At 57.4% G+C, this 69269-nt stretch overlaps 2 protein-coding genes across 3 annotated transcripts; one reads left to right on the top strand and one right to left on the bottom strand.

Annotated features, from left to right (window-relative positions):
- Nucleotides 1-15814: 15814 nt before the first annotated feature.
- Nucleotides 15815-24775, bottom strand: CMPK2 (cytidine/uridine monophosphate kinase 2). Its single transcript, XM_036263433.1, has 5 exons — nucleotides 24089-24775; nucleotides 23232-23346; nucleotides 22113-22314; nucleotides 17415-17648; nucleotides 15815-16229 (listed from the first exon to the last, which is right to left on the bottom strand). The coding sequence occupies exons 1-5, from the start codon at nucleotides 24773-24775 to the stop codon at nucleotides 16106-16108; spliced, it is 1362 nt and encodes a 453-aa protein (XP_036119326.1). The 3' UTR covers nucleotides 15815-16105.
- A 6041-nt stretch (nucleotides 24776-30816) lies between these two features.
- Nucleotides 30817-43824, top strand: RSAD2 (radical S-adenosyl methionine domain containing 2). Of its 2 annotated transcripts, XM_036263360.1 has the most exons (6): nucleotides 30817-32164; nucleotides 35330-35491; nucleotides 36819-37048; nucleotides 40611-40760; nucleotides 41297-41329; nucleotides 42521-43824. In XM_036263360.1, the coding sequence occupies exons 1-6, from the start codon at nucleotides 31810-31812 to the stop codon at nucleotides 42683-42685; spliced, it is 1095 nt and encodes a 364-aa protein (XP_036119253.1). In that variant the 5' UTR covers nucleotides 30817-31809; the 3' UTR covers nucleotides 42686-43824. The 2 variants fall into 2 exon arrangements, with proteins under 2 accessions (XP_036119253.1, XP_036119254.1); XM_036263361.1 differs by lacking the exon at nucleotides 35330-35491.
- The last annotated feature ends 25445 nt before the right edge of the window (nucleotides 43825-69269 follow it).

The following is a 69269-nucleotide window of genomic DNA, read 5'->3' on the forward strand; positions in this document are numbered from 1 at the left end:
AGTGACCAGCTGGTCTCCAGTCTGTGTCCAGGGAACCGTGGACAGAGAAAACAACCACCTTGCTAGTCTTCTGCACTCTGCAGTCAGATTTTTGTGAAAATGTACCTTCCGTGCGCTGACTTTGGCACACTGCGTGAGCACAGAGCCCACCTTTCCATGGGCAAGGCCAGCGGCCGATGCTCCTGCGCTCTGCACGCGGGAAGGACCCCCCGGGGGGGGGGGGCACAGTGAAGTGTCACTCGGGTGCCGGCAGCGTCTAGAACGAAAACCCCGCTGTCCGTCACTCCGATGGAGAGGACCCGCCCTGGGAGGCACAGGGGCCTTTAACAGGACTTACTTGTCCTGGCTTCCGACCAACACGGCCTCCTGCCGGCCTTGAGCCTGTCTGGACCTCGGCCTCCGCCCCGGTGAAGGGCCAGTCCTCACTCTGAAGACTCGGTGATCCTGCCAGAAGGTGCCAACCAGACACAAACTACCTGCGGGACGATGCTCACAGGCTTGACCAAAGGGAAAGTTATCTGTACGTGGTAAAATAGTTAACAAATGTAAGAAATCAGTATGTTGATGTGAGAATCGGTTTTCTGTTTTATATTGGAATGAAAGTGTAGAACACACGTCAGTATCTCTCAGATTCACAGACGCGAACTACGGAAAGTAGGGGGGGCGATGATGAGCTCCGATGGAAACCGGAGGGGAGAACCCGCTGAGCCTGCTGAGCGCCGTCCTGCGGTCTCACCGCGCACGCCGCCTCCATCCCCCTCGGTGCCCAGCAGGGCGAGCGACCTGTGTCCCCACACCACGCGGGAGGACGCTGAACATCAACCGCGTCTCCAGGGCCACCCAGGCAGAGTGGCGAACACAGAGCCCACAGCGAGACCTGGGCTCTTTCTACCCCTTCAGGACGCCCCCCAGTTCTATGGGCTCCTCCATGCCCCGAGCTCCTGCCGGGGCAGTTGCTGGGCACCCTGAAAGGGGCAGACGCTATGGAAGGAAGGGTGTCTTTGCAGAGAGCTGGGCAGGACTTTACGTGGGAGGCACCAGAAGATCCACTGGGGCCCCACTTCCCATCAGCCTCACCCCCTCCAGGGCCCCCTGAGGGGCGTTCTGGGGCATCAGCTCCCGTGGCCTCCGGGCAAACCCACCAAGCCACGGGCATCTGGAATTCCGGGCTGAGTTCCTCACGACGTTGGCCAAGCACCAGGCACCTCCCGTGGACTCGCAACCCCCGTATGTACGACTGGGCGACCTTCCTCCTGGTGTCCACGCGGTTAGCTCAGGGGAGGCTGTTTCTAAAGCCCTGGAGGGGGCTCCTCGGGGCGGAAAAGTTCAGCCCAGGAAACGAGATGCCAAGTCTGAGCAAGCAGCGGCTGTATCTGCAGGAACACTCGGACAGGGCAAGCGAGGTTGACTGGCCTCAGCCACAGCAGGCGGCCTTGGGGCCGGAGCTGCCTGCACAGGGACGCAGCGCCTGGCTCGTGGCTGGGGGGCGCGGACACCTCGCTGGCTCCCGCCGTCAGGCCTCGCTGAGTTCCTGCTCACTGACACTGGCCACAGGGTGTGCGTGGAATCACTCGTACCCAGGCCGGAGAGGAGCGTTCCCAGGGCTACTTCTGCTCACAAGGACACAGCCGACCTTCTAGACAGAGACCCGAACGCTTCCAGCGTGAGGCGCTGGACTCAAGGGGAGCGCTGCAGACACTGAGACTAGGTGAATAGAGCGAGCGAGACGGTTCTGTTCCGACCCGCTGGTCCCGGTTCACAGGCTCAGTGGCCGGAGCCTCGGGGCACCAGCAGGACCCCCCGGACAGGACGCCCTTCCCTCCAAGGGCCCCCACACCCTCCCCACTGTCACTCAGGCCAGATGGGATGAAGTAGACCCACCTTCATCCCACGTCACAGCCGTGGGACGGGACTCGGGAGGAACCTGGAGTCCGGGGACCTTGCCCACTCCACAAAGACAGTGCCCTTGGCCAGAATCTTTTTTTTTTTTTTCCCCATTGACATTATAAGCAAGTAACTTGACCTAAAGGACACTCCTTGAGGACCCGCTGTGTAACACAAACCTACAGATTTCCACCCAAGTAAGAACAATCCTCGGAGCCAGATTAAGAACATAGACATGTCCCCAGTGTTTATCATGACACGTTTTAATGGAAACCGCTGACGTTGACCAAACTATTTCAGCATCATGCTTAAGAAAAATGGATCACGGAGCCAGACAGGCAACCAAACCATTAAGTGTGAAACCCTGGCTCTGCCACAGTATCACCGAGTCCCTACTTCCCCCTGGGGCTCAGTTTCCTCACCTGTGAAACGGGCCTAGGGCGACGCCTGATGCATGGTGATGTGAGGATTGAAGGTCAGGCGCAGGAAGAACTTAGCTCAGGGGGCGTGGTGGGCACTTGATTAGTGCCGGTTGTTTTCCATTGTTCCTGAATTGTCCGTTTAGAACTCTGATAAGCTATTTGGGCCCCGATTTTCTCATCTGCACCGTGGGGCTATGCATCATGCCCGAGTCAGTGTCACCATGAGGACAGAACGGCTGTCGCTATTCCAAGCACCGCCGGCCGGAGGTGAAGGCGAGCTCCGGTCTGTTCCTGAGGCTGGAGATTCTAGCTCGTCCTGAGGACCGTGTGGGACGATGCGGTTCATCGACAGGACAGCACAGCACCCAGAGGATGCTCCGGCTGCGTCCGCGTGGTGCCACCCTCTGGCCGCGGAGGGAGCGGAGGGCCAAGGTGCCCACGCGGGCGAGCCCTGCCCTGATGACCAGGAGCCTGGCAGGAGCCAGGGGTGCGGCTGGACAGAGCAGCTGACCCACGCGGACCCCAGGAAGCAGCCTCAGCCGGCCCTGGCCGGAGCGGAGGGGAGCGGTCGCGGGCTCAGGGTGAAGTCGGTGGTGGGAGGGGCCGTTGCAAGGAGCACCCTGAGCCCCTCGGCTGTCCCTGAGGCGGCAGAGCAGGGCCGGCTGCGGTGAGGACCGTGCCCGGCGGCCGTGTCTCCCCTGCGGCTCCGTCCTTCAGCTGCGTGTGGCGATGGGGCGGCACTTCCAGTCACCACGCCTGCCCACGGCACCATTGAGCCAGAGGTCACCCACGTACCACGCCCTCTCGGCCGGATAAATCTCCAAATAAGAGCCGCATGGAGCTGCTGCCAAAGGAGCCCTCTGCCCCAGGTCAGCGCCCGCCCAGGTGGCGAGAGGAGCCGCCCGGTGGCCGTGTGTCCAGTGGGTGCCAGGGAGGAGGGGTCGTCCTGGTTTCCAAGGGTAGAAGCAAGTGCTGTTCTTTCGTTGGTCAACAGTCTGACATCCACTCTTGAGCCCGTGAGCGGAAGCGCCCAGGCAGAGGCGGAAATAAAACCTTAGGAATGACGTTACCTCGGTTTCCACCCTGCACCCCCCCTGCAAGGTCAGCTACCACGCGGGACAGCTGGCAGCAGCCCGGGCCCCCCAGGGCACGTCCCCCTGAGGCGGACCGTGACTGCCCTCGGCAAGTCCGCAGGCGCCGGCTGCCCGGGGCTCGCCCATGCGTGCTCGGAGACGCGGGGTGCAGCCCGCGCGGGGTGGCGCCCTCGGGAAGCACCTCTGTCCTGTCGGAGTCGCTCCCGCCCTCCCCCGCCCTGCTAGCGGCAGCGCCTCGAAGGGCATGAGGGGGAAGCAGAAAGACCGGCAGGGCAGCGTGGTCTACTCAGTCTCCGCCAAAATCGCCTGGTCACGGACCCTGGCGTTATAGGAACATGTCTGTTTACGACTGACCCTGCAAACATCCCGAGACCTGTCCCCACCATCTCGGGAGAGGACAAGGGGGTTGGTGGGGACCCTCGGCTGTCGGCTGTGGGCCCGATTCACCCACTTTCCATCCTGTAATTAAAGCATTGTCTTTCCAGCTGTGTCTGCTTCTAAGTGACACGGAGTGAGCAGCCTCGGACTGCTGTCCCAGGTGGCGTGTGCTGTCTGGGTGGAGCCTGAGGGGCAGGAGAGGGACCAGAGTGCTCCTGGGACCCCGCCCGGCCAGGGAGAGCCCCCGGGGGGCCGGGAGCCTGCACACGTCTCCTACACAAGCCCCGTGTGGAGAAAAGATGGAAGATCTTGAAATGAAAAAATAATAATAAGATTGAACCTTTAGTAATCGATAAATTCTAAGCAAAACATGGGGTATCTGATGAACTATTGGATTCCAAAGGAAAGAAGAATCTTCCAGGACAGGACTTGAGAGGTGCCCAGATGCGCCACCAGGCTGAGCTCCACCAGCAAGCAAGGAGCTGAGCACGGACTTCCCAAACCACCCCGAGTTGGGCCGGAAATGCAGGGAGCATCATTGTCGCTGTTCGTTTACTTAAAATGCCGCACTGTGTGAGTGGGGACGCTTCAGCCACCACGATGTCCTATATTTCTCAGCGATGCCTTCACATCCGGCAAACCTAATTAATTCCCAGCCATTTGGCCTGGTCCCTGGCGACCTCAGTTAATGAGATTTCCACGCAGGCTATCGGGTAACGGCTTCGTGTCCCTTCTTCATTTCCTCGGGTGCTCAGAGCCAGAGGGGGCCCCGGATGGCTCAGACACTGGAAAACATTCCTCGATTCCGATGAAATGTGACAGCCACTCAGCCACACGCCAAAGCTTCATGTGGAGAGGGTCCTCGGAAAGCCTGAAATTGGGGGGCATAGGCAGGGATGAAAGATAAGAATCTGAAGGTTAAAAATACTTCTCTTTGAGCCCTGGCCGGTTTGGCTCAGCGGTTAGAGCGTCGGCCTGCGGTCCAGAGAGACCCGGGTTCGGTTCCCGCTAAGGGCACGTACCTCGGTTGCAGTTTGTCCCCGGCCCTGGTTGGGTCGTGTGGGTGCCAGCCACTCGATGTGTCCCTTTCACGTCGATGTTTCTCTCTCTCTCTCCCTCCCACTCCATCTGAACAAAAAATGAAAAAGTGTCCTCAGGTGAGGATTTAAAAAAATAAATAAATACTTCCCTTTGGGACTTCAGCAGTTCTCTTAACCTTTTCTCCAGATTTAGGTTCTCTGACCTTGTCACAGGCCAGGGAAATGACACCGTGGGGCCACGTGGAAACAGGATCACAGTGTCACCGTGTCACCGCGGGTGGCTGAGCCCTCAGAGCTGTGCCAACCTGGGTGAGTCGTCACCACCACCTGCCCGGCACAGGGGAGGGGTGTTAGACTGGCAAGCACTTTGCCAGAGCTTCTCCAAGCAAACCTGGCAGGGGCAGGTGAATGCCAACCCGAGGAGTCGGAAGTTGATCTAGTGCCCTCTGGACAGCGGAGGGAATGACACCAGACGGGTGAAGTCGTTACCGATCTCCACCAGCCCCTGACGGTGGAAGGGAGCCTCCCTGCGGAGCTTCCCGAGATCTTTCTCTTCCTCTCTCTCTGTTCCAGCTGAGGTTCTCCTGCAAAGTCCAGCTCTTCCACGCTTGTGGGTGGCAGCCCGGCCCCCGGGCGGTGAGAATTCACACCGACATCAACACTTGTAACTTATGACTTTACTTACAATTTTACTACAGTCGGTGTGGAAACCTAAGACCCCTCGAGTACTGAAAATTGCAGCTCAGTAGAATATGTGAGAGAGAGAGAAGGAGAGAGACACAGAGACAGACAGACAGAGAGAAGAGAGAGACAGAGACAGACAGACAGAGAGCAGGAGAGTGGCAGAGAGAGAGTTCATTCAACTTCTTTTTTTAAACTGAAACAAAGCAGGAGAGGCCTCTGCATCCCATATGTGCTGCCGCCTCCGTCCCAGACCCGTCTTTACGTCTTCCCTCGGGCACCTGGCCCACCCTCCTGAAATCAGGTGGCCCGGCCCAGGAACGCTGCCCCCGGTTCTAATTGGCACTGCCCAGGGGCAGAAGCTGGAGTAGGCTGGCATCGCCCGTGACCCCCACCAGCCCTGGGACTCCCACGGGGCACAGTGCCCTGGGTCGCCCTGTCTGCGTCACTCCTCTCACGGGGAAGCTTTGTCCACTCGGTGCCGAGACCCAGGTGCTCTCACGGGCTTCTCCTCCCTTCGACGCCTGCCCGGCCTCAGGTTGCGGGCGAGGAGGTCCTGGGAGACCCGGCACGTGCCCTGTGCGGCCACGTTGACCTTACCCAGGCGCCGGCGCTGTCGGAGAGGGGTACAGGAGAAACAGCTGGGGTGCCGCAGCGGGAGGACCCCGGGGGCCTCCCTGCCAGTGGTTTGAATGCTGTTCCCCAGGGGCACCTGAGGTATCAGATGGGCCAAGCAGAGCCCCGTGGGTCAGGAGCGCTGAGGACTCAAGTCCTCCTTCCTTCCGAGCCCAGTGACCTCCGCAGAGCCCGGTGGAACGCGTGTTACTTACCACAAAACACGTACAAAGAAGGAAGGCCAGCTCGGGAGCCTACTGACTCTGGGCGGGGGCTGCCCCCAGGTCCCCCGAACCCAGTTAGCCATCGCCCCTCGCCCAAGGGGACCGAGAGGGAGGCTCACCCCTCCCCACAGGAGACCCCTCGCCCAAGGGGACCGAGAGGGAGGCTCGCCCCTCGCCCAAGGGGACCGAGAGGGAGGCTTGCCCCTCCCCACAGGAGACCCCTCGCCCAAGGGGACCGAGCGGAGGGGCCTCCCACAGGCCACCTCCTCCTCCCCCAGCCTGCTTGCCTCCCACCCCCTGTTCTCCAGAGCATGTGAATTTACATTTAGATGGAGAACACGGTCCATTTGCCAGGACACATCTCCGTAAGGGACACTTTCCGGCTGGCGGTGCATAGTTACAACCAGTTAGGAGGGGCGTACCCCCGGGAGCAGGACCGGGACGGGAGCCACAGTGGGCCCTTCACCAGGCTCCCTGCTGCTCAGCAGGCGGATGGCCGGACCCCAGCCAGTGACTCAGCCAATAGAGACCTGAACCCACCGGGCTGTGCCCTCGGACCCCACATCACCCACCTCCTGCCTCCACCCACCTGGCAGCACCGGGTGTTGGAAAACTGGTTTGTTTGAAGACACAGCAACTCGTGTCCAAGTCCGAGCTGTGGTACCTGAAGTCGTGTGAGCTCAAGGTGCTATTCTCTTACGTACACACTGGAGACAACGCTACATGCCTTACACGGTCGTGAGATTTATTTCATTTATTTCTTTCATCCTCACCAGAGGATGTTTTTCCATTTATCATCAGATAGAGTGGGAGAGAGAGAGAGAAAAAAAAATGTAAGAGAGACACATTGACTGGCTGCCTCCTGCACGACCCGAGCAGGGCGGGGGACTGAACCACAACATAACATGCGCCCTTGACCGGAACTGAACCTGAGACTCTTTGGTCCGCGGCCTGAAGCTCTAACCTCTGAGCGAACCAGCCAGGGCCGGTTGTTAGATTTAAAATGTTAAGACTTACACGGTCTACTCAGCACATAACAAGTGCTCAACGGATGGAAGCTGCTATTACTGTGTTGGCAGTTCCTACACATGAGTGGCCTGCTTAATACTTATGAAAGCAAACACACGCGGTTGCAGCTGAACAGTAAGTACCTGAGCCATGAGTGGGCCGAACACGCTGCCACATCTCAGGGAGACTCCAGAGACACACTAAGTGTGGCCCCTGCCCCCAAAATAACCCACGAGAGAGGTGGGGGCCAAAGTGAACATCTATTCTCACACTAAAATAATTTCAAGTGGATCAAAACACAGACGTTAAAACTAAAGTCACAAACTAGATGACAAATTAGACACAAAGAGTTTAACGATGTGTCCTGGATTTGAGAAAAGCTTTCAAAGGAGGACGAGAAATAGAGAAGCTCACCGATGTTCTCAGGAGCTTTGTTCACACTCGTCGAGACTTGGCAGCAACCCACCCGGCCTGCCGTCGGTGTCGGCGGGCCGAGAAATACACGCCGCCCGCAAGCCAGGGACAGGCGCGGAGGGACACAGAGTCACGTTCCAAAGTGAATGGAGCCGGTGAGGAGCAGTCACGTACTGTCCGTTCCGACGTATGACATTCTGGAAAAGGCAAAGCCCATGGACACAGTCAGGCCCGTGGTTGCCAGGGACTCCATGATACTGTGATGAGGATGCATGTCGTCACATCTCTGTCCAAGCCATAGGACATACAACCCCAAGACGGAACCTTGTGCAACCTAGAGGCTTTGGGTGACTGAGATGTGGGTTTAGGTTTACTGACTACAACCATGTCCTACTCTGCTGAGGGGTTGATCGTGGGGAGGGGCTGGGGGGACAGAAGGGTTATATCGCAAATCCTACCTTCCTCTAAATTTGGCTGTGAACCAAAAACTGCTCTAAAAATATAATGTCTTTACAAAGAAAGATAGAAAGAAAGTCAGAATCCATTAAGAAAAAAATCTCAGACCATTAACATATTAGAACTTCTACAAAAAAAAAAAGGCATAAAATCAAGCTGGAAATATTCACAAAGCAGGACATAGGATTAATGCCTAAATATATAAAGAAAACTTACAAATCAACACTAAAAAATCAAAACAGAAAACACCCAATAGAATACTCAGCAATGTATGTGATCAGACAGAAAAACACAGAAGACTTAGAACACAAATTGATCCTCAGACGCATTTCTACTTAAAAATAATACAAATTGAAACAATGTAACAAGATTGTTTTCCTATGTGACTTGCCGTTTAAAATGGCAAAAGGTACACTGTTGCTGCGACTACACTGATACAGCCTTTTAGGTACCAAATTGATTAATTTTGAACAAATTAAAAATGAATACGAAGAGTGGATTCTCTGACCTGGAGGTTACTTTTGTGCATTCATCCTACAGATAAACTCAGAGACGCAGGAACACATGACAGTGCCCACCTCCACGTGTACACGCGCGCACTGGGCCGCTCGCACGCAGCTCTGGTTATCACCTCTGATCACTGGAAGCAACTTCCATCACTCAGACACAGCGTCTGATTTGTATGAGAGGAAACACTCAACAGGTGTGTACATGCATGAAGCGGACCCGTGTTCTCGTGTGAACACTTTTGCAGACGTAGTTTTAAGTGAAAGCAAGGTATAAAAAATGTAAGCTGCCGTGTGTGTGTGTGTGTGCGTGTGTGCGTGTGTGTGTCCCCGTGCAGTCAGTCTGTGCTCGGGCATAGCAAAGGGTGCAGCCGGAGCGGAGCGCTTCTCGGCGGGGCCTTGCAAGCCAGCCGCCCCGTCTGACCGCCTCTCCTGACACCCACAGCGTCTTCCTCACCACCCAGGATGCGCAACCACCTGGTCCGCAGAGCAGCCCTCACACGCCCCCTGATTTACCATCTCAGCTTTCCCCCACCTGGTCCTCCGCGTGTCCCTCACGCACCTGACTTTGTCCTTGGCACTGAGCAGCGGGCGTCTAGGTGTTTGTCTGTCTGCTGTGCGTCTCCGGGGGAGGGGCGCGTCCAGGTCTATCTGAGGCTGCGTGCTCACAACAGCTACCGGAGCTGCCTGCTCCTAGGTCCGCTGTGAACGCGCGGATACCGCCCTAACCAGGGAACCAATGTTTCCCCCGACCGGCCAGGGGGACGATCCACCCGAGACGGCAGGGTCCCCAGCTCTGGCCTTCTACACCGGGACACCCAGTGAACTGGGCACTTCCTCCTGCTTCTCGGGAAAGTGTGCAGCCTGGCCCAGGCCTACAGAGAAGGAGCTGAGGTGCTCTGCAGGGGCCCACGTGGGAAACAGCAGAGGGCGCGCAAACCGACGCGAAGCGAATGCAGTGTCTGGTGCTTATTTTCGCTGTTTTCCCTGTGTGTCGGGACAGAGCTGTCAGGGGCCTGGGGCCACAGGGGGCTTCCCAGCGCGGAGGTCAGGGGTCCAGGGTTCCTGGCCCGGCGAGGGGGCGAGTCCCGGCTCCAGCGCCGACCAGCCCGCAACCCTGGGCCGGCCCCGCCTCTTCCAGACAGACCAGAATGAGTGTCGGGGTCAGCTCCCGGGTGTAGTGTGACCGGTATGTCCAGGACGCACGGGAAACTCTCAGCAGATGTCTTACTGCTAATCTTTTTGTTGACCTGAGTGGCTCCTATTGCTGAGGGAATACATTATCCATTGGAAAAGCGTTTTAACTACAAATGCGTTGAAAGTTTTTCATGTATAAAGTGTGGTCTCCTGTGTTGGGCAACGGGGCAAATGCTTGAGCGACCTACACGGTGAAAGCGTAGCCGTTGACTCTTAATTTTTTTTTTCTTTTTTCTTTTCTCTTTTGGTACGTGCCCCTAGCGGGAACCGATCCTAGGACTCTCTGGTCCGCAGGCTGACGCTCCAACCCCCGAGCCAAACCGGCCAGGGCTAACCTTTAATTTTGTCTATTTTTAACCTTAAGTAATAAACACCATTGTTCTTGACTTGGGAACATACACATTTGCCATCTTCCTGCTTCAGCTCGGAGAGACCTGATCCCCGTGGCCGCCCCTCCCACGGCAATGGTGTCGATGTGGGTGATTTTCTGGAGCTGGGCAGTCCGTGTGCCAACGCAGACACGCTCCCGGGGCTGCCAGTAGGCAGCTTCCTGTGCGCCCAGAGGCGGGAGCCCGAGCGTGCCACGAGCGAGGAGGAGGAGCACTGACGCGGGCTGGCTGCCTTCTCTGCGGGCGGAGAGCTGGTCACACAGCGTCTCATCCCACCCTCCTGGCGGCTTCCGGCCGGTGGCCACGCCCCTGAGGCGGACGGAGGAGATGAAGCCACTGTGCGTGAGTTAGTGTCCGCAGGGCACCCCCGCTGCAGACCTGACGGGCAAGGGCTTCATTCTCCATTTGACACGGAGCCGCCATCCTGTGCCAGGCAGTGCTGTGGGCACTGGGTGGGCAGTGAGCGTAGACTGCCCTCACGGGTGCATGTTCTAGTGCGGGAGTATGACGAGAACACATGGGGTGTGTGTGTGTGTAGAGACAGAGACAGAGACGGAGATAGGGATAGAGACAGATGGAGACAGAGACAGAGTTAGCGACAGAGACAGAGACAGAGACACAGGGACAGCAGATGGAGACAGGGCATGCATGAGGTGGATGTAGGTGGCCACTAGACTAGGCTGGACTGGACATAAACAGAGACGGGCAGCATGCGTCAGAGTGGAGGGGCAGAGGCTGACGGAAGGTATTTCGGACTAAAGGGAAAGACCTGTCTTAGGAGTAACACTGAACGGGGGCCTGGAGGAGGACCTCAGTGAAGCCCTAAGTGCGAGGAAAAGGTGACCCCAGGCTCACACTGGGTGCCGCACAAAGCCTGGCCTGCAGGGGGCAGCAGAGTGTAGGCAGAGAGGCGGTGCAGAGGTTACGGGGCAGTTCCTGGGGAACATGCAGGGTCCGGTGGGGAGTGAGAAGTGGGCACACACAGATTTCCCCAGGGAATCTGGAGCATTTCTTTGCTTATAAAATACGAATTTACGTAAAGGATTTAGGGGAACCAATGCATTATGTAATGCTTTCTGTACCAACACCAGGCTCTCTCCCAAGTTACTGAAACATAATAAAATGGCATTATAACAACATACCTTGTGTTACGATCCTGTTAAAAAAGTATAAGGGATTTAGGACTATAAATGAATTCCAGTCCCTATGTAATTATGAAGTCATGACCACTAGAAGGAGGAGGAGGAGGAGGAGGAGGAGGAGGAGGAGGAGGAGGGTTAGTTCTCTCCCAGCCCAACCTTTGTTAAATACAGGCCCTTAGCTGAGATCAGGGGCCCCTGGGCTGGGAGACACAGGTACATGTGCTTCATCCAGGTGTGCTCTCATCCACTGCAGTATCAGCACACAGAAGAAGACAATGTAATATTTTTTTATTAAAAGGATGGCACCCTGGCTGGTTTGGCTCGGCAATTAGAGCATCGGCCCGCGGACCTGAGATTCCTGGGTCTGGTTCCCACTAAGCGCACGAACCTCAGTTGCAGTTTGTCCCTGCCCCTGGCTGGGGTCGTGCGGGTGACGACCAGTCAATGTGTCTCTCTCACGTCAATGTTTCTCTCTCTCTCTTCCTCCCACTCCCCCTCCACTCAATCTGAAGATAAATGCAAAATGTCCTAGGGTGAGGATAAAAAATAATAAATAAAAGGATGACCACAATCTGTCCACAGTTCCCTCTGTAACTGCACCTCCACACCCCCTAACCCTGACCCTCGTTCTCAGCTCTGTGAACTGTCTCCAGGTGGAAACAGACCAGGGCTGCGACTCAGAATATTTGGACACGTGAGGAAAACTCCTTAAAGAAATTCTGACTGCAGGCAATGCTGAAAGAAATGTTACTTTATAGCCTCAAACCAGCATACAATTGTTGACTGCTTTTTTAAACAGCATCAACACAGAACGTTGGTTTTGGTTTTTCCCAGTTAAAACAAAAAATAATCTTTCCTACCTGGAAGGTGGGCAGGACAGCCCTGTGTTTGGGGGAACGCACAGCCCGGCTGGACCTCAGGTGCACTTGGATAGCCCACTCAGAAGCCTTGCTGTTCTGCAGACATGGACCACACCTTCCATTATGGCCAATAAGCACAACCATTCAGGTCCTGCGTGTTCATAAACATCTGGGAGACTTCACAGGGAAGTTTATGATGTGCTATCCAAACCACGGTATTTTGGTGATTGGTCGAGGACTGGGAGAGCAGGGACCTTGGTGGCGGCCCTTAGCCATTTCCAGTATAAGCAAAGCCTTTTGATTCTAGAGTTATGTAGGAGGGGCCTCGGGGTGGGGAGGTTTTAAGAGCAAATAAACAGGAACACAGAAAAGCCCCGGAATGTGCCTCCATGCCAGGGCTCAAATCGTAAACCTCTCAAGTCATAAATCACTCAGCGGGAAGAGAATCCGTGTGCACACACACACACACACATACAAATACCTACACGTGGGTGTGCATGGACCATGGGGGCAGTGCAGGGGGTGCCAACAAAGCCTGTTGCTTTTGGAAACAGCACCAGAACAAGAATTGGAAACTCACTTCTATCTTTCACGCGTCACTAGCGAATCTTCCAACTCTCGGTAGGGCAGGCCCTTCCGGGGCCCCGTTTTCCACAGTCACTGAGGAAAGAGACTGAGTTCTACGCTCACTAAGGTCATCCTTGGGGTATTTTCTTGACCCCAGCACTGGGTTTAGAATTCTTGAAGCAAGAGATTTAGCCACTTTTAAAGACTTGCCCCTTTGACCTAGCAGCATCCTGTCTCTGCCTTTGAGCTAGAATTGCCACAGACATCTCAGTAAAAATGAAAGGAACCTCTTGTTTCTCCAGTGTGTGCGTCTCAGGGGGACTCTTATCTCAGCAAAACCTGGAAACCCTTCCGAGGAGCGCTCTTCCCCCCCTGGTGGAAAGGTGGGTGCTCACAGACAGAACCACGGGACAGAACCACGCGCAATTTGTTACAGGTTTTCCACACACTGTGTGTGTATGTGTGTGTGTGTGAGTTCAAGATCAACAACGAAATGCTGCAAAATAGAGTTCAACTAGGGCAGAGTCTCCAAATGACATGCACAGGTCCAAGTTCAGTGTTTTCTTTTTTGTTGTTGTTGTTTTTGTGTTTTTTTAATCCTCAACCGAGGACATTTTTGCATTTATCTTCAGGTAGAGAGGGAGGGAGAGAGAGAGAGAAACATCGATGTGAGAGAGACACATCGACTGGTTGCCACTCACATGACCCCAACCGGGGCCGGGGACAAACTGCAACCGAGAGATGTGCCCTTAGCGGGAACTGAACCCGGGTTTCTCTGGTCTGCGGGCCGACGCTCTAACCGCTGAGCCAAACCGGCCAGGGCACAAGTTAAGTGTTTTGTATTTCATTTTTGCCCACAAAAATCTTAAAATCAGTCAGTTGATGAAAACCACCTAGTCGAGCATTTAACTGAGTATGAGGGGCGTCCCCGGCCCTGAGCCGCCCGGCAGGACCTTCCAGTGGGAAGTGCTCATTCGGTCCAGTTTAGCCTGCCTGTCCTTTCTGCAAAGTTCTCCTGATCCATTCCTGACACCTGCTGGCAAGTGAGCCCTACCCTAGTGCGTCCTGAGCCGGACTGCAGGCTCCTCCCAGCAGGGTCTCACTCGCTTGGGTTCCTCTCCCTCGCAGGGAGGGCAGGGAGGGTGGTGGGGACAGCTAAGGGTCCCTCGCAGGGACAGAAGCGACGCTCACCTTGTAATGAAACGGAGCCAAGCAGACAGTCCTTCCATCCGTTTCTGGGTAGGAGACGCTGTCTCATCAGACTCACAAACCACACACCTGTCTGTAGAGAGCCCGAGCGGACAAGGAACCGCGTCTTACGGGGTCGGAAGACAAGCGCACGAATACAGTGGAGAAGGGATCGCACGTGCTTGCGACGACGGGGTTGAAACACACCACAGACGACCCCCGCCCTCCCCCAGAAGGCACCTTGATGCAAGTGGCCCCCAGCCCAGAGCGCGCACCTTCCCCTTTCTTGCCCCAAATTTCTTCCTGTCCCAGAGCCACACTGGAGGGGCACCTTCAAAACAACGGACACACCCTGTGACAACAGCACAGGCGAGAAGCACGGTGCATTTATTAATCTGCGAGGGACAGGAAGGGTGTCAGTGCTCGATGTTCTGGGCAGCAGCCCAGCCTCTCGGGGGTCCCACCAGCACCAACAACACGATCAGAGACGTCGCAAAGAGCCCGAACACTATGCGTCAGCTTGGAAACAGTTTCCACGGAAACCGGCTGCGTAGTTTTATACATTGATCCATTGTGTATAAATCACCTACGGTTCTTTTGAAAAACAGTCTGATAGAGTCCATACCAGATTTTATTTCAACTTAAGATTTCCTGTGATGAACCTGATACAGCCTCAAATATAATTATTTGGGGGGAATGTCTACCTGAGACATTCACTTATCTGGCTCAGAGCCGGAAATTTTAGGTAATCCCTGCTTCAGCCCACTCCTGTAGACAAATACAGAATTATTCTCACATTTCAGATCAAGTTTCCTGGACTCCTGATGCTAAATGACTCGCCCAAGGCCACTAAGCTATTAGGTTTCCTGTTTTCTCGGGGAACAGGTCGCCAAGCTGTTCCCATGTGCGACCTAAGACAGTCGAGTGCCCGACAGTTCACTGAGAAGCCCATTCCAGGCTCCACGGTGCTCTGCGGTCAACGAATTAGGTCGTGGGGTGAGAGGCGCAGCCGGCCCCGCCGTGGCTGCCTGGCCCTGCTCATTCGAGAGGCGCGGTCCCTGCGCTGCGCACGGCGGCGGGAACACTGTGCCGACCCCGCACGCGGAGGTGGACGCCTCGGCTCAGGGCAAACGCTCATTCTACCCAAAGCCAGAGGAGGGGCGGCACCGAAACAGGCAGGATATAAGCTAAGGGAGGTTGGCGTGCCTGTGCTCGGAGCATCTTGGGGAGACTGGCTCCCTGTCTGGCAGTGTCAGGGCTGTGAGCCGTGGGCAGGCCAGACGCTCAGTGCCACCCGCGCTCGAGACGGCCCGTGGGAGTCAGGACACGCAGAGGAGCTGAGCAGGGGTGCTTGGCTCCGGGCCCTGGGGCTGACTCAGGACGAGGGAGTGCAGCCAGGCCGGGGGCCCTCACCTTGTCAGGGTGTCATTGGGGAGCCCGGCGTGGGCAGGCGGAGGCTGGGGTGAGACTTCTGCTGGGTTCGGGGACCTTCCGGGTGCTTTAGTACACCACATGCTTCCCGAGGACAAGCCTGGAAGGCCTTCGGTAGGGATGTAATTATAAATACATTCCACGCCTGGCCGGTGTGGCTCAGTGGTTGAGCGTCAACCAGGCACCAAGAGGTCGCCGGTTCAATGCCCCGTCGGGACACGTGCCCAGGTTGTGGGTCCGATCCCCAGTGGGGGGCATGCAGGAGGTGGCCGATCAATGTTCTCTCTCATTGATGTTTCCATCTCTCTCTCCCTCTCCCTTCCTCTCTCTCTAAAATTAAAGAAAGAAAATAAAATTTAAAAATATGCACTCCAAGGAAAAGTGCTGTCCGTCCGTGGAGGAAAGCAATCTCCGAATTCCCTCCGGATGGTGACCAGTCAACCCCGGTGGGTCCGCCGGTCGGAGTCAAGCACAGTAACGGAGGTAAAACGCCTGGTCCCGTTTCCCGCCACACGACACGCTTACAACAGAAGTCGGGAGACGTCATGAGCCGGCGTGGGCTGGGACACAGCAAACTTCACGTGGAGTGGACGTGTCCCGGCCGAGTGACTATGACTGCTTGCAGTGGCTTTGGATCAGGCTCAGGACGGTCTGGAGGACCGTCTCCCTGCAGGGGCTGGCGTCCACCACGCGGCAGCCAGGGCTCTCCATCCGCTGGTAGGACACTTCCACCCTGGGGGCGGGAGAACAAACAGGTCGCACACGCTTTTCAGCATCGCCCTTCGTACGAAAGGCCTTTTCCTGCCGTAGCATCAGCAGCTTAAACAAGATTCCCATCCGTGTACCCCACAGCTTCCCTGGGCCGCTACCTGCCCACAGTACCCGGGAGACAGTGTTTAACACGTGATGCTTACCCGCGGCACCTCGGAGCACCTACTGCCCGCCAAGCACGAGGGCTCCGCATGGGTCTCCCCACCTCGCACTCAGAGTGACCTCTGGAGGAGCCCCGGGCACCCCGTTATGCAGACGGCGTAGTGGGGGCTCAAAGAGATAAATAATCGGCCCGGTGACAACTGTCTCCGAAGTCTGTTCTGAAGGATATCAGACAAGCCGGATGTCACTCAGCCAGAGGGCCTCAGCATACCCACTGCTGCCACGTACGAGCCCTCCGAAAGGTGACAGGAAGTCCTCGTCCCCTTCAGTGCCAGCCACCTGGGTGCACAGGGGGTGTGGCTGAGGCGTGGCTAACGGTTCCTCTTCCCAAGGCGGGAACAGTGCCCACCTGGCAAGCGAGTCCGGGGTCCACTGAATCAATAGCAGGTCGTTATGTACGTTCTGTTAGTCACAGTGTTGCCATGGGCTCCGCAGGAGTTACTAGGTGGCGGCCCTCAAGTCTGTCCTGCAGAGGCGCCCACACTCCGCCCGGGGGCAGCACGGTGGTTCTGACCGTCCCCTGCTGCAGCCCCAGTTTTCACGGATGCGAAAGCTGCCTTATGTCAGAAAGAACTCGATTCTAACCGCACTTTCCCCGATCGGCACCTATGCGGAGTTAGACAAGGCATGTGATTCTGGGGTCCCAGTTCGGTAACCGTAGGGGACATGCCTGTCGCAGAGCAGGGCGAGTGGAGTCCCGGAGCTCACCAGACAGCTCTGTGCCCACTGCAGTGCGTGGGGCCCGAGACCAGGCGCGGTGGTCCTGCCCCGCACACCCTGCTCCGGGCACAGCAGGGGCCGGGAGGTCTGCCCCCAGCCGAACCCCCACCACTTTCAAACTACGCTGCAGCCCATGGGCAGGGTCGGAACCGGCTTCGAGAAGCTGCCTCTTGGGTTTGAAAAACGGGAACGAGATCATTTCGCCAGATTCGTACAGTCGGTGCTGAGCCTGGCTCTCGCTGTGGCCGGGGGCCCGAATACCTACTTTTGACGAAAGATGCTGTTGGCCTCCAGCTCAGTCTCCTCTCTGGTCCTCTCCAGGCCCCGGCCCTGGATCCTGTTCAGTCTCTCTTCAGGGCTCACGGTCAGCAGCAGGACCAGGTCAGGTTTGAGCAGGTCCTTCGGCCACTGGTATATAGGGTGATGGGCCGGCGGCAGGTGGTGGACAGTCCCACTCACCTCGGTGGCGATGGCATACGTGGCCGTGCTGTGCCAGTACCTGAGAAGCAAAGGAGGGGTGAGTTCTCCGTGTGCAGAAGCAATCAAAAGGGTCGCCTCTGAAGATCAGCCAGTGAGGAGGAGGATGAAACAGGGATGGCTCTGCTCAAGGTTTCCTAGCAATGCATCAGTTCGATAAATAAAATAGGACCTTATTTCTTCAAGTATGTATAGAATGTGAGAGGTAAAAGCCACAGCCACAAAGAGAACGCCACGGGCTCCGCACCGAGGGAGAGATGACCCTGGCGCACGCTTGGCCTTGCACTGTGCCTTCCTCTAAGGTGGGGTGGCGGGCACGGACCAGAGACCTGTGTGTCAGAGCCTCTGCCCGCAAGGCCGTGCCCTGCCCAAACCACCCTCAGCCCATTCAGTCCCCACGTTGTTGCGAACTCGCACTTGCCGATGCCCCTCCGGGGACCCCGGCTGCAGACTGTCCCTCTCGACCCTGCAGTCGCTGATTGTGCACCAGTACGGGGCAGCGAGAGGCAGAAACCCAAACGCAACCCACGCATCTCCGGGGACGGCGTCCCGGAGCCAAGTCGGTCACTGTTGACTGGCTGCGGCTCGGTCCCAATGCCGTCCACTCTCCGAAGCCTGGGACCCACTGTCGCTGCGAGCTCAGAATTCGACCCGGGACAGGCACTCATTCGTTCCTCTGTCACCTACGGGCTCTCACCACTACCCACTCCTCCAGCAGCACCCCCCTCAGTGCGCCCACCTTCTCCGGCAGGCAAATCTTGTCTCCCGAGCTCCCCAAAGCCACACAAAGGCCAGGACGCCCCTTTCTCGGCCACCGAACTACACTTCGCCCTGCGTTTGGGGCCTGGCCCACGCTCAGCGAATTAAACACTCGGCTACGAAAGCAGAGGCTCTCTTAACTGCCTTCTTGCCGCAGAAAGGCCCCGAGCAGGAACAGACCTCTAACGGTAACGGGCAATGACGCCAGGTCTCGGCACAGCCACCACCGGAAATCCGTCTCCCTGTACTTGCAGCTGGACGATGGCGTTACCGTCATTCACGGGACACTGTGCTGGACACAAAAGCCACCCAGACCACAGACAGCGCCTCTTTTCTTGTCGTGGGACAAGGTGACCCAGGATCTCTTTGAAGGACAAAATTGCAGGCAATTCATGGCCATGAAGAAGAAGAATGGGGACGAGCCCAGCCTTTTGCAAGGTGGCGTTCTCCCCCGGCCAGCACCGTGGCCCGTGGTAAAGACCGTGTCCTCTGGCCATAGAGTTCCCACTCTCACGGTTTAATCTTCTCCACTCCTGCCCCCGGGAACCCACTAGTTCAAAGCGGACGCAATCTGCCGACACATTACACACGGCTCAGAAGATGATGCTTCGTATCTGAGCACCATCCACTGTCTTCAAAGCATTCCCCTGCGTGTCCCCGGTGCCATTTGTCACCAGCCTCGGCGGTCAGCGGGGAAGGGGTCACACTACCCCATCGGCAGACGGGAAGCGGGACGGGGTACCTGCCCACACGTGGGAGCCTGCGCCGCTCGCTCCGGTCTCCGGGCTCCTCAGGACGTGGCCGGCCTCGGTGGGTCCCCAAAGGGGAGGGCTGCTTGGATGCTCTCGTGGTGGTGCTGTCCTGTTCTTCCCCAAAACATTTTAAAAACCAGCCAGTCAAGAGTGGCCGACGGGGCGCAGGGACCGCTTTCCCGGAGTCCCGTGGGTTGTGTGTGGCCTCGTGGGTGCCAGTGTGTCGGGGAAGCAGAGTCTTTCTCCTGGACGTGAAGGAGACCTCAGGAGCAAGGCGACCCGAGTGGCAGCGTCAGGCACCGTGACAACAGGGCGAGGACTGCACCCCAGCAGAGGAGTCTGGGAAGGAAGAGCTGCCCTGCCTCCCCAGGGCTCCTGGGCACTGCCCACTGGCTGAGGGGCTGGGTTGCGCACCGACTTCTCTCCGCGCCCCGGCCCCGCCCCCTGCGCAGCGCCCTCTGCCTGCAGCAATTCTGAGACGGAGAAAACGGGGACAAACCAGGGACAGGGCACTTGAGAAAGGGACAGAAGTCTGTTTCCAGATGCGCAAACGGGCCCTTCCCTGAGCACTTGCCCGGGAGCAGAGGCAGAGCTGGTGAGGGGCAGGCGAGTGCTGCCAGGACCCCGTCCAGGTCTGTCACAGCCCCCAGTCCCCGGCCCCCAGCCCGCAGCGCCCAGCCCCCAGCCCGCAGCCCCCAGCCCACAGCGCCTAGCCCCCAGAGCCCAGCCCCCAGCCCGCAGCCCCCAACCCCAAGCCCCCAGCCCACAGCCCCAGCCCACAGCCCGCAGTGCCCAGCCCACAGCGCCCAGCCCCCAGCCCCCAGCTCGAAGGCCCCAGCCCCCAGCCTGCAACCCCCAGCGCCCAGCCCCCAGCCCCCAGAGCCCAGCCCGCAGCCCGCAGCCCCCAGCCCCCAGCCCCAAGCCCGCAGCCCCCAGCCCCCAGCCCCCAGTCCTCAGCCCACAGTGCCCAGCCCCCAGCGCCCAGCCCACAGCCCCTAGCCCGCAGCCCACAGTGCCCAGCCCACAGTGCCCAGCCCGCAGCTCCCAGCCCAGCCCCCAGCCCGCAGCCCGCAGCTCCCAGCCCAGCCCCCAGCCCGCAGCCCGCAGCTCCCAGCCCAGCCCCCAGCCCGCAGCCCACAGTGCCCAGCCCCCAGCCCCCAGCCCACAGTGCCCAGCCCACGGTGGGCGGCTCCCTTGCTCCGGAAGCATCTTGCAATACCTGCTGAAGGGGAACGCAGGGGAGCCCGTGCCCCACAGTTCACTCCACTCAAGGGGCCCTACAGGACAGAAGCACACCCGTGTGCACCAAGGACGCTCCTGGGGACAGGAGGTGTCCCCACAGGCGGCTGAGGGAAGCCGGGTGCAAAGGTGCTTCCCGTTCACCTGCCAAAGTTCAGCCACAGGCAGGGCTCACCTTCGCTGATGGAAGTGACCACAGGTCACCACAGCGGCTGGGAGAGGAGAGGCTGGGGCGGGGCGAGGGCTGGGGCAGGGAAAGTCCCAAGTCTCCACTGGGTGCAGTTCAGGCTGGATGCGTCCACCTCCTGAAATTCCCTGAGAGTGACACGTGGGACCAACCTCCTCCCCCGAACACTTGCCCCACTTCATTGCAGGTGTTTATCTTTCCCGCAATCACGGAAACCGCAGACAGAGCAACACACACGTTCCAGTGATGCCCAGAGGCAGTGGTGCCACAGGAGGCCTTCTGCCCTCCAGGTCAGCTCCTTGCTCTGGTCCCCGGGGACAGAGGCTCCCCAATTGGTTCAACAGCCCTCACCCTCTGTCCGCTGCCCTTCGCACCGGCGTGTCCTCTACCGAACCCCTTTCCTGCCCTGGTTTTCCCACGTGAAGCTGTGCTCTTTGCAATTCATGCCGCTCCATGTAAACGCATGTTTACATACCCTTGCCTCTCGGGGGGCTTCTGGTTTCTCGAAGCCTCAGTCATGAGCTGCACTGAAGCAGACTACCGCGAGAGCTCCCCACTCCGCTACGTCCCTCAAACTCCCTCGACCTGATGAGATGGAAATCCGATCTCCGCCAACTGTCATTCCCCTGCCACCGTGTCAAGGGGAACACGCCTGCGTGGCCTGCCTTGGTCCACTGTTGACGCTGTTGCTTCCGCTTTAAATTTGAAAAATATAATTCCGTTTACGTTTGTCCTTCATTCAAAACCTTCCGACGGCTCTCCACTGCTCTCAGAAGAAACACCACACGTCTGCCCACAGCTGCCGCCCCAGGACCCCCTGCCCTGCCCTCCGTCCTCCTTCCCGCAGAAAGCACCCCTCGTGCACCGGCCTGTCTCGAGTCCTCAAGCACGGCGACTTCTTCCTGTCTCGTGCTTTGTCCCGCTGCTCTCTCTCCACGTTGCTCTCTGTTAGTCCCAAATGTCACATCTGTCTCCCTGTGGTCATTCAGGGCTCACCGTGAGTATGCCATCCTCTGTCATGGAGTCTTGACTTATCGTCTGCAGGGGACTTAGCATTCTCTGGTATGACCTTATGCATTTACGCCCTTGAGGATCGTGCTCCCGTCCACAGCATGTGTGCTCCATGACATTTGCCATCGACGGCCCTGAACTAGGAACAGTTTCTGGCGCACCGTAGGTGGCCAATCCACGTTTGTCGACTGCGCCCGTGAACCAGGAAGCCGGTGAAAGCGTTGACTGGTGCAGCGAGAATTGGTTCCTGTCCCAACGTGCAGTTGCTCAGTCACTTGGGGGGCTTGCTTAGCGTTTCTCAGACCCGTGTCCCTCATCAGTGAATTGGGGATAATGTCCAGTACCCGCCTAGCCAAGTCGTCGTTCCAGCTCTAGTACAGTGCAGGCAGGGTTCTCAGCCAAATGCCAGGCAGTGGGGTAGGTGAGTATACACCACAGACATTACTCCTGTTATAGTACAGTTTCACTTAACAAACACAAGTGTATTTGTACACGCACACACATCAAGAAAAACCGCCAAATTCATCTTCACACTCACCTGTCAACAACCACCGGGGATGTGACGGATGCTTTGGCTATTTCGGAAGCCACGATGTAGTTGCCCAAAGAGTAAAAAGCTCTTCTTATGATGGTTGGTTCGTCATCGAAGACTTTCCGCCACTGGCTGATGCTGGCAGGCGGCGACTTTAAGAGAACGGCCTTGAGCGCATCCGAAACTGCCTGGGTCACCGTGGTTTTACCTGCGGGTCACAGAGAGGACACGGCGCAGCTCAGCCCTCGCCACTGCGGGTCACAGAGAGGACACGGCGCGCCTCAGCCCTCGCCACTACGTCACACCCAGGAGTTCCTATCACATCCGAAGAAGCAAAGACAGTCTTTCGGCCTGTGAATCAAAGCAGGTGATTAAATAATGTGGTTCTTCACGGGAAGCCGCGGACCCGGGGAACGTGGGATTCCTGTTTGTGTGAGAATACTTGGAAGACAGCCAAACGGGTCCTCTTGCTGACAAACGAACCGGACTCCGGCATGGAGGCCATTCCTCCCAACACCTTCAGCTGACCTGGGCCGGAGCCCCTGCGGCCTCCAAACAGGTGACACTGATGTTCCCCAAGACTGTCCTCGGTCTCCTGCTGCCCACAGGCCACACTTCTGCTTGTGTTCGGGGCTGAGTGCGGGCACCTCACCGTCCTCCACCGTATTTTGACACCCATTTGGCACCTCCAAAGGCCCCCCGCCGCCACTTCCTACTTCTGCTGCCTTGTGCCCCCAGAAGGGCTTCTTGTCCGCCTGTGAGCCCCAGACGCACGACCCTGGTCAGGTCTCACACTGCACGTGCTGATTCCTCGTCAGGACCCGAGCTGCCTTCCTCCCCCACCAGCCCTGAACACACAGCCTGCCGCCAACCCGCCCAGCTCCCCTGCCCGGTCTCCGCGCCCTGGCCTCCAAGCCCAGGCTGCGTCCTGCCCTGGCCAGCTGAGGCTCAATGCCCCCAGCCCTCCAGGGCCTCCCGGGCCTGCCCAGCTCCCTGCCAGCACAAACCACAGGCTCCCGGAGGCTTATCTGAACTCGGTATGAAGTTTTGTTGGTCCAGACCTGTGTATTCCTGCAACTGATTGATTAACCTTGTCGCCACGGCTAAAAGGGAACATTCTCTTACCTGTGGCATCCAGTCCTTCAATGACAATGACCGGGAATTTGCCTTTCTGGACCTGTGCAGGGCACTGGCTGACCAGGTCAAGCATGGCTCGGGCTTCGGGTATGAAGGGCGTGCACTGCAAAACAGCGTCCGAGCATCAGCAGAAGCGGCGCACGGCTGCGAAGCCAGTCGGCGACAGCAGACTGCCTGCCCCTGGCAGGGCCCGCGTGATGCTCGGCACCAGGTCAAAACGCAGAGTGTTTTGGACCCGAGGTTGGATGGCTTTAGGTGTACTGCCTGGTTGCAGCTCCAAGAGGCGGGCACACCAGGATCACCCAGACTGCAGCCCTCCTGAGCCCAGGGGAAGGACCGGAGTGACACACAGTTACAGAGCAGTGACCCAGGAACATTGGAACTCGGAGCTGACTGCAACAATGTGTCCAATGTGTCGAATCAGCTACCTTGTAGGTTCTGAAGAGAGCAGTCAGCAAGCTAAGGGATCAGGGGTGGAGACGTGGGGTTCCTTCCAGCTGACATCTCCCCCATAACCAGCGACACCTGCCCCCCTGTCTTGTGTCCAGCAGCAGCCCCCTCTAGGGTGCCAGTTTACTGCAGGCTGGTGGCTGGTCCTGGCTGGTGGGAACTGGGAAAGGGTCAAGGCATCTGGACAGAGCCCTGCACAGAGGCCGCCGTCGGGACCAGACGTGCACACGGGACCAGACGTGCACACGGGACCAGACATGCACACGGGACCAGACGTGCACACGGGAGCAAAGCAGCGACCCGGCCAGAGAGCTGGACAAGCAGCCCCGCCCCAGGCTCCTTCCACTTCTGGGACCTAGGGTCCCCCCGAGTGCTGGGAAGGGACAGAAACTTACCGCCTCCAAAACGGCCCGAGCAGCTTCCCGGTGGGGGAAGACCCCGGAGCTGGGCAGGTCGGGTACCACCGGGTGCAGTGTGGGCTCCGGGGCGGACACGACGGGCTCGGGGTCCACTTGACGCCACCCCTGGCCGTCTCGCAGCTCCCACGGGCGCTGCCACAGCTGGTGGCGCGGGTCGCCCATGAACTCGCCCAGGCACGGGCGTGGGGCCTCCACATAAGAGTCCAGCAGGGCGAGGAGCGCGCGCCTGGTGTCCGGGCTGTCGCAGGGGTCGTGGAGCAGGACGCCTTGCTGCAGGCCCCCCACCCCGCCGCTCGGGCAGTAGCACAGCAGCCGGCGCAGCTGGCATCGCTTAAGGGGTCCGCGGCGCAGCTGTTGCAAGAGGCGCTGGTGCAGCCGGGCCGCCCGCACCCGCGCCGCGCAGTCCCTGCCGGGCGCCACCGGCACGCACAGGGAGTAGCTGCGGCCCGGGGGGCCCAGGAGCGCGGCGGCGCGGGGGTCGGGGAGCGCGCCCGGGGCGGCGGTGCCCTCGGCGGCGGTGCCCACGGCGAAGTGCGCCAGGGCGCAGCCGGGGAGCTCGAGCGCGAAGCAGCGCGGCTGTGCCATGGTCCCAGCGCAGGCCCTGCTCCGCGGCCGGGGCAGGAGCGCGAGCAGCCTGGCGCCGGCGCGGCGGGCGAAGGCCATGGGCGTAGTCCCGCCGCCCTGGCTCCGCTAAGAATCCCCGGCGAGGTGGGTGGGGCCACCAGGAAACGAAAGCGAAGTGGCCTCCAGGGGGTTGGGGGGAGAAAGGAGGGGGCCGGGGGTGGGGAGCCGGGCAAGGTCCGCGCCAAATGGCAGAGGCTGGGAAGAAGGCGCGCAGGTGTCCTGGCCGCCGGCCCGCGGTCCCTGGCGCCACCCCTCCGGCGGGCTGCCTTCCCTTCGCCAGCCCAGCAGGCGGGCTCACGGGGACTGCGCAGGCGCTGTGGGCGGCGGGGGAGGGGAGGGAGGTGGCCAGGGCCCTGGTGCGCGGCTGTCCTGGGTGGCACCGCAGAAGCCTTACCACGAAGGGACTTGCAGGGTCCGCGGCGTCCGCAGCCTCCTCAGACCCCCACCCCCTGCTCTGACCAGCCATCCGCCTGGCTCGGGCCGGTTCTGCCAGGAGCTACTCACAGCCCGAACTGCACTCCGCACTCCCCTGCACGTGCTCCCTCTTGGACTAGCCTCTTCTCTGGCCGGCCCTCCAAGTGGAAACACCACCGGATCTGTGGCTCTGGAAGGGCCTCTGTACCCGGGCCCGTGCTGAGGGCCAGGGCGCAGGGGCCCAAAGAGGGTTCACCAGCAGGAAGGAAGCCCGGGGTCAGCAGCTTTGTTCTCATTAACTGACCTTTAAAAATGATAACGATAAAAATAAATGAAAACGATTTTCAAGCTGACCAAGAGAAAAAATTCCACGGGGGGAAAACATCTCAGAAATTTAGTACTGAGATCAAAATGCAAAACATGAGATGAGCGGAGAGCAGATAAAAGGTACCATGTGGTCAGTTTGGATCTCCTGTGGGGTTATGTTCAGTGCTGAAGGAAGACTTTCTGACAAACACGAACGGTTATGATGCGCGGCTGAGGTGTGGCTTAATCGACAAGGAATGATTCAGAGGGTGAGGGTGTAGCCCCGGGAAAACAGAGGTATTTTCACTCTCTGTGAGCAGTTTGGCCTTTGGACATGAGCATGTGAGATGTTTGCAGGTGGACAGCACCCAGGAAAATACACACTCCTTCGTGCCCTTTAGGGAAGTCCCACATCCTCCTGTGAGCCTTTCTTGGCTCATCCCCCCCCCCCCCATCTCTTTTAATTTAAGTCTTCTTCGTTTCCACCCACCTCTTCCCTACAAGGAAACCATGGAATTAATGACACTGTGATATCTGAGCTCAGTCAGTGTTAACTCGGTGCTGAATACGGACGCTACATCTTCATTCATAAAGGAGGGGGAAAAAGTCTTTCATATTTCTGAGCTCCAATTTAAAATTCTCAGGACGGAGGAGCTGATACTCCCGGACTCGAGTGGGTGTTTGCAATGAGTAATCTTGCCTGTGGTTTCAGGACAAGGAGGAGCTGGGAGCTGGAGAGACTCCAGAGAGATCTGAATGAATAGATAACCCAGCATCCTTCATTTAAGGAAGCCAGTCTTATGGAAGTTCAGTTTTAACTTTTTGAGGTAACACCATATTGTTTTCCATAGTGGCTGCACCAGTCTGCATTCCCACCAGCAGTGGACTAGAGTCCCCTTTTCTCCACACCCTCGCCAGCACTTGTTGTTTGATGATTTGTTGATGGCGGCCATTCTGATGGGTGTCAGGTGATACCTCGTTGTTTTAATTTGCATCTCTCTGATGATTAGTGATGTTGAGCATTTCTTCATATGTCTCTTGGCCACAATGGAGTACTATGCAGCTGTAAGAAAGAAAGATCTCTTATCCTTTGAGACGACATGGAGGGACCTGTAGAGTATTATCCTAAGCAAAACAAGCCAAGCAGAGAAAGACAAGTATCATGTGATCTAACTTATTTGTGGAATATAATGAACATAACAGTCTGAGGAACGGGGTAGTCCCAGAGACGTGGAAGTGGGGTACAGACTGACAATCCCCAGAAGAGGGGGTGGGGGGAAGAGATAAACCACAGAACTTATGCATGTATGGACATGGACAACAAAGCTGGGGACAGGGCGGGGAGGGAGGGGAAAGGGTATCAGTGGGGGAAAAGGGAGAAACATCTGTAACAAAAATAAATTAATTAATTTTAAAAATGAACAAATGAAAAAATAAATAAGGAAGCCAGTCTTCAGCATCTTCACCATCACACAGGGAAAAAATAAAACAATTCCAGCCATTCTGCTTATAGAAGAAGAAGAAAAAGCAGAAAGGGAGAATTTACAATATAAATGCAGCAATTAAAAAACAAAAAAATGCAAAAACAACATTTATTTTGTAAGAGATATTACTTTGCGAACCCGTTTAAATAGATATACTCCTAGGTAGACTATTCAGGCAGATAAGAAGAAGGAAGATAAAATCAGCATAGTAAGAATGCAGGGGAGGAAAGAAGCATGGATTAAAGGGGACCCCAAAAGAGAAAGAACATTATATACAGATCTACATCGATAATTCTGCATGTCACAAGATAATGATGAACTTGGAAAATAAGAATTAACAAACTAGATCCAGAAAGAGTGACTGTTCTGTCATCCAAACCCCAGGAAAGAAGAGATGACAGGTCTGAAAAACTGCTCTGCCGAGGACCAGGTAACCCTCCAGCACACAGACCTTCTGTTTCTCTTTTGTCCAGGTTCGTTGGGGCACGTTTGTGGGTTTCGGATTTGAGGGGTGGTCTGCTGGATTGCGGAGTTGATTTTCCTGTGCGGAGAGAGCCAGCCCAGCAGGAACAGAGGTCCTTCTCCCCTGGCACCTCTCCAGGGACGCTCGGAGCCAGGACTGACCCTGGCCAAACCAGCCCTGGAAAGGTTCTTGACATGAACCACTGGCGGTCCGTGGGTGCACCTGGAACCAGGTGGCGCGCCTCACCAGCCTGTCTGGCTCCTGTGCCACATCGTTAAGACGGGGGATGGGCAACTCATTTCGTTGGGGTCCTGAGGCTAGGTGACCACGGCTTCCCGGACCAGCTGTCTCACACATGTCCCTGTGCCTCACGGCCAGAGAGGAGGTGCCGCCGGTGTGGCCCCAGATGGCGGAGGCCCCGGAGGCCAAGGGCCCTACCAGACTGTGTGAGCCTTTCCCTGGACGAGCCCCACCTGCGAGTGTGACATGCTCCTGCGTCGTATGAGTTCTTCCCGCCAGTCGGCAAACATGAGGGTCCTCTTGACACCACTAAAACACAACCTCACACACACGCACACGCACACAGCACTGTAAATCAGTAACATTACACTCGTCACATGAATGTCATCCACCAGCCAGTGAGCGCGCGGGAGCCCCAAGGGGTTACAAATGTTTGCAGCACGTATAACAAAACCAAGCAGGGCACACAATCAGTTCTTACAAATCAATCCTGAAAGTGCAAAAACCCAACACAGGAACGGGCAAGGAATGGGAGCAGGTGCTTCACAAAAGAGAATCTCCAGATGGCCGGCACACACATTGAAAGGTGATGAGCACCGCGAGTCATCTGAGAAACGGACCCTGAAATGACAAGGAGATGCCACTCACTACACACCCACTGGGACGGCTAAAGTGAAACGAGACAAACCCAAGCGTGCGGCGGCAATGCTGGGGGCAGGAGGATGCCGGTCACTGGCAGCCGGCGTTACCCTGGTCGGTGCGCAGACAGGCTCAGACACCCTGGGACACGCTCCTGGTGAGCCAGTGACTCGACTCCTGGTCCGTGAACACATGCAAGTGCTTTACAAGGAATGTCATAGCATAAATGCAAAGCACCACCAACGCTCACCACGGTAGAACAGTAAGCAAACCGCGGTGCGTTCTGACCGCGGATCCCAGACAGCTGCCGATGGGGCCACGCCGCTTCCAAACAACGCAGCGGCTACGTCTACAGATGCGGAGCGAAAAGAGCTGGACAGGGAAGAGACCACACTGTGTGAATCCATCTAAAATTCATGCCCGGCCGGTGTGGCTCAGTGGTTGAGCATCGACCCCTGCACCAAGAGGCGGCCGGCACGTGCCCAGGTTGTGGGCCCCATCCCCAGTGGGGGGCATGCAGGAGGCGGCCCGTCGATGTTCTCGCTCATCGTGTTTCTATCTCTGTCTCTCTCTTTTCCTCTCTCTCTAAAAATAGATAAAGAAAAAATATTAAAATTCAAAAGCAGGCCAACCTGCAGGATGGTTGTGGAAACAGGACAGGATGACCTTCCAGGCATACGTGGGCTCGGGGCCTGGCGAAGATGCTGGAGAGGTCAAGGTCTTGGTCAAGTTGTTTTGTTTTGTTTTGTTTTAAACAAGATGGTTGTTACCTAGACATGTTCATTCTGTCACACGTGTGTCGTGCTATACGTTTGTGAATGAATGTGCATTGGTGCAATGCAAAGTGTGCGTCAACAAGAGATTCACCAGAGAACCAATAAGAGGCTTGTGAGTAAGTGAACCGATCCCACGATCGACTAACGCGCTTGGACCAATGTCTGGTGTTGCCGCAGGGGACTGTCCGCAACAGAGAGCCCGGAGTATGCTAGGAGTGTTGGCGTGCTTACAGACAGATGTTCGGGGGGTCAGAACAGTGGTGGGGACCTCCGGCTGTGGCCAGCTCTGAGGAGCGGGGAGCAGGAAGGGGCTGCCTCGGCCTCCCTCCGGCTACGTGACAGTTGGAAGAAACCCTCTGCCCTTGAACAACCACGACTGGGAAGAGGAAAGGCCCCCACTCCTGAACCTCACTCGCTGATGGACAAAGGCCCGTGAGGGAGAAATAAGCCATGTTCAAAGAATACCATCGGGCCCGGCCGTGTGCGCCATGGTTTAAGCATCATCCCAGGGACTGAGAGGTCCCGCTTGGATTCCCCGTCAGGGCACCTGCCCGGGGTGTGGGCTCCATCCCCAGTAGGGGGCGTGCAGGAGGCGGCCGATTGATGTTTCTCTCTCACATCGGTGTTTCTATCTCTCTCTCCCTCCCTCTCTCTAAAAAATCAATAAAAATATATTTAGAAAAAAAAATATCATCGGGACAGTTGCCAGCTCTGAGCTCTTTGCCAGAAAGGACGTTGACTTACCGATTTTATGTATATTTTTCACGTATATTAATCTCATACCTGATACAGATGAGGCAGCCAATGAGCACTTGCCGGAGGAAAGAAGGCCTCAGTGAGTGAACAAATGAACGAACAAATGAACGAGTGAAAGAGACTGGCTTGGACCGAACAGACCTGAGAAGTAATAATAGAAAATCGTGACCGTGATGATTAATTACTGAGCAGTGTTGCAAGTGTTTAAATCCTGGTTCAATCCCTTGTGTCCCACGTGACGTGAATCTCTCCAGGGGTAAAGTACAAGCCTCTAAAGTGTGACCTCACGCCTGGTACGCAGGCATCAGCATTTTTTAAAATATGTTTTTATTGATTTTTTTAGAGAGAGGAAGGGAGAGAGAGATAGAAACATCTACGTGAGAGAGAAACATCAATCGGCTGTTTCCCTCACGCCCCCCACTGGGGGTCGAACCCACAACCGGGCATGTGCCCTGACCGGGAATCGAACTGGAACCTCCTAGTCCATGGGACGATGCTCGGTCCACTGAGCCACACCGGCCAGGTGACGTTCCTCATTTCTTACGCTCACCACTACTCTCAGTACTTAATATACATTACATCTGCCTTATGTCATTTAACCCTTAAATTCCCTGCGTGAGGTGGACGCTAATACCCATCCTTCCCAGATATGTAACCAAGGTCAAACAGGTAAAGAAATTTACCCCAAACTAACGTTGGCTGAACTAGGATTCGCACCTGAAAATGTGTTGCTTCAAAAGCCTGCCTGGTTACCCTCTGTGACACCCCTGGTACTGGACTGCAAATGCAACTGATTTGTTTTTCATTTCTTCATACACACGTGATCTATCCAAACAGGGCTTCTGATGAGAATTTAGGTGCTCCTGGCCACAGCAGCAGGGACTTGGCTCACACCGGTCGTTGCATAACAGGTCCCCAGTCACCACACTCCTGACACCCCCCACCCCCCCCGCCGGGCTTTCGGTTTCCTTTCCCAGGAAACAGCCAGAGGTGTGGGCTCCTTGCAGACACATCCGCCGCCACGGCAACAGCACCGCCCTGAGCGCTTCGGGTCCCCTCCGTCTCAACCACTGGTGACCCGAGGACATCCGCGGGTCTGACAGGTGAGCAGCTCTGATCTCACCACCGAGGGAACGATCCAGGGAAACAGAAACGTCCCCGGAGCCCCAGGCTGGTCAGTGGGTCAGTGACGAGCTCGGATTTGGGGCTTCGGAAGCTCAGACACTCGGACTTGGCCCAGGGTCACGGCCTCCTGCAGACCAGGCGGAGCTCCAACAGACCTGAGGCAGGGGGGCGAACGGGAGAAACCCGCAGTGCGAACGCAGCGATGCTCTCTGAGAACACTGTGCAAAAACGTGGCCAGCCACACGCTTGCCAAGTAAGAAGCATCTTAGAAAAGCACTTGCGTTTCCTCGGGTCCGAGGGGTGTGGACATGCCCAGGACTGCAGGGACGCACACCCGTCTCCACCTGGCCCCCCGAGACCCGTGTGGAGCCAAGGGCTCGGGAGGGGCGTGCCTGTGCGTTCTGACTGGCCTGCAGCGGTCAGAGGCTCACGGAGGGATTCTGCTGCCGTCCTTCGGGGTGGCAGGTGGGGGTCATTCTCTCCGCCACTTTCATGGCAAACTTTCGGCCAGTGCCCACCGCAGGGAGGGTGAGAGCGTGGCAGTTTCTGGATGTGATGTCACGCATGGGCAGGGCCACCACAGCAGAGGGACTCCGTATCTGGCTCCATCACCTGCGCTGGCCGTGGACTTCCACCCAGGTTCAAGGCCGCGAGCAAAGCTGAGGCCAGGACAGGCAGCCAGCCCCCAGCCCAGAGTCCTCAGCCTGCAGCCCTGGCCCTGCGCCAACTTTCATTTTCACGGAGAGAAAAATCGAAACTCAAGCTCAGCTGAGAGTTAGCAAGAGAGGTGTGTCTGCCCTCCCCTGGGACCACGTGACTGCACACATATCAGTGAGCGTCCGAGCCGCGGCGCTGCAGACGCCTGACACCATGTGGGTCCTCGTCCCCCAGGCTGTGGCTGGGAAGCTGCTGGGCGCGCTCAGGAAGCCTCTGAGCTCGCTGTGGGCCAGCCTGGCCCCTCTGCTCCTCTGGCTCAGGGCCACCCTCTGGCTGGCAGCAGCCGACCCGGCACAGAGGCAGCCGGCTGGGGGAGAGCCCCGGGGGACCGGGGAGGAGGAGGAGGAGGACGGCAGCGGCGATGGGCCCCTCACCCCCACCAGCGTCAACTACCACTTCACCCGTCAGTGCAACTACAAGTGCGGCTTCTGCTTCCACACGGCCAAGACCTCCTTCGTGCTGCCCCTGGACGAGGCCAAGCGGGGGCTGCGGCTGCTCAAGGACGCCGGTGAGTCCCGGCCCGATGGGGTTCGGCCCCGGGGAGCGGCTGGGGACCCACACGGGCTGGGGGACCTGAGTGCTTCCCACCGCAGGGGACGCCATCCCTGGAGGCAGTGCTGGGCGCGGATGGCCACTGGTGGGCGCCGAGGTCTATTTAAACCACCGAGCCCGGCGCTGGGGAGGAGGCAGGCTGCGAAGGCTCCGGTACTTTCTGGGCCCGTCCAACGCACGGATGGGTCAGGTTTTGCAGAGAGAGAGAAGCACGTCCAGGCAAACACAAGGACTCCCACTCAGAACCGCCACGCTGAGCTTCCACTGCAGCTGGAAAGGCTCTGCTGCCAAGGCCCCCACCCTGAGCCCCCCGAGGATGGGCAGGAGGCAGAGGGAGCACAGCGCGTCCATTCGGGGGCGCCGTCCACTCAGCAGGCTCCCTCACTCCCTGTCACTCTGTCCTCCCAGCGCTGCTCCAAAGGAGCAACAGCGGCAGCATCGTCCACTTTCCCTCCCGTGGTTTAGCTTTTTCCCGGAGGTAGGACAGGCGCACCCGCAGCTGCCCACATCCTGAGGGCGCCCCTGTGACCCCAGCAGGGAAGCAGCTCCCACGTCTGGGAAGACGGCACTGTTCCCGGAGGGCCAGCTCCCTTTGGGCCACTTTCCTCCTCCCCGAGGTCACCACTCGCTCATCCCATAGCTGAGGGACAGGTTGTGCCTCATTTGTACCTGATGCAGCCAAAGTGTGCATTGGGCTGGATCTGACCCATTCTGTCCTCATGGGGTTTGCTCAGTGACCCCCAGCCTCTCGGTTCTGTGGGGTCCAGCTGAGGGTCTCACCCTCGCATGTCAGCTCATGGCCCCTGCTGTCCCCACGGGGAAGCATGCCACCTTGCTAAGATAGATCCGTGATGCGCTAACTCCCCCACCGGCCAGACCCACGTTTGCCAGCCCCGCCTTCGAGGCTTTGGCTAGCTCAGCGTTGCAGTCAGCATGCCCACTCCGAGGCCTGCGTCCCCTCTGCTGTGGGCACATCACGTCCCACCCTGCACCCCAACACCTGCTCCCTCCAGCCTGTGGTCACGCTGTTCTCCCCCTGGAATGCCGCTCACCCTGTGTCTGTTGGTGAGATTCCTGGTCCTCCTCGGGCAGGATGGTCTCCCCCTCCTCTGTGATGCTGTGACCTTTGTCACACACGCGAACTACAGTACGTTTTACACTGTACCTCTGTGTTCGTTTTGTTGTTTTGTTCTGAATACCCGAGTCCCTGAAGAGTTTGAGTTCCCAGGCTGAGTCTCAGGATGTGTGCACCTTCCTGCCCAGCAAGGTGTGCAGAGCACGGCAGGGGCCTGGCATGTTTGGGGACAGATGAACGAATGGATGAGAAGCAGTCTTGTCCTGTGGAAGGAACTTGCCTCCTGATTCCCAGAGACCTGGGCTTGAATTCCACAGGGATAGGATTGATCCAGAGATCCAACTTATCTGAATTTCACTTTGATTGTCTTTACAGTGTAGATAACAATAATAACCCCTGTAGCAGCCTCAGCGTATTTTTCACAAGACACGAGTAAGTGAGTGCGTATGTACCCCGATACAGTAGGACTATTATGAATAGTTGTCATTAACGCCTGCATAGAATGACCTCCCAGCTGGAAGTCAGTAGAAGCGACGCCCATGAAAATGGTTGGGTTTGGTACGGGGAGATTCCCGGCTCAGGAGGAAAAGCTGTCGGGGAGATGATTAAAAATGTACATTCCCATGATCATTTAAATCCATTTCTGTGTAAGTGTACAACCTATCTACAACTAAGACTCACTGCTGTGCTGAAGATACTTGTTTGTCATTTCCGCCTTGGGCTTTCGAGCTGAGCAGGCTGCTGGCCCCGACCCTCCCTGAGCCTGGCTGCTGGGCTGCGCTCAGCCCTCGTGTGTGCACGGGGCTGTGGGTGGGCTGCGCGGGGCCGAGACCCTCACTTCCTGCCCTCCGTGTCCTGCTTCTCCCCTCCTCCCCACTCCGCTCCGGGGACTCTCCAGGGCCCCCGTCAGCACAGCGCCGTCCGCTGGGGATACACGACTTCTGCCCCCAGGCTCTCGGCTGTCTCGCTGGGCCTGCACCTGGGTCCAGAGGGCATTTATAAGCGAGGTCACAGCGCCACGTTCCGCTGCCAGGCACGGTGCCCGGTGGGCATCCCGTCTGCTCCGCAGGTGGATTAACAAAGACGTTCTCGGGGCTCCAGGGCATGTCGTGCCCTCTCTGCTGAGGCACATGGCCCCGGCAGTCCAGCCTCTGGAAGGGAAAGGGATTTCCTTTAAAATGCCTATTTAGCCCGGCCGGTGTGGCTCAGTGGACAGAGCGTCGTCCATGGACAGAGGTCCTGGTCCGATGCCCGATCAGGGCACGTGCCCGGATTGCAGGCTCGATTCCTAGTCGGGGGTGTGCAGGAGGAGCTGATAGATGTTTCTCTCTCTCCCTAAAAAACAGTAAAAACATATTTAAAAACATACAATAGAAGAGCTATGCATAAGAGTGTCACCAGACTTCGGAACAGTACTGTGAACACCTAGAAGACAGTGAGCAAGGCCCTTCCAACCCGGAGCACGAAGCATCTAACACGTTAGGCCAAACTGCTGACCACACGTCTATTTTAAAACATGCAAGTCCTCACTTTAATTCATAGTTCACTTTTTTTTTTCCCAGAAAAGTCCTAAAAGAATTTTCCAAAGGAAGGGAGGAGAGTGGCGAGCAGGTCAGGGCTCCCTGGACCAGAGGGAGATCAGGAAGGATGGACAATGCGTCTCGGGCTGAGTGGCGGAGAACACACATTCTAGATGGTTCTAAATCGGGGGAGGGTGTTCGCTCTGCACGCCTCTGGATTGCCCCATGCGCCCGGGCCTCCAAGCTGCTCCATCCCTGAGTAATGAGAGTCCCTATGTTACAGGGCACCCGTCTTAGTCTAAGGAGGGGACACGTCAGGTGGCGTTTTCCTTGTGAAGGAAACACACGGTTTACACACGGTTGTTCCCATGAAACTCGGTGGCAGGGAATCTGGGCTTCGAGGAGGGGCGGACAAGGAGCGGTTTTCTTTCATGTCTGTGACGTTGAGACAACAGGACTTGGGCCATCGGGAGAAGGGTGGATGTCGTGGCCAGAGGGACAGAGGGGTGTGTGTTCTTCCCCCCAGGCATGGAGAAGATCAACTTCTCGGGCGGAGAGCCTTTCCTGCAGGACCGGGGCCAGTACCTGGGCGAGCTGGTGAGGTTCTGCAAGCGCGACCTGGGGCTGCCCAGCGTGAGCGTGGTCAGCAACGGGAGCCTCGTCCGGGAGCGGTGGTTCGCGAGTTACGGTGAGCTCCCCGCCCTCCCGAGCCCGGGCCTGTGGGGACTGGGAGGGAACCAGACACGCTGCTTCTAATCTCTCCGCAAGCTGTGCGCCGCGTTAAGGATATTTAGTTCTGGGCCCACGTAAACAAGTGTGGACAGGCTGATAAGGGGAACATTAGTGAGCGCGCTCCTGCGCCTGCTCCGGGCCGCAAGCGCCAAGGGCCCCCGGAGGCCTGGCAGGGACCCTGAGCGCACTGGGGTGAGCAAGCCGGCCTTGGTCGTTTGCTGCCAACACTTATTTTTTTTTAATACTTACAGAAATAACTTTTTATTTTTTAATTAGTCTCTTATAAAGTCAGTGGAACAGCTGTTCCCAGTCTCTGGGACCCTGGTCCCTCTCATTTGAGGGCGGCTTTGGGTGGGGCTGTGGAGTTTCCTGGGCCCAGCCCGAGAACGGGGGAGCTCAGACGCCGCCCACTGCAAGGACATGGCTGAGCGGCGGGGACCTCGTGCTGGACACACAGGCGATGGGGACCAGTGTGCGAAGTACAGGACTGTGCTGTCCGTCGGAAGCTGGTGCAGAATAACACTGAAGTAGATGCACTGAAATGACAGCAGACAGAAAGGGAGGTGGGGGTCTAGAGCAGAAGGAAGGAAAGGGGGGCTGGGAGACTCAGGGGGAGCGCGAGGTACCGGAGAGCGATGGAGGAGGCCGAGCGGGGGAGCTTCCCCAGGTCCTCGCTGACCCCCAAGGACCAGCGGCCCGGCTCCCACAGGCTGTGCCACCGGGAGGGGTTTGTTCTCCGCCTCCTGCCAACCTCCCGGGCACCTTGGCTCCCTCAGCACCTAAGGTTCATGCCCTGCACGGAGCAGGGTCTCCACAGACATTGAGATGATGAATCAAGTATAGAGAAGAGGTCAGGAAGCCAAAGAATGTGGCAAAATAGGTCAGTGTTCGACAGAGCAAGTCCAGCCACGTGAGGGGAGGAGGGTGGGTCTGCGGAGGTCCTGGACCCAAGGTGTCCGCCTGACTTGGAAGTTCTGGGCCCTGAGGCCGTCGTGAGCAGAACACCCCGCTGACGTCCGGCGAGTGCCACAACCCGGGCAGGCCACCAGGACCGCCAAGCCCGGGATCTCGGTCATCGCATGGCCGGTGTTCTTCTCAAGGCTATTTGACCCGTGTGCCAAGTATAACACACGTTTTGCGGAGTGTCATGGGTGTGAAAAAAAAGTCGTTTTGAAAAAATTAAAGTATACGTGCAAAGCAGGTATGTTTGGTCACAAAGAGATAAGAAGGGCCTGGGGCCTTGTTCCCGGGATGGAACTCTGAGAGCTGTTATGTCCCCTCAGGCCAGTACTTGGACATTCTCGCCATCTCCTGTGACAGCTTCAACGAGGACGTCAATGTCCTCATCGGCCGAGGCCAAGGGAAGATCAACCACGTGGAGAACCTCCACAAGCTGAGGAGGTGGTGCAGGGATTACCGCGTGGCCTTCAAGGTCAACTCCGTCATCAACCGATTCAACGTGGACGAGGACATGCGGGAACACATCAAAGAGCTGAGCCCCGTCCGCTGGAAGGTGAGGCCGGGGCGGCTTCTGCTGTCCATCATCTTACAAGTTCGGGGGACATGTCTTTGTGAGTTTTCTCTGGGGACTCCAGGCCCCTCCCACATCCAAAAGATGTGCAGATGAGGTGAACCGGTGTGCCGACAATGTCCCCGTCTGTGTGTGTGTGTGCGCACCCCGCAGTGGAAGGTGTCCTGTGTGTGTGTGTGTGTGTGTGTGTGTGTGTGCGCGCGTGCACACCCCGCAATGAAAGGTGTCCTGTTCGGGGGGTTCCTACCTTGCACCCTTAGCAGGCTCTGGCCACCTGCAACCTTGAATTGGAATAAGCCAGTTCAAAAAGAATTATCTTCTTGTTAGTTATCTTTCTTAAACATTGCTTTTTAAAAATTTTTCTTCTTTTATTGATTTTAGAGAGAAAGGAAGGGGGAGAGAGAGAGAGACAGAAACATTGATGAGAGAGAGTATCCATTGACCACCTCCTGGGGGGATCATGCCCAAAACCTGGGAGGTGCCCTGACCGGGAATCGAACCGGCTACCTCTTGGTACATGGGTTGATGCTCAACCACTGAGCCACACCGGCTGGGCGCTTAGACATTTCTTAAATGTTCATTCCAATGTTTACTATGAGAAGTGCTGTGGGCCTTTACTTAGAAGTTGGGAGGTGTTTTTATGACCAGAAATGTGCTGTAGGAACTTCACTCCTATTTGTACCGATGAGCCTGTGGTCCAGCTGGTTTTGTTCCTGGGCTTTGCTTAAAGGTGCGGTTTCTGTGACCTTGGGGATGACATTGAGGACTCACTGTGCCTCTGACATTAAACTAACCCCCACCGCCCCATATCCCATATTCTACGGCACAACAGTGTGGTCTATACCCTCCGTGCTTTCTTTTGAAACGCACACATTCGCGGGAATAGAACGCATGTTTCTGTGCTCACACAGAAACGAAAGGTCAGGAGAAAACTGCTGTAGGGAACCCCAAAACGCTGAGGATGCGGGGAGCTCTGAGCTGCAGCCCCGGCGGGGAGCCGGGTCCGCCGTCTTTCATCCCTTAGACTACTTACATCCCCTCTGCCTCGGTTTCCCCTCCTGAATGGGGACTGACTCCCTTCCGGAATGTTGTGAGGACAACGGCCAGAGGCCTGCCCACTGCTCAGATTCATTCTAGAGAAGACGGCCCAGGCGCCCCCCCGTGTCGATTCCGGAGACGGAGACCACTGCCTACCACTCTGGCTCCTCTATGCATGGATACGTGTTCTTCGTAAACCCTGCTCCTCCACTTTTACTGGATTATGAGGAGATACTGAGGCAAGGCCCTTCCCAAGTTGTAGCAGAATTCACGCCCCGAGACCTATGCTTTGGGGTCAGCCGTGCGGCCGCGGCCTAGGGGTCTTCAGTCGAGCACACGCCATTCGAAGTGTGCCAGCCCCGTGCGGAGGTGCCTTCGAATAATCGCCAGTCCGTGCTCTGCCCCTGGCTGTTCTGCAGAATCAACTCAGAGACCTGTTTGAAGAACAGCTTCTTGGACCTCACCCCGTCCCCACCGCCCTGAAATAGGACCTGGGGCCGGGCGCTGGGCGCGGCCCGACCTGAGCAGGCGAGCACACGGATATGGCCTCTTCACGTGCTGCCCCGGTGACTGTTACTAGGTAACCAGAGTCTGTGCCGGACCCCAGAGTGCATGCAACTGAGGATAAGATGCCGAATTCAATCCCAGCAAGGAGACGAGACGAGAAAACTGTGACGTAAGGCTATGTGTGCTAGGCTAATTCTGCCAGAGTGCCTGGAGGGCTTCCCGTTGGAGGTGGTATTTGGCTAGGCCTTGAAAAATGGGCAGAATGTCCGTGGCCCGGAAGGTGGAAGAAAGTGGTGTCCAGGCCTGAAGACACGGCAAGGAGGAGCCGCTTCCCTGGGCCGCCCGGCCTGCTGACTCGGCACCAGCACTCGGGCAGGAGAGACGCGGCAGAGGCGGGCAGGCTGCTTCCTGAGGCTGCCCTGTGACAGGCGAAGTGGCCTGGGGGAAGCAGGCAACCGCACTTACTTTTTAATTTTTAAATTGAGATATGAACTTCAACTCTGGTTACATCTAAGTAAACAGAGTATCTCCTGGGCCTAGGAGGGACTGAAAAAAAATGTGAAAAAAAGCATAAAGGGGGTGACAGGAGGGGGAGGCTGTGGACCAGTGGGGAGGGACAGCCTGGGGCCAGGGGCTCAGGTCTGAGGTCTCAGTGTCCTCTGGTCGCCTGTCCCTCCACCAGCTCCGTTCCGGTCCCTCCCCCAACGCCTCCTCACTATCCTCTCTTCATCTATAGATACATGTTTTTCCTTCTCTCCAAAGCCTTGGCCACTCGTGGTCCCGCCCCTTCTCCGTGGCGCAGTTAAGAAAGACTCTCTCCTCTGACCTCTCGTCTCCCCCTCTGGCTCCCACCTGCCCGAGTCCCTGGCTCTGCCTTTTCATGGCCCATTTCTGTGGAGAGAGGGCTCTCGGCAGCTGTGTGCAGAGCAGGTCCCTCCCCAGATGGTGGTGCCCACAGGCTGCAGATCGACGTCAGCCGATGCCCCTGGGCCAGATGCCTGTTCTTGTGCCACCGCCACGCGGCTCAGAACCTGGCTTCCCGAGGCTGCCGGGTCCCCGAGGCCAGGGGCTCCCAGGCTCCGTCCACGGAACGCCAGCCCTGAGCTGCCTGGGAGTAGGGACTCTTGTGTATTCATGGGGGGGAGTGCTGTCACCTGTAGGGGACACGTGGGGGCTCATTCCAGCACAGATGAGTCGTGCTTCCTCCCACGATGCTCGTAGCCTCCTGAGGAAGACAGTCAGCAGGGCCAAGAGTGGACGACCGTGTGCCCAGGGGCCACACGGGCGGATGTCACAGGCCTGGGGAGCCCAGGATAGGGGGGCGGGGGTATAGAGTAAGCACAGGAAGCAAACCTTAGGGCACATACAATTACTTCTCAGTGGACGAAACACATTAAATGCTGCGCAGGGTCCCCTCCGAGCCCCACACGAGTGGACTTTGGTCGGCTGTCACTTGTCACCTTGACAGTTCCTGGGACTGAGGTGTCCCTTTGCGGAGGGTGTGTTCCTTACGATGGACTCACACACACACACCCCTGCACACCTGTTTATTTACTTAGAAGAATGTAGAAAAAATGATTAATGGATTTGGAAAACTATCCTTTTATATGAACTGAAAACCCAGTACATTCCAGAGGCCTTAATAAGGATATAACCAAACTCAGCGGGAACGACAGTGTTCTGAAAACATGTCTGTCTGGGTTCGGGGATTGCACACGGTTTGCTTTATTTCTCGAAGTTTTTGTATGGCTCATGCATCCTTCAGTGAGCCTTCGTTCGATTGGCAGTCTAAAAAAATCAGATTATGAGACTAAGTCAAATGTCATCTAGACGCCGTTTTTAAGTCTACATTTTAAGAATATGGGTGCTTCCCAAATGCAGGACGAGCTCCCGTTTCCCCAGAGCCACGCCTTCTAGAATGTTCCTGGGTTTGAATGTCCTCGAGGGGCTGGGCAAGGAGCGTCCGGCAGACAGGGGCCCCTCGCCACTTGTCTTCCAGGTGTTCCAGTGCCTCATCATCGAGGGCGAGAATTCGGGGGACGGTGCCCTGAGGGAGGCGGAGCGCTTCGTCATCAGCAAGGAGGAATTCCAGGAGTTCTTGGACCGCCACAAGGAGGTGTCCTGCTTGGTGCCCGAATGCAACGACAAGGTGTCTGCTGGGCTTCCGACCCCGTCGCCCCGCCACACTGACTCCGGAGAGGGGAATGTCTCGCCCAGGGGCTCCCCAGTGTCCTTCACGGGGTTCCGGTGGACAGAGGGGAGGGGCCGTCTCAGGCGGAGGCCACCATCAGGCCTGGCCTCCCGCGCGGGGCCTGGGAGCCCCTCAGGCAGCCCCTCCCCGCCTGGGCACAGTGGGACCCGAGGGCTGTCGGGAGATGCGCTGCCCCTCGGTGTGATGTGGACACTGAGAAGGGGAGATGGACCCCTGGTGGAACCCCCCTGGGGACATTGGGCAGGGAAGACAGCCTCTCCCCCAGCTAGAAATAGCGGAGTCGCCCGAGGTTCCCTGCCAGCGGTCCCCAGAGCTGTGTGAGGGGAGGGCTCACCTTGGGCGACATACTCAGAGACTCCCAGGCGCTGAGCCCAGACGGGGTAGACACAGGCACGCAAGTGTCCTGGGACCGAAAACGCACTCGGACCGAAAACGCACTCGAACCTGAATTTCTGTTTGTGTCTCCTTTGCAGATGAAAGATTCCTACCTCATTCTGGATGAGTACGTGAGTATCCCCAGTGACCTAGAACACTGTCACTTACCAGTTAACTGAGCCATGGCCCCAGGGCTGTCACCGCGTAAGCGATGAGTCCACACGGGTTCTCGGCCGGCATGTCACAGTCGGCTGCCACTGAGCAGCACTGGGGTGACCCAGCCAAGTTCCGAGCCAAGCCCCCGGCGGCGATACGTGAGCCCCGCCCTTGGGTCTGTACTCGGAGCCAGGCGATGGTGGCCATCTGGCTGTGGGTCCCTGGTGTCTCAGTGCAGGGACACGACACGTAGAGGCCCTCGGCGGGGCCATCCTGGGCTGAGGCGTCCTGGTGACGGCTCCCAGGGCACTCTGGAGGGGAGCCGTGTCACAGGTCTCGGGACCTGCCGTGTCTCAGGTGCTGCAGCTCAGCCTGTCTGACCATCGCGGCTTCAATGACAAGAGGTGTCAGGTCCTCCCCAAAGCCACCGACAGGATCCCTGCCCTTCCTGCCCCCCAAAGGAAGAGGGAACCGCCCTTCTCAAACTGGAAAACGTACCACTTTGCCCGTGTCTTTTTTTGGGGGGCAGGGGAAGGGTCGTCCGGATCCATAAATCTTCATCCATATGTCTAACCCTGAACAAGCCATTCCATTCAAACACCTGTTTTAAGAAATGAGTTCTAACGCGAACCATGACGTCAGTATTTAAGTTGGATTTGCTGTTAAGAAATGCCCGACTGTCCCTCTTAGCGTGTTGTTGTTTTCGAGTGAACCGAAGATACTTTGCCACCATTTCTTTTTTCTCTGGGGACCTCTGGGGGCAGGGGACAAAGCAGCTGTTCAGAATTCAAACAGAATCTATTTGGGGACCCCAAAAGAACCCCCTCAGGCTTCCAGGGTCCTAGCATTCAGGAGATGGGGTCATTTCCCAAAGCCTTCCAGATGGCCACCCCCACCCAGCGCAGGGACACCCGCCTCCGGGGCAGGTCCGCAGCTCTGTCTGTCACGCACTCACCTGAGACCAGGTGTTCACCTGGGTCAAGGTGACCTGGCGGACTGCAGCCACGGTGTCCGAGGAGTTCAGCGTCCTCAGTGTAGCGTCCAGCCCACAGCAAACGTGTGACGAAATGATTGGAATACCAAAAAAAAAAAGGACCGAACCCCAACACTGACTCTTACAGGATACATTGTACAGAAACATCCCATCTCTGTCCTGAATTTTCCAGATGCGCTTCCTGAACTGCAGAAAGGGGCGGAAGGACCCTTCCAAGTCCATCCTGGACGTCGGAGTGGATGAAGCCATCAAGTTCAGTGGCTTTGACGAGAAGGCGTTTCTCACGCGGGGAGGGAAGTACGTGTGGAGCAAGGCCGACCTGAAGCTGGACTGGTAGGGCTGAGCCTGGGGCACACTCCGCCGGCGCGGGGCCTCCGGTGCGGCCCTGGCCTCATGTGCGTCTGTGGGGGCCCAGGTCTGACGCTCTGTGGCACGTGATCCCTGAGGTCCACGGTCCCCAAACACAGAACTCGGAAAACTGAAATTCGTAGGCGATGCAAAACCATTCACTAGCTTATTTTGGTTTGGATTTTTCTGAGCACTGTGTATTGTGATTCCTGCATTGGCATTCGAAGCTTTTTTTTCCCTCTAGTTTGTTCCTTTGATAGTCAATTCTTTTCTGCTAAAGATCGAGATGCCCATTTTCACTTCTGAAAAAAAACATTGGGAAATATCTCTTCTGATCGTTTCTGCTTCCTGTCACTGTTTCCTTCTCTGCTCCTACATCATCGCACTCTGGACCTCCCTCCCACCCAGGAGGCCCGAGAGGGCAGCAGCTGTTTCAGAGGCGAACAGATGATCGTACGAGTCTTCGGCGGTTGCCGACGAGGTGGTCGCCTGCACCAGCGATGCCCTGACCCAGCCCACGCCCAGGCTGACCATGCAAGAATGTGAGATCGCCACCCCCCCACTTCCTCTCCCAAGACTCTCAGCAAAACCAAGACACACTTTTATTTCATGCTGAAGCCGACAAGAGGTCAGGGCCTGGGTGGTCATGCAAACCTGCTGTTCAAGTCTGTCCAGTGGAAACTCCCGCGACAGGGCGAAAGGACACCGACTGCACCTGGTCGTATGTAAATGAAGCTGTGGCACAACGTCCTTTTCTTCAGTTGACGCCGAATCACTTGAAATGAAACAGTGCAGGTCAGGATGCTCAGGTCCAGCACCTTCCTCTGCTAGCACTGAGCAAGCGCTGGGTCAGGGGCCAGAGCCCACTCCTGGTGGGAACATCACATGCCATTTACTTGTGCAACCGAGACAGTATCCCATGGCCTGTAGAATAATAATTTCCGATCATTGTTTCAAGAAAGCAAAATCATGGAAAGATTTTCCCCCGAGCAAAGAGAGAGCTATTTTAATGCGGCTGCCATTCCACGGATGGCCTCTAGGTGCCGTGAGATGTTGCCGGGAGACACAGCTTCCCCCTGGAAATCTACTGTATTTTCAAGACAGGCTGACTTTGAAAGGTTTGTCCTTTGTGGGTTTTTTTTTTTTTTTTTTTCGCAGAAAAGATATTTCTACTTCAAATTTTAAGTCATTATAATTCAACTGAAATATGTTTGTGTTCCGTTGAGTCGTCATACATTTTCCAGAGGACAGTCAGACCACTACTAGCTAATTAACTCACTAACTAAGTAACTAAATAAAACACTTGCTGCGTCAGGGAGCAAGTGAACACCAGGGTTTTTGTGAAAAAGAGAGAGCTAGGTGAATTAGCAAGTTTTTCCTTCTGTAGGTTTTCATAGTTCCTAAGCTGTGATGATGTTACCATAATCAGCATGAGTGCATTTTGCTGATCCTCACATTGTTCCACAAGGGTCAGGTCTGTGAAAGCCCAGAGGCTGGCCTGGTACACAGCAGGTGCTCAGTCGGTGTTCTCTGAAACAAAGTCGGAATCCGAGGCTCCACTCCTCTGACGTCGAGTGAATTTTTCTCAAGCGGAAGCAGCCTGCATTTCTCTTTTCCCAAAAGGAAATACCACAACGAAACAAAGAACAAACAACAAAAAGCGGCACTTCAGAAATAAGCTATAGGATTTTAGATGCATTTTCCAGCTGCTGGTGTAGTACCACCCTGTTTCCTGACGCACCTTCGGGATTTGCAAAGTCTTCCTGTTTGAAATACCCAAACGTTCCTCTAAAAGGGGAGAAACCGTTGATAGCGTTGCAGTACAGTTCAGACTGGGATTCTATAACATTTTGCTCTATTTCTCCAGTTCTATGAAATGGACTCATTTTTACCCAGAAAGCAGAGTAATTTAACTGAGATTTCCATTTACGTGTGAAGGGCAACTATTTCAGTCTTTCCTTCCTGCTTAAATCTACATTGTAGCAATGTGATTGGAATTTTGTCTTAGGAAACTGGATACTTGGACATTAGTGAGAGCCCATTGGCTTGACAAGTGTGAAGCTCTCTGTTATTTAGTGACAGGGCTGTGAAATTTTCCTCTTTCCTTTTGTGTGAAGATGACCGAGACCACTGATTGGGCTGAATCTCTGAAACCAGACGCCCCTGTTCTGCTTGGGTCCGGAGTTTGGAATCTAGCTGTTGGCGCCACAGAGAGCACTGTGGCCCTAAAACAAGCCTCCCCCAAGTCCAGATGGGGCTCGTGGGGCAGAAATTCAAGGCGCAGGCTCCCCCGTTGCAAACACTATTTTTTAATCAGACTTCAAATGTGAAGACTTTTCTCGAGCGTGCACAGGAGGTTTTAGGGAGATGCATGTATATATTGTTTCTCTGTCTCTGATACTCGTGAGTGTTGGGTTCACGTGTCTCGGATGTAATATATTAAAAGGAGTTTTGTACGAGCCTCCTGTCTCACTGGGTCAGTATGTTTAAGGTCGCCGTGTGCTTTACAAACAGCCATTGCTAAAGGCAAGTGCACTTCAATAGTCGCCAAGGTTATCAGTCCTGAATAAGTGTACTTTAGCCGTCTCGGCAACAGGACGGAGTGGACGGGACCCGCTGGGGGAAACCATCTTGTATTCTAAAAGCAAAGCCAGCATTGTGGGGATGCACCGTCCAAACCCTGCTCACATCGGAAGGGTTGGGTGCCTGCAGACAGGCAGTGAACACAGCAAAGCCCTGGACAGGAGTGGCCGGAGCGCCACCCTCTGACTGTGACCGGTCAGCTGTCCAAGGAGCAGGCGTCTGGCATCATGAAATCCAAGGAGAGGCAGGGCTCACCCCTAGCTCCCCGGTTCCTAGCTGCCCACCCAGTCCCGGCCCCTCAGATGCCTGGGGCTGGCCCTGCTCCATAGTCAGGAACTGTCAAAGTTCCCATCACGTGCCCCTTTCCCAGCTCTCTGGCCCCAGTGCTCACGAGGGCTCGAGCTCGCGCTGGTCCTGACCTCTGGCTAGAAGCACTCACTTCTCCAGGAAGGCCATGGCCTCACCGCCTCCCCGTCCGATGTGTGCCCACCCAGGGGCTCAGAGACAGGGAAAAGGCTGCAGGGACAGCAGGAGTCCTCCATCACCGTGCCGGGGTCACCGCAGCCACATTGGGGTGCTCAACTCAATGCTAAGCCCCTGAGGATGTGTACCCTACCCCGTCAGGGGGAAATAACAAGGACCCAGAAACTGGCATAGCAAGTCCTACGAGGCCACTAATGTGAGCTTGAAGAGCAGAAAGATTTTAACATTTTGTTCATGACCCTAGAGGTCATAATGCGCATTTGGGGAATATCTGAAACACAGAGGAAAGCAAAGTGAAGAAAGGAAAAATTACCCATAATTGTATCACCCAGAGGTAACTGCTGAGTTACTCCCTTTCCCTCCAGCCACGGACATCTCCACAGGCTCGGGTTTCTGCTCAGTGTCACTGTTCACGGCCTGCTCCGGCGCACAAAGCCGCCAGCCCCTTGGCTCTAGGGAGGGCAGCAGCTTTTAGCAGGTCACGCGACAGGTGGGAAGAGAGTCAGCAGCACTAAAAAAACCACACATGGTTTGGAGAGAGGCCCTGGACTTGGTTCGAGTTGTTTACTGATAAGCACTTGCTTATCAGTGTGAGTGCATCTCCTATCCTGGGAATTCACCTTATCTAAAAAAATACCTTCATAAACACAAAGCCGGGAGCAAGCGATCTGGAAACCGCCCTGAAGGGCGGGGTTTGTGTGTCCACCTGGGACCATCTGGACCTGTCCCTGCCCAACTCTGTTCCCAGTTCCAGGGTGGGTTTTACCCACACCCAGCTCAGCCCCACACCAGCTGGGCGTCCTACCCTCTGCCCGAATTCTGACGCTTACCCCTGGAGATAGCATCAGATCCCACAGGTACACACAAGACTATCCCCCTCCCTTCGTGTCACCTACTAGATCAGCTGCTTATGCTGCAAGGGTAGAACTCAGGAACAGCCAGATGGAGAGATGCCCAGGGCATGAGATGGGGAAAGTGCCCCCTCTCCCCAAATCTCCATGGGCTCATCAGTCTGGAAGCTCTCCCAGCCTCATCTATGGGGTTTTCACCGAAGCTTCGTTCCATAGTCACGATGGATTTCATAATCACTGGCCATTCATTCAAGGCCCAGCCCCATCCCTCCTGGAAGGTCAGGGTGAACTGGAAGCCCCCCCCCGCTGAGCCCATGGCTGGGTCTGCACAAGGCGCCATAACATCCATCACACCTGTCAAATCCCAGCCAAGCCCTGTCCAGGGGATGCAGCTGTGTCCTGCCCTCCAGGACATCATAGCTCCTGGCCACGTCCATGGGGAGTGCGCTCTGGGTGCCCACACCCTGCCGCCCTGCCCTGCACAGCCCTGGTCCCTCACTGTGCTCCTTTCTGCTGACCGGGTCCTCCCTTCCTGCCAGCTTCCCATGTTTCCCTGGCTCTTGGCTCAACGTGCTGTCCTGTCTGAGACCTGACCCCTGGGGTGCCTGCGGGCGCCCCCTTGGCTCTCTCAGACCCCGACAAGGAGCTGTTGCTCTCAAACCAGTCTCTCCCGAAGGCACTCGTTTAGACTAGACTGAGCTGCCGTAATAAACACACCCTCGCATTTTAAGAACTTTACACGTGGGACTCCATGACCTCCAGGGAAATGTCCTACTGAGAGGCCACCCAGGGAGGCGGGCGGATTTCTTTCATTTCGTGGTCCGGCTGTCTCAGTGGGTGGCTGTGTGCTCACTGTGATGGGCACAGGCACCAGGCAAGACGCTGTGAGTGTCTTCTCTGCCTCAGCCCCGTGGTGACACTCCTGCCAGGGCATACCGACCAAAATGAGTCACCCGTCCCTGCCTACCGGCAAGAGGCGGGACACGTGCAGAAGGATATAGACATCGAGTGACATTAAATTTCAGCCCTCAGTCAAGTCCCGTGCATGCCGAATGTAACCGAGTCGCTGCGTCAGAACTCAGAAGGGTTTTTAAAACCCTGCGGAGCCACAGGGGCCACGTTCTGCCAATTACTACAGCAAAGCAGCGTCGTGAAACGTGACAAGAACAGACCCCTGAGGAAAAGCAGGGTTTATGCCTCCAGCTAGCAGTGACATTGGGACAAACCTCAGGGGCCTCTTGCCACCCCCGTGTTTCCATAGTGAATTAAAGACCAGCCTGGACGTCCTCCCCTGTCTGAATGTCTCGTTGGAACCCGTGGCAATGACCTCTGAGCCGCGTGGAGTAGTCAACAGGACTCACCATTGCGTTCAGGGGATGTTTACTAAGTGCCCGGACTTGTTCTCCTGTGCTGGGAACGGTGTAAACAGGACGGAAAATGTCCGTCCTCTCTGGCAGGGTGCGGGCAAGAGCGCGTGGCCTTTGTTTTAACCTACCAGCACGGGTCCTGCATCATCATGGACCTGACCCCTCGTACCAGTTCCTTTCTGTTCGGACACTTTTCTTCCACAAGGCAGCCACACGTGGCACCTTCCAGGTGCCCGTCTGCTAAGGCTGCGGAAGCCAGCTCGCTCGCGGAGTGGCCTTCCCAACCGGAAGGGACGTGTCACGGTTCTGGGGCAGGAGTCGGAGATCAGGGTGCCCCAAGTGGCTCCTTCTGATGGCCCCGAGGGGCGTCTGCTCAGGTCTCCCTCAGCTCTGGCACTTTGCTGGCGACCCTCAGTTGGAGGAAACATCACCGGGTCTCTGCCTTCCTGTTCCCACGGAGTCCTGCTGTGAGTGTCTGCCTTCGAATGTCCCCTTTCCACAAGGGCACCCGTCCTACAGGGGGAGGGCCACCTACTCTACTCAGGTCTGACCTCGTCTGAACGAGTCAGGTCGGCAAAGACCATTTCCACAGAAGGTCATGTCCCGAGATGGGGGCGGGGGCTTAGGAGGACAGCGTAAGAACTGAGGTTCAAGGTCATCCGCAGTGAGGCTGTTGCTACACATGTGGCAAGGGAAGAGTCTCTCCTCGCTTGGAATTTCTTTCTCGAAGTTGTGTTTTCCTTCCTTAAGCTGTTGTTCTTGGTTGTGTTGACCGCACGTTCCACTGTGATTGTTGGGTAGATTTGTTTATCTTTGTTTTTGCATCTTCTCTCCAAGTGTTCTAGGAAAATAGCTCCAGCCTTTGTTTTTCTGTTTTTGTTTTTTTCTGGCTCTGGGGGTGTCTGCAGGGCTGAAGGCTCCGTGTCCTGTTTCGTGTGGATGCTCCGCCCAAGAAGAGGTGATTTGGGACATCTGGGGTGGGGGGAGGGGGGCGAGAAGGCCTTTGACGGGAGGGAAGCTTTGCCAAGAAGCCCTGGGACAGGCAGGGAGGGGGCATTGCCCTGAGTGGAGGGAACCTGTCAAACCCCCTGGCCTCTTGGGGACTGTGCACTTGACAAAGAAATTGTGTCACCTGCCTGAAGGGGACCACACAGCACGCAAGAGGAGAGTGCCCGTGGACCAGGCCACGGAGGGCTGAGGATGACGGGTTAGCTTCCCCTCCCAGCACATGAAATCCCCCAGATCCTCGTGTCCCACGCGAGGGACAGTCACAACAACCTCTGACTCTTAATTGCCTGCTGCTCTCTAGAAATAAGGCATTGGATTCAAAGTAGTTTTTCAAACTAACTGTGAATGTTCTGTACTTACGGAATGTGTGATTACAAACCCACACGCTCCGTGGTCCAGTTCTTGACTTCTGCGCATCACGAGCGTCTCTCCGTGTTGCACCTGGAGGAGGACGCTCAGGGGGACGCCCCTTCCTCCAGCCGCCGGGCCACGTGGGGCAGCACAAGTTCTCCGGCCTGTGGACCTTCTAGCACTTGTAATTGCTCATCGAGCCTATAATCGCTCAGCAAACCTTGACGAGTGACCAGTGACACACAGATGCTGGGTGACAAGGGGTGTTTTTTCAAAAGGGCTTGACCTGACCGACCTCTGGGTGAGGCGGTTCAGAGTCGTGGCCTGTGCAGGGAGTTGGACTGACGACCGAGCAGTGACAAGGGGAACGGCCTTGCGAGACACGGGCAGCTCCTTGTGGGAGAACTGACACCGCGGCTCAGTGACAGTGCTCAGAGGAGACAATCTCACTGTTTATCGAGCGCTTAGTAAGCTCCAGGCCCTGTGGCAGGATACCCAGAAAAACGACTTCATCGCTGCTCTGGAGAACGAGCGGTGATTATTAGAGAGTAAGCACCCAAACAGGAAGTGTGCCCGATGCCACGGTCACCACAGAAAACCACCGATATGACACAAGTCCAGAGGTCTGGGTGGGGAGGGTGGTGGACTGGGAAGACTTCACAGAGAAAAAATGCACTTACGACGCCTTCCATTGCCCTGGCCTGTTTGGCTCAGCGGATGGAGCATCGGCCCGTAAACCAAAGAGTCTTGGGTTCGATTCTGGTCAAGGGCATGTATCTTGGTTGCAGTTTGGTCCCTGGCCCTTGTTGGGGTCCAGCGGGAGGCAACCAGTCGATGTGTCTCTCTCACATAGATGTTTCTCTCTCTCCCTCCCTCCCTCCCTCCCTCCGTCCCTCCCTCCCTCCGTCCCACTCTATCTGAAGATAAATAGACAAATATCCTCGGGTGAGGATTAAAGAAAACAACAACATGCATTTCATGGCTTGTCCCAAATTGCATTACCCATGATGACGTCTCTTGCCACAACTCCCCAACACCCATCGCAGTAACAAAAGCAAACAGCTACGGGATGAAGCCACACACTTCACCGCAAAAGCGTGTACAAGCCGCATCACCCCGCGGGTGAGAGAGAACGGAGTGGACACCTCCGCCCCTCCCTGCTGGCGTCAGAGGCTCCTCCCACAGGGCTGCTCTGGCCTCCGTCAGCACCACGGTCCGCGTGCCCACAGGGACCTTGATGGCCCAGGGCGGCCTCTCCCTCCAGTCACGCAGGCCCACGTGGTGCCCGCTCCGCTCCTTGGGGCCGAGGGGAGGCGAATACATTTCCTGTGAAGCCCTAGTTTCTTGCACAACCTTTGCAGCCGCTGGCGAGAGACTGGCGCGCCCGCGTGCGGTCAGGACTCCCCAGGAGCCTTTTCTTGAGTAATGGCATTTTTACAGAGAATTTCACAGAAAGCAAATGCTGTTTCCTATCTTGGAGGAAGGGAGATATTGAACGGAGCCATGTCGATGAGACAAGGCCTGTGTTTCTAAGAAGCGTGTGCAGCAGAGGGAGATGCATGAATCAGAGAATCAAGATCGTGAAGACACTTGCAGTCGAAGTGTTTGGGCTGCAGGGAGATACCGATTTCTTGGAATTGGCCAGTGACGCTGATGTTGCTTAATCCCTTCCAAGAGGCTGTTACATGCAAACAACCACCAGCGGCACGTTCCGGTGAAACACACTGACATCTGAGGAAGTTAGGGATCTTTCGAGTTCAGAGCTGACCAGGGCAGGGCGTGGGGTGGAGAAAGGAAGATGTTGCAAGATGGGGGGGGGCGGTTTCCCCATCATTCTGGAGAGAAGGGCCCATCTTTCTTACCAGCAGCACGTTTTGTTCCCATGAGCAGGCCCGACAAACATGCAGCTTAATGCTTGTGTGACCGCACGCTCCCAAGGGGTGACAGTAAGCTCACAGCCCTCCCTCTCTCACAGGCTGGGGCCCCCCGCACAGGAGGTGACTCCCAGGCCTGGGTCTCCGGTGTCACAGACCCTGGTACCGTCCAGATTGGCCTCTGCTCCTGCTCACAGCAACCTGGCAGTGGGTGGACAAGCATTTCCCGGGACCGCGGCAGAGAACAGGCGTCTGACACCCATTTCTCTCCTGGCTGGCTTGCAGCCCCTCCCCCACCCTTGGCATCAGGGGACAGTCTTCTAGGGAGCCCCTGGCGAGCTCCCTTTGCCGGGCCTGTGACATCCTGCGGGCCTGAAGCCGGGTGGATCACCTGGCCAGCAGCATTTGCTCGACACCCATTTCTTTCCTGGCTCGTGTCTGTCCTCCCCGCCCCCAGACTTGGCACCCGGGACCGTCTTCTGGCAGCCACCAAGCGAGGGACCTCGCGTTCCTCTGGTGGCAGAGGGCCATCCCCGTGCCAGGGCGACCGGGACCTGACCGGCGGCGGCGCAGGGCGGGCGGCAGGGGGCGCTGCGCGGGGCGGGTGCTGGCGGCCCCCGCGCCCGCGTCTTTGTGCCGTTCGCGCCGCCGCCCTGTCTCCGCCGCTGCGCGCCCGGCTGGAGGCCGCGGGGATAAAGGGCGGCTCCGCCAGGGGCGCGGGCGCGGGCGGCGGACACCGGGCGCGGACACCCGGCCGCACACCGGACCCAGGCGGAGCGCTCGGAACCCCATCCAGCCGACCGGGAGCGACGACCCCCAAAGCCCGGGCCGCGCGGGACCAGGTGGGTGACGCGCGGCCCCTTTGTGTCGGCATCTCGGGCGCGGGGAGCCGAGAGGGATGCGGCCGTGCGGAGCCGGTCCCCGGCGCGCGGATCGGGTCTGCTGTGGGGATCCCTCGGCTCCGCGCCGTGGGCGCCACCCTGGCCCTGGCCTGCCCCTCGGGGGCCTCAGCGCTGGGACCACTGGGGGACCTTGGGTCCCCCGTTCTCGGCTGGGCGCGGGTCTGCAGCGCTGCGTCCCTGGCGCTCGGGCCGGGCAGGGGCGAGGAGGCGGGTGGGGCTGATCGCAGGCCGCGATTGGGGGGTCAGCGAAGGGAGCAGACACATCCCCCGCTCTGCACCTCCCGGAGCCCAGATGACCGTGGCCACCTGCCTCCTGCCAAGCCTCTGCCCTCTGAGGGCCTGGGGGTCGTGCCCTGCGGGTCCCCCCACTTCCCTCCTAGCGAGGCTGCCCAGCCCCCGCCCATCCCAGCACCAAGCCAGGGCGCACACCTGGGAGGAAGAGCTTACTTCCTGCGCCTAAGGCCCTCCGTGGCAGTCTCAGAGGGTCACCCCAGAAGTGTTCTCTCTCCCTCCTCCTGGCTCTCCGCCCCCTCCCCCATGGAATTGAAAAAAGAAAGAGAAATAAAGAAAGAAAGAAAAATGTCCATTCAGCAACTATCCTGCTGTCCGCGGGCAGGGCGGAAGGCAGGGCCCCTGGGGGAAGGAGAGGAGCCCCAGGGGGGTACCCGAGTGGGCCCTGCTGCCCTGGGAGCTGGGTGTCCACCTGAGCCAGGAGGTGGCCCTAGACTGTGCTTGGACCAGGTAAGGGAAGGAAGCTCTTTCCTGGGTGGGGCCTGGGGATTTGCAGGGCAGGACAGATGACTGGCCAGGGGCTGCCCTGGGGGGAGAGGTTCTCTTCAGGTGAGATGTTTGTAAGTGAAAGGCCAGCAGGGATGAAGCCAGGGTGCCTGGGGGAGTTACCTGGAGGGGGAGGGGGAGGGAGGCCCAGGGTTGCTTTGAGAGAGAGAAAGCTTAAAGGTGGGCCTATCTAAGGTGGCAAGAAGGGCACCCTGGCCAGCGGGAGCTGCCCGGCAGAGGAGGAGGGGAGGGAAGGCGTACTGCCCTGTGGTGCTGGGGCCCAGGTGCTCTGTGATGTATTTCCTTCCCCAGTAGGGACAATCGGGACCTGGTCTTTTACCTTTCCTAGTGACTTTCAAAGTTGTTTTTTTATTATTATTATCTTTCAAGGGGGCAAAGAGATTATGCCCAGGGAGGTCAGATGGGGAAAGATCATGGAATCTGTGAATTCCAGGCCAACTTGGGTCTCGATCCTGGGGTGGTGGGAGCCACTGAGGGTTGTAGAGGGGGAGAATGAGTGAGCTGAGCCCTGCTTTGATTGAGGTGGTGTCGCGGGAAAGGAGAGTGTGCGGAGCGTGCGCCTTGGAATGTGCTTCTCAGCGGCTCAGGCACGGAACAAGGTCCTCATAGGAAAACGCGGTGCAAATACCCTCATCTCAACAGCACAGAAAATGTCCAGATTCAGCGCAGCTGGAGTTTGGAAGTGTGTGTGTTTACAGTGGCCCGGAATCTAAGGCCGGTCATCTTGGAGAGGGAAGTGAGGAAGGGTGAACGCAAGTGCAGCGTTGTAGGAGGGGAATGACCCATGTGAGCGCCCAGGCGAGGCGGGGACAGGGACCGGAGCCTGGAAGAACAAACATTCAGATTCACGCGCATTAACGTGCTCAGCACCCTGGCTCGGGGAGTGTGTGGCCCCTGCACGCCCGCCGCACTGGAGCGCCACGCTCCTCTCGTGGGTGACTCGGAAGGGACCTCACACGTGGCTCACGGGAAGCTGCTGACGTCCCTCTGGTGAACGTGCCGCTCGGCAGGGCCCGGCGCTGCAGCCACGTCACCTGTTTTTTCCACTGTGGTTCATAACTTGGCCCTGCCGCCTGCTCCTCCTGTTGGGAGCCTTTGTCTTTGTGGGAGAGGCGGGAGGCCTGCGTCCCGGACTGGGGAGCGCCGAGCGAGAGGGTGGGCACGGACGCCCAGCTCAGCCCTCCTGGTGCCTGTGAGGACACTCAGCGCAGAGCGGCCACAAGAGGCCGTGGCCGGCCTGGCGGCAGCCCGCCTGGTGCGCACTCGAGCCGGACAGGACGGAGATCGGTCAGCGGCCAGCGGCCTGGGATGCTGCGGAGCCCGCAGTCTGTTCCAGGGCATCTGGCCAAGCGAGAACACCCTGGATTCCTGGGGTGTGGGATAGCGGAGTAGCCCACAGGCCGTGAACAGAGCGGGACCCTTCTGAGGAAGACGGAGCCTCTCCATGTTCCCTCTGGGGAGCTGCCTGCCTCAGAGACCCGCGGACCACGTTGAAGGGGCCTCTCTCTAAGCCAGAAAAGTCGCTGAGGCCGTGCTGCCCAGAGCCAGCCGCCTCTGTCCCCGGCGTCTGCATTCCGACACATGGCCACCTCTTCTTAATTAGCTGAAGACATTGCATTGAAGCAGCTGTTCGCACACCTACTGGGGATCAGGGCTGAAGGAGGACCCGGTGCAAAGCGGGGGCCCCGCTCTGTGACCGGGTGAGGGCTCAGCATCCCTGCACGGCCCCGGCGCCTCCGGCTGTAAAACGGAGGTGTCGGCCTACGCGATTCCGAAGTGTGTGAATAAAAGTGTGTGGTGCCAGAGGTCTGCTGCGGGCGAGTCTGACTGCAGGGCTGCTGGCCACAGGCCCTTGGGACGGCTCTGGAAGGAGAAAGGCTTTGCTCCAGGCCGCTGTGGGAGCGAGGGGGCTCTGAAGTGGGTACCTGGTGGCCATGCGTCGCCCCCTCCTTCTGTCCCGCGGTCTGAAGCCTGAGGCAGAACTTGTCCCAGGACGGCCTTTAGACACCAGAGCAGGGCATTCTGTAAGGACCGAGAGGGCGAGCCGGGTGCCACGGAGAATAACTTCCTGGAGGACAAGAAGAGGAACTGCAGGTGCTGTGTCGCAGGCCCTGGAGCTCGGCGCTGGAGACAGAGGAGATTCGGCGTTTTCCGTGCCCAGGTGCTGACAGGAGTGTGTGTGTAGCCATAGGTCCATTCTCACCTGCCCCCAAGGACAGGACAGGAGCTGCTGCTGTCCCGTAGGACTTGGGGGCAGCTGCCTTTCAGGGTGTCCGGGGGCGGGGGGCTGTGCAGGCCTCAGCACAGGAGGAAAGAGCTCCTCTCCGACTTCCATGGACGTGGGAGCCAAGCACATGGGGAAGCAGCCGTCCCTTTAGGGTCTGTCTGCCTCCAAGACATCTGTCAGCTGGCCAGTGGCAGGCTGGCCGGAGCTCTCCCACCGCCCTCTGTGCCGGCTTGTCCGCCTCCCTCTGCAGGCCCCCCCAGCGAGGGAGGCTTGCCCCATGCCCCGCAGACAGGGCAGCCTGCTGGTCAGAGGGGCCGCTCCTCCCCAGCCGGTGGGAGCCGCGGACCCTGCACTGGGCGACCGCTTCTCCGGGTGAAGCCGGAATTCGTGCAGATTTGTTTAACCCTTCGGGATGCTCTGCGTCCATCCCTCTGGTGTCCCTCATCATCCCGTCCACTGACCTCTTGTCCTGTCCCTAATGGGACCCCTCCAGCAGCTCCCCCTGCTGGTTGTGTGCACTGCGGATCCAGGTGGGGTTTGGAGCTGGTTTACCGCTTGGGTCCCGGCGCCTGTCAGAGCCCCCACAGGTCTGTTCTCAAACCCCGATGATCCCAACAGGCTGGGCACACACGTCACCTCACTCTTAACCCTGGGGACCGTGGAGGCATCTCAGGGGTGAGAAATGCTGCCTGGGGCTCACGCCGCCCCTGCCGGTCCCTGCTTCCTCCTGCTCCCGTCTGGCAGCTGGTGGAAACCTCTGTCCCCCCAGTGCTTCCGCAGCAACTTTGTTGAGACTCTGCAGTTGCACTTACAACTGGAATCTAATTTTAGTGATTTACGTAACTGTCTTGTTTCCCCTCCTCAGCGATAAGCCTCACACGGGTAGGAGTCCATTCATCTGCGCCGACCCTCGGTGTCATGGTCTGTCCACATGCATCTTTGTTCCCCGACTGAACACGAGACAGAGAAACCTGGTTTAAGAGGGGACGTTGGGGAAATGGGATTCGAGGGGACATCCGGGGGGTCAGGCCACAGAACAGTCCTCTGCTCCGCGGGAGGGCGAGATGTGGGCCGCACAGGGCGGGTGGGTGTCGGCCTGGGACGAGGCTGCAGTCCGGCCGAGGGCACACCGGCCTGGGAGGCAGGAGGAAGACCCTGACCGTCCTGGGTCCTGCGGCTGTGTGCAGAGTCCGACAGCACCCATCCCAGCGTCACCGACGGGGCCTGCGTGGGCTGACTGCAGGTGGTCACGTCGTGGGGTCACTGGGACGCAGGGGATGCTGAGGCAGGGTCCCCGTGTAGCAGGCGGACGAGTGGAGGAAGGACCTGCATGTGTAGGGTGTGCCCGGGGCCCGGTGGGGAAAAGGCTGAAGGAGTCTGAGCGCATGTGGGGGACTGCAGGGGGCCAGACGGGAAGAGGGGGTGCAGGAGGGGCCCAGGATGCAGACCTTAGGGTTTGCTCCTGAGGATGGGGGCAGACAGCTGGCCCTAGGACGGGCTGGTGTGCTCTGGGGACAGAGGGGAGGGCTCCCAGGAAGTGTTCACCGGGTCAGCACAGAGCGGGCCTCGGTTCACGTGTTCTGTGTGGGGTCAGCACAGAGCGGGCCTCGGATCACGTGTTCTCCTGTGCGGGGTCAGCACAGAGCGGGCCTCGGTTCACGTGTTCTCCTGTGGGGTCAGCACAGAGCGGGCCTCGGTTCACGTGTTCTCCTGTGGGGTCAGCACAGAGCGGGCCTCGGTTCACGTGTTCTCCTGTGGGGTCAGCACAGAGCGGGCCTCGGTTCACGTGTTCTCCTGTGTGGGGTCAGCACAGAGCGGGTCTCGGTTCACGTGTTCTCCTGTGGGGTCAGCACAGAGCGGGCCTCGGTTCACGTGTTCTCCTGCGCGGGGTCAGCACAGAGCGGGCCTCGGTTCACGTGTTCTCCTGTGCGGGGTCAGCACAGAGCGGGCCTCGGTTCACGTGTTCTCCTGTGCGAGGACAGCAGCCATGGCGGGGTCTGCGCCCTCTCTCTGCGGACTGTGTCCTGGGTCCCTGTGCTGTGCGGTGGACGGTGGCAGCTCGGCCGGAAGCGTGGGCTGCAGGGCGTTTGCTCCCGCAGGGGCTTGGCCCGAGGCCGGAGCAGGCTTGCAGAGCTGGGCCGGCGACTGCTCTCGGACCGAGAACAGGAGACAGTCCCACGAACGGGCTCTCCCGAGGCAGATGGCCACACCGTCCTTCTAGGGAGCAGTGCGCGGGCGTGTCATCGTCTGGGACTGTGGAAGGCGGAGGGTGTCCGAGGATGTTCAGAGCTGCGGGCTCGCCTCTGCCTGCTGGCTGGCACTGCCTCTCCCTGCTCACTCGGCAGGGCAGGCGGCCGCCGGGGTGCGGAGAGAGCCTTCCGTCTCTGCTTCTCCTTCTCTGTGTCCCGTGAAGCCCCGAGACCCGAGCGTGGTTGCGGATGGAGGGGGTGGAGGGGGCCAGATGCGCGAGAGAGGGACGGAAAAAGGCCTGTGTATTCCGCAGGGTCACGGGTCCCTGCGAGACTGCCTGTGTCGTGTCTGTCACGGCGCTCCCCGATAGCGTCCCTGCCCTCATCCTCACCCCAGGGCGCCAGGCCCTGTGCCCCCAGGTTCACGTGCTCAGCCTGAACCCCAGTGCGATGGTCCTAGAGGCGATGGCTGCCCTTCCGAAAGGGCCCCCTGGCCCCCGCCCCGTGGGCCCAGGGGAGAAAGTGACCTCCATCAGCCAGGAAGGGCGTTCTCGCTGGCACCGACTGCTGGCGCCCTCTGCTCAGACTTCCGCCCCAGGAAACCAATGTCTGCGGCTTATAACCCGCCCGGCCCGCGGGCCTTTTGTTAGGACAACGGGATGGACGAGGCAGGCAGACACACCCGTCACGCGTCACGTGGGAGTTGGGCCCACTCTGCTGATCACGTTTTAACTTGGTCATCTGCAAAGACCCCGATAAGGCCACATCCGCAGATCCCGGGGTTAGCAGTTCAACATTTCTTTGGGGAGCATAATTCAACCCCCACACCATGTACCGGGTCAGGGAGCACGTGTTTGCACGTACTTGGACGTTGCTGTCGGTTTGGCTGGACAGGGCACCTGCTGACAAGACTTAGACCCAGGGGTTGTTTTCTGGGTGATATGATGGAGGTGGTGGCATCGGTCCAGCTGCTGGGTGTTGACACCCAGACCCCAGGACCCCCTGCATCACAGAACCACCCTTAGCATGTTACCCTCTGCCCTCCGTGGGCGGCTCAGGGTCCAGAGCTGCAGGCTCATGTCATTGTTGAAGGTCGCAGGAGAGGTGGGGGACGTCGGTGTCGGCCACCTCTGTCCCTTCTTGGCAGGGAAGGACCGGCTTTTCCACACCAGCTGCCTCTGTTGTTATCGGTCTGGGCTCCGTGGCCATCCTGAGAGCAAGAGAATTTGCGAGAGCGAGGCCGTGGGAGCCTGGGGGACCACCCTCCACAGGACTGGACCGGACAGAGGAAGAGGTCTGCCCAGCGTGGAGCGAGGCCAGACGCCTGGTGATAAACTGTCTGCGCTTCTCCTACCTTACAGCGCGGGGTCCAGACGGGGTGCACGCGGCAGGAATGTCCTGGGCGCCGTACCAGTGCGGTCTGAGCACCCGGGACCTTCCATGAGCGTCGGCAGCTTTGGGCCCAGCGAGGGCCAGGGCATCACACCCTTGTCGTGCCCATGTCTGTGCCCCTTGTCGGCCCAGTGCCCGGCACAGGCCGGTTCTCCATCCAGGCCTGTGGAACTCATTAGGCATCTCTTCCCTTCAGAGACCTTCGAGTCCAGACACAACCTCACGCGTTCATTCTTTCTTTTGTCCACTTATCCATTCATTTGGCAAAAGCTCTTCGGTGCTGGGGTTCAAAGGGAGACGACGGAATATGCAGCGAAGGTGTGGGTGCGGGCATGCAGGGGGAGGGGCTGGTGAGGTCTTTCTGGAACAAGGTAGGGGCTGGTCTTCTGTTCGCAACAGGACAGGCGTTCCTCGCGTGAACGCGTGGGATCACATGAATTCCAGTTTCACCCCAGTAAAAACCACCAGTTGGGACACAGGAACCTGTTCTACCCAGCAATGTCGCTTATTGGCCACGTCTCCTGTTTGCAAACGAGCTCAACATTCGAGGTGCATGCTTTTGAGTGCGCCAGATGAGCATCTTCAAGTCGCACCCTGCGCCGGGTACTGGGCCACGCGAGGCCACTGTGTCCTTAAAAGAGCGTGCCCTTCCCGCCGCGGAGGGCCGCGCGGAGCGTCCCTACCTGGTAGTACTTCGGTTACCGCCCCGGTACCTTTCCTTCGGCCCGAACCCCGGCGCCTTGGCAGTGACCTTGCTCCCTCTCAGTCCCTGGCCACGTGCGCGGGCCCAGCCTCCCTCCACGGGGAGCAGCTCTGCCCGTGGAGGCCACGCATCGGAGGCCTGGGCTGTGTCCAGCTGGCCTGGCACATGAGGCCTCGCTCTCCAGGACTGTGTTCATCTGGGGACGGCGGGACCTCTTCCCGGTATAGTGGGAGCCAAGCAAGGGCAGGCAGGCGAGAAGGGGGTTGCCCAGGCCGCGGTCACTGGCCCTTGGGGCTGCTGAGCCCTGGAGCTGTGGCCCGTGCCCCAGGTCACGGCTGAGTGTAGGAAGCACTTCTAGAGGACACACAGGATACGAGCAACGTCAGCAGGGACTTGATACTGACTTCCTGCTGAAATGGTGCCAGTTGGGCTGCAAACACATTGTAACGGGCCTGTTCCTCGCGCTTTTACACGTTTTTGCAAATCTGGACACTGGAACACTTCAAGGGACGTGCTGGGACACGCATTTCCTCGGCGCGCTGATCCGGAGGCACGCGGACAGCTGTGTTTCTTTCGCGGTGACCAGGCCTCGCGACCACCCCTGCCCCCGTCCAGGGCCCCTGCCACCCTCGAAGAAGCCGGCAGGGGGGCCCGGGCTGTTTTCGCGGCCGCTCGGCAGCTCTCGTCCACCTGGAGACCTGTGGCGGGCGCGGGAGATTCCTGCCGCCTTGGCGACCGGGCCCCTCTGCTCTGCCTCCGGACCCTTCGGACTCCGCTGCTCACCACTCGGCTCCATTCGGTGTCGCTCAGACACGCAAGTCCTCGGACCTGCCTTGCGATATGCAAACGGGTTTGGGAGCCAGGGTTTTCCTTGCAAAACGCCTCGAAGACTCTCACCTTGGCTCCCCCTGCGCGCCGGGTTCAGTGTCACCGCCGGTCCTAGTTCCCTGAGTTCGTCTGTCTCAGAGCAGCCTCTGTGTTTCCCCCTGAGTGTTGTTCTTTTCCCGCCTGTCCTCCCAGTCGGATGCACCCACCAAGCCTTCCGCGGGGCAGGTGTCCCCGAGGACTGGCCCGGCCCACACCCACCCGTTCTAGGTGAAATCTGCCACCTGTGCCGGCCTGCGTCACCGAGTCAACTGTTATGCTGCTTTCCAGCTACTTAGTCCTGCACCCAGAGGCCCTCGAGCAGTGTCCTCAAGCCCCTGTCGAAGGACGATGGATTCAGCGCCAACCGGAGCCCCCGTGTGGGCGGGCGAGGCAGGAGACTTTACTGGGTGCCAGGGGCTGGACGGTGATGCAGCGGGCTATGGGTCTCTCTCTGGCTTGAAGCGCAGTTTTCGCGGGAGGCCCCTGCTTAGCAAGGGCTGCTGGTCTCTGCCCCTACATTTGAGCCCAGCTGGCCACCAGGAACCCTTCTCAGAAAGCGTCTTCTTTCTTTTTTATCCTCACCCGAGGACATTTTTCCAGTTTTTGTTCAGACAGAGCGGGAGGGAGAGAGAGGAAGAGAGAGAGGGGGAAACATCGACGTGAAAGGGACACATCGAGTGGCTGCCACCCACACGACCCAACCAGGGCCCGGGACAAACTGCAACCGAGGTACGTGCCCTTAGCGGGAACCGCACCCGGGTCTCTCTGGACCGCAGGCCGACGCTCTAACCGCTGAGCCACACCGGCCAGGGCGAGGTGTCTTCTTTCGCAGGGTCCACACTGGTCACCTCATTCTGGGCAGCCGCACCCACACTTTCCGAGTGGCCCAGTGTTTTCTTCTTCTGCATCTTGGAGACCTGGCCTCCCTGGCCTGGCCTGGGCCCCAGGCTGCTCTCCGCGGTTGGCTGCGTTCCCTGTGGTCCTGGGCATCACAGGGACCCTGCCCCCAGGCGCCTGCTTTCCCTGCCGCGGCCCGCGCCCTTTCTGAAGGCCCTGCCGGCTCACCCTGCGGACCGCCCCCGCCTCCCGGGAGTGCGGCCCCTTCAGGCCCCCTGGGCCCGAGCTGCTGGGGGCTCGCACCTGGCAGACGGAATCCGCCTCCTGTGGGCTCCGGGCACAGCGGGCACAGCACCCAAGGCCTGGGAGCTCTGCAAGAGCCAATATTTGTAAATCCTGGAAACAAGGGTGAGCTCAGAGGTATTATAAAAATAAATAACAGCACCAGAATTGATGTAAACCTGTCATCATGTCAACAAAACCTAAGTGCACGTGGTCAACTGAACCTCAAGAACAGTGACATAGAAATTAGATTGAGCCCGGCTGATGTGGCTCAGGGGTTGAGCACCGACCCTGCACCAAGAGGTCACCGGTTCGATTCCCGGTCAGGGCACATGCCCAGGTTGTGGGCCCGATCCCCAGCGGGGGCCATGCAGGAGGCGGCCAGTCGATGTTCTCTCTCATCGATGTTTCTCTCTCTTTCTCCCTCTCCTTCTCCCTTCCTCTCTATCTAAAATCAATAAATATACAATATATTTTTAACATTACATTTAGCCGTAAATGGTTAAAGCGTGATTTTGAGGTTTGGCATGATGCCCCCGCGGCCTCTGGAAGGAAAGCCCCCCGAATTCAGAAGCACACGGCACGTGCCCGGCGCCCTCCACCTCTCCCTGGCCCGAGAGAGAGCAGACGCGGATGTTTACTCGGCACACCTGCTGGGTAGGTGTGTGGCAGGCGGGGTCTTGTTCATGTTTGAATTCCCAGCTTCAGTGTTTCAGATTTTTACCTGAACTCCACGTTTAAAAAACCAAACCAAACCACACGACCCTACGCTCAGAAGGATCACTTGTAAGTGATATAAATGTCGCACCACTATGCTGTATACCTGGAACTAATAAAGTATTGAATGTCAAGTGTAATTGAAAAAATTTAAAAAGTAATTAAAAGAACGCTGTTTTCTAAAGAGAAAAATAACATCAAAAGATGGTGCCTGAAACACCATCTGGGGGTTTTAAAACCACTGACATCGGCAAACACCAAATGGCAAAACCCCGAGCTGAGCTGCTAATATAAAATCGTCTGGCCCGGCCGGTGGGGCTCAGGAGTTGAGCATTGCCTGAGCCCCAGAGCACGCCGGTTCGATTCCCGGTCAGGGCACATGCCCGGGATGCAGGCTCAATCCCCAGTGCGGGGCGTGCAGGAGGCAGCCATTAATGTTTCTCTCTCATCGATGTTTCTGTCTCTTCCTTTTCCTTCCCCTCTCTGCAATCAATAAAAACATATTTAAAAAAAAATCATCATCTGGAATCGGCAAGCTTAGTTTATATGATTTTTGTTTCAACCCCCCTTGGATCTGCCCTGGCGAGGACCCTGCCTGACCCCCGAGCTCTTGTGTAGAAGGCCCAGCGCCTCGGGTCGTCAGATGGAAATTCTCTTGGTAAACATGAAATGACGAGTTTGTAATTATTTTCTAAGTCAAACCGGCTGCAAGGAACATCTGCCAAAGAGAGGAAGTGGGCTCTGCTAAGGCAGGGAGCAGGGGGTGCATAAATCATGTTGTCTCCGCAGGAGGAAGGGATTTCTGAGCCTCGCTCGGGGGAGGGGAAGGCTGGGACAAATACTGGCCTGCTTGGCAGCCAAGGGAGTTCGCTCTTCACTTGCGCTCGCAGGAATGTAGCTCCAGGAAACCACAGCGAATGCCGAGGCAAAGGAATGTTTTGTGCACACTCGCTTCTCTTCTTTCCGTTACAAAAAGTAGCAGCCTCAGATGGAAGCATCTACATGTGGATACGTTACTGTTACCTCTACTTAGGTAAGATGTTTGGAGACTGCGGACCCAGGGAAAATGTTTTCAGTACAGCACGAAGCGAAAACAACGCCAAGACTGAATAGTATGTGCCGTGTGGACAGACCGTGGAAGACACGCAGAGGGGAGGGACCATCGCTCGGAAGGATCGGGACTTTTTCGCTAGGTTTGATTTTGTACAGCGGTAGCGTGGAATAAATGACGTTCGTTAAAATGTTTTCATTGTCCATTCTGCCAACACACACATTTTTTTCTTTCGTAAACAGCAAGTGCATATTTCAACAAATGAATGGGCCCTGTATCTCCGCCGGGCACGGCCGCGTGGGCTCGGAGAAGAATGAGGCAGGGGACAGCCCTCGGGCCAGGAGTGAACGGACCCGAGCGGCGTGGGCACCGGCGTGTCCTGCAGTCGGCCCTTCCAGGCTTATTTCATATGGCGGCCCCTGCAAGGCTGAGCAATGACCAAACTGGGACAGTCTGGCCCCGCCGAGTGCTGGTCACCTTGTGCATAGGCCATGGTCACCGTCGGGGCTGACAGCCAGGAGACCGCGGGCCGGGGGCTTACAGTCCGCTCCAGACTTCAGATCCCATCGCGATGGCTGCCAAGATCCGTAACCTCTGTGAATGTTCCATCTTACTCATTAAAAAGTGGGGCTAGCACTAGGGATACTTCTTTCTTCCGGGATCCTCTGAGGACACAATACAGAAAAAGCTTAAAGAAAAGCTTTGAAGGAATAAGGAAACTTAAAGAAAAACACCCAGGGCCTCTCCAGAAGGCAGATGCATGAGCTACCCCTGGAGTTGGGCAGGGAGGGGGGGGAGAGAGCCAGGTGCGAGGGGGTGGGGATGGGGAGGGCCCTAGCGGTTGGACGACCACCTCCGGCTGCCTAAGGCCTCCAGTTCCATCTGGAAATCAGTTCCTGGTGGAGTAGAAACCGCCCTCCGTCCACGAGAAAGGAAAGTATTAGACCCACCAAGGCTGTTTTCTCTGGCTTTTCCGCCAACCCTCAGGCAGCTTAACAGGAACTGATGCCATACTGCCCCCTTTCTGTCCCTTTCTCTTTGGGCTGTGCCTCTGCAGTCCGTTTTCAGTGAGAATTCCGGCGACCCGTGGCGTGGCCGCTCGGGACGGCAGGTGCGTGGCTGTGGGCTGAGCTGACCAAGGCATCTTCTTCCTGGAGCCCCGCACCCCTGTCTTCGTGCCCGTCTCAGCCTGCACGGTTACCCCGCTAGACGTGTTTTCGATTGTATTGGTCTTTCAAAGAAGCGGCTCTGGACTGTGCTGCTAGACCTATGGTTTGCCTGTTTCTGAGGTCAGGGGTTGCCCCCGGCTTTAGGGGGCTTTCCCTCTGCTTGCTGTGGGCTCAGACAGCCCTGCCCCGTCTAGGTTCCTAGAGGGGACGCTCGGAGGACCGAGTGTGGGGCTTCCTGCTGCTCCAAGCGTCAGCACCCTGCGACCTTCCACTCGCTTGGGTGGGTTGTGTTTTTATTGTCACTCAGCTCACAGTGTTTCTCCGTCTCTGGGCACCTCCTTGGGCCGGTGTGTCATTTAGAAAGGTGCTCTCCGGATACTGGGGCGTCTACCCGCCGCCTCTGTGGGCGAGTCCCACCTCGAAGTGAAAACGCACTTGGCGTGATGTCTGTTCTGTTTTGTGATCTGGTGTGTTTGAGGCCCCAGGTGCTCCCCAGGAGCTGGAGGGAGGTGTCTTCTGTTGTTGGGTGGGATGTTCTGCACATCAGACACATCCAGGTGGTGGTCAGTGCTCTTCTGGTCGACAAGTCCTTGGGGATTTTCTGCCGGCTGGACCTGTCGATCGTCTGTCGATTACTGAGAAGGGTGGTGGAGCCTTGGGTTATAATAGTCTATTGGTCTGTTTCTCCCGGCAGGTCTGCCAGAGTTTGCTTTGTGTATTTTGATGCTCTGTTGTTAGGTGCATACATGCTTAGCACTGTCGTGTCTTCTTGGAGAATTGGCCCCTTTGTTGTCATGCAGTGGCCCTCGTCCCCGGTGACTTTTCTCGTCTCCCTTTGCCAGAAATGAGCCCTGGAGTCCGGCTTTCTTTCGGCTGTTACGTCTGCTTCCATCCCTTTACTGTTAACCAGGCTTTTTATTTCAAATGTGTTTCTTTAGACAACAGATAGTTGAGTCTTGCTTTTTAAAAAAATTTACGTAACGTGAATTTCAACTCAATAAAAAAATATATGAAGTATATTAAAAATTCAAACATCGAATAGTGCCAAACCTCTACAGTGTGAAGCGACCCTCCTTCTGCCCGAGCTGCTGGCCTTCCAGACGCATGGCGTCTGTCTTGCATGGCGTCTGTCTATACCCGTTTCTTACCTCCACCTGCAGGTCACCCCTTCACCTCCTTTTATAAGTGGAAACGACTACATATTGCTTTTTTACCACTTCATCTTAAGATTTTTCCTGTCACCACACACAAATCTACCTTATTCTTTTTCAAAACTGCGTAGCCAAAGGAATCGTTTTCTAAGTGCACGAACATCCAGCAATAGACATTTAGGGTGAATTTGATCTCATTCTAAATAAACTGTTCGTTTTTTCTTGGGGTGATGCCTCTAGGAAGTTGCTCATTTTGTGCCCAGTTCAGTATCCGGCGGGGCGAGGCAGCGGCTCTCTGCGGGCAGGTTTACGCCTACCATCAGTTCATTCTATGAGTCATTTCTTAGACAGGGTGATGGCACAATTAGCTAAATGCCTTTCATCACGGCGCGAGAACGGAGAAACAACTCATGTAATGAATCGATAGTCAGTGAGCTGCTGCCTGTGTTCTGCGGCTGTACCGTGACAACTAATTGCATTACTGAAGGATGGATTTGATTTTCCCCCGGAGAAGACAGATGAGGACTCACTGCTCTGACGGGGTGACTGTGGGCCTCTGTCCCCCGTGTGCTCGCTGTTCGTATGCGATGCCCGTAGACAGAGGTCCCTTTGATGACGCCGGACAAGACGTCCATTCATCTTCAAGTCGGACCATCAGACACGAGACACCTCCACGGGGAGGGGGGGCTGCGTCGGCGTGCACAGAGCCATGTCGGGTTCCGAAAGAGGGACTTGAAAGTTCAGCGCCAGCAGAAAGGCAGGTCTCCAGTTGGAAACTGAAAGACGGGAGGAACGGAGGGAGCTCCACGGGTTCCCTTTGTGGGTAAGGAACCCTAGGTACACGGGGCTCTGTCTTTTCCGGGAGCAGGATTCCCTGCTGGTGCCGGAAAGTCCGTTTGTTGTGGGAAAGGGGGGGCAGACAATGGGGAGAGGAACAGCCGGCAGGGCTACCGCTGGGCGATGTCCAGCGCCCCGTGGTGAGGGCGGCTGCAGGGAGCCGAGCACGCACAGCAGGGGGCGCTCTCGTGGGATTTGCATGCCGAGTGTGCCATGGGTGGTTGTACTGAGTGGTCTTGGGTGAGGCCTAGAGAAGCTTTTCTCTCCATGTGGATTATCTCGAGGAAAATACTGCTTCAAACATCTTTAGCTCTACAGGTTCAGTGTTGCAAGTGCAGGCAGTAAAGAGAAGAAGGTCAGCCCTGGCCGGTTTGGCTCAACGGTTAGAGCGTCGGCCTGCGGTCCTGAGAGACCCGGGTGCGGTTCCCGCTAAGGGCACGTACCTCGGTTGCAGTTTGTCCCCGGCCCTGGTTGGGTTGTGCGGGTGGCAGCCACTTGATGTGTTCCTTTCACATCGATGTTTCTCTCTCTCTCTCTGTTCCTCTCTCTCCCTCCCACTCTACCTGAACAAAAAATGGAAAAATGTCCTCGGGTGAGGAAAAAAAAAAAAAAAAAAAGAGAAGAAGGTCAGTAAGGAATAAAACGAAGAGCAAGTGATTTTCAACATTTTTTTTCCCCTCTTTTTACATTCTTCCAGAAAAGTGTTTGATTTAAACGTGCATGCCCAGGGTGGGTCTGTAAGCTGTTTTCCACTGCGCCTTGGCTGTTGTTTCGCTGTCATGTCTTAGACACCACACCGACACCTGGAGGCCGAGCTCACTGTCCACTCATGTGGATGGCACGAATTATTTGTTCAGCTGGTCATGTAGGTGGCTTTCCAGCGCTTGGACTTGGAAAGATCGCCACCCAGAATATGCTTTCAACTGCATGTTACATATTCCTGCCAGTCCAGCCGGAGAGTAAAGTCTCAGGTGCGCAATCAGAGGTATGTAGAGTCTATATTTTTATCTATTTCCAAGTAATTTTCCAAATGGCATTTGTTATTAAAGTCTTAAAAACAATCGATGATTGTTTCTCTTCTACCACAATCCACAAGTTTGAATTTTTATTCTGCAATATTGAATTTTTTTTAACATTTTTTTTTCTTTATTGATTTGAGAGAGAGAGGAAGGGAGAGGGAGAGAGAGAGAAACATTGATGAGAGAGAACATTAACTGGCCGCCTCCTGCACGCCCCCCACTGGGGATCAGGCCCACAACCTGGGCATGTGCCCTGACCGGGTATCGAACCTGCGACCTCTTGGTACATGGGTCGACGCTCAGTCACTGAGTCACACCGGCCGTGCGGCAATATTGAATTTTTAATTGCTGCTGATCTAATAGGTGAAATACGGTATCTTTTCACTCAGTTTCTTTCATTGTAAGCAAGGCCTAGAGTCTTTTCAAGAGCTTATGTGTCGATGTTCACACCTTTGGAGAAAGAGATCAAGGAGTAAAAGAATTTCTTTATTGCCTGTTTCGTACCAGGCTGGGCCTGCTTATTCCAAACAGTTGAGGTTTCCGCTCACACTCTGAGGTCCCCGTGCACGTCAAGGAGTGAATCAATCCCCTGGTACTCCCACAAGTTTGTAATTACCGCAGGAGCACACACTCAGGAACCCAGAGGCCCTGCCTTGGGTTTCAGGTGACACACAGCGTCGCTCTGATGGTCACTGCTCCGTGGGCCACGTGCGGTGCCCAGTTTCCTGCCCCGTCTGACCTCCTGGGGAGCAGGGCCCCATCTTGTCACCTTGGTGTTCGCCCTGGCGGCATCTCAGCAGGGGGTCGGCGTGCCAGGGAAGGCTGGGAACGCGATGGATCTTTACTGTGGCTGTTTCTGCTAAAACCCGGTCGGGCATCCCTGGTGCTCTGCACACTGGGCCCGTGGGGCAGCGGCAGGACGAGGACTGAGCACTGAGTCTGAGCAGTTTGTGAGCAGAGCACCTGCCGCCAAGGGCCTGGGGCGCGGCTGGGGCGGCGGCGCTGCATCATCACGGGGATGGAAAAGCCGCAGGGGCCATGTGGCCACAGCACTTTCCTCCAGGCCCAGGTGGTACTGAGGGGCTCTGCAAAGGTGGGGACAGGCTGTGCACCCTGCCAGCACCCTGCAGGCCCCCGCCTCTGGGGCCTCTGGGCCTCACCGTGTAAATCTTACAGTGCAGCTAACACCATCGCCGAGGCCCGGGCACCAGCAGGGTTCCTCCTCCCTGCAGCCGGCTCTCCTTCTGTTCACTGGCTCGCCCCTGGGCCCAGGCGGGAAGCGGCCTAAGAGACTGCATGGCGTTGTTGTTTGTTTGGAGGGTCTGAGTTTATGGCCAAGTAAAGGCGGAGAGGAGAGTGGCATGCAAAGGGACCGTACTTTCTGGACAGGGCCTCTTGCACTGCAGGACCCAGTGGGTGGCACAGGGCCGGGCCACGCTGGGCCGGGCCAGGGCTCTCGCCCCACACTGAGGCCTTCGGAACTCGCAGCCTGGTCACGAGCATTGCAGAAGACTCAGGTCCTCGGGCTGCAGCCTGGTGATGTTCGTGAACAAGCGGCGAGGAAGGGAACACCAGGGAGGCGGGCAGCTTGCCAGCTGGGCGTGTCTCCCGTCTTGCTCAGACCAAGGTCGCTGCTCCCCGCCGCCCTGCTGGGAAGCGCCCGGGAGACAGATCCACCTGGTTCTTCCCTGGACAGAGATGCCCAGGACAGGAGTTAGCGGAGCTCAGATGCTCCTGGGCGTTCCCGGCGGAGCGGAGGTGCCCGGAGAGAGGGAGGAGCTGGCGAGTTCGGGGTTAACCTGCCTACTCGTGTTTTATTTTTAGTTGTTATGTTTCTTTCTTTCCATCCTGGTTTCCCTGGGCTATAATTCACGCCGTAGGAAAAGCCACCCTTTATAGTGCAGGTCCTACACCA

Source organism: Molossus molossus, unplaced genomic scaffold (genome assembly GCF_014108415.1).
Source record: "Molossus molossus isolate mMolMol1 unplaced genomic scaffold, mMolMol1.p scaffold_m16_p_15, whole genome shotgun sequence".
NCBI lineage: Eukaryota > Metazoa > Chordata > Mammalia > Chiroptera > Molossidae > Molossus > Molossus molossus.

Excerpts from the sequence above, each read along its gene's own strand:
- CMPK2 (XM_036263433.1), bottom strand. The coding sequence starts at position 24,775 with ATGGCCTTCGCCCGCCGCGCCGGCGCCAGGCTGCTCGCGCTCCTGCCC. Across the intron at positions 17,649-22,112 it reads TCCCCGGTGGTTGTTGACAG|GTACTGGCACAGCACGGCCA; the intron begins GTGAGTGTGAAG and ends TTTGCTTCTCAG. Across the intron at positions 16,230-17,414 it reads AACAGCATCTTTCGTCAAAA|GGTGGAAGTGTCCTACCAGC; the intron begins GTAGGTATTCGG and ends TCCCGCCCCCAG.
- RSAD2 (XM_036263360.1), top strand. The coding sequence starts at position 31,810 with ATGTGGGTCCTCGTCCCCCAGGCTGTGGCTGGGAAGCTGCTGGGCGCG. Across the intron at positions 37,049-40,610 it reads TGAGCCCCGTCCGCTGGAAG|GTGTTCCAGTGCCTCATCAT; the intron begins GTGAGGCCGGGG and ends CTTGTCTTCCAG. Across the intron at positions 40,761-41,296 it reads TGCCCGAATGCAACGACAAG|ATGAAAGATTCCTACCTCAT; the intron begins GTGTCTGCTGGG and ends TCTCCTTTGCAG.